Genomic DNA, 72,089 nt, shown 5'->3' on the forward strand with positions numbered 1-72,089 from the left:
CCCCTCTGGAATAGAGCAACTAAAATACCAACCTCAATGACTTTTTTGCTTTAAAATTTTTATTTTAAGGCTTTAAGCTTTCTGCATTCTACACAGTCTAAAAAGCGAAAAGCACTCAAGTTTAAAATGTTAGGAAATAGTGATCCGCTCGGCATCTCCAACCATGTAAAACCAGATCTGCAAACACTCAAAACAAAAAATTCTTCTACAAGGCATTGGAGTCACATGAAAAAGGCCCCCGCCCTTGGTGGAGATGTGTGGGGACTGTAGAGAGAACAGAATCAGGGAGGGGCTGTGGAGATGATCAGGGAAAGTGCTTTCCGTGCAAGTGTAGGATGTGAGTTTGGATTCCTGGAATCCAGAAAGGCCGGTGCAGTGCAAAGCCTGCCTGTACACCCAGCACACCTACAATGGGATAGGAAAGAGACAGGGAAATTCCTGGAAAATCCCTAGCCAGCTAGCCTGGAACAAAAAAGATCCCGCCTCAAACAAGGTGAGGCCCACACCTGAAGTTTTCATCTGACCTCCATGTATGTACTATAGGGTTTGAGTGCACAGGCACACACAGATGCACACAAGCATGCATAAGGGGGGAAACAAGGAGAAGGTTCTACAACCTAAAGACAGTACAAGATAGAACAATCACAAAGAAGACACCAGTAAATGAAACATGGTCCTGTGCATGATAGAATGAGTTAGGATCGAGACAGGAGCGCAGGTGGCAGTCACCATCAGAAAGTCTCCTACTTCAGACACCCTCTTAACAGACTAAAGCAGGAATGTAAGATTGGGTCAGGACACGCAGAAAGAAGCCTGATAAATTCAGCATGCATTCATGATTAGGACAAAAAAAAATCAGTAACAATTTAAATCTTCCATGGAACAGCCTTGTTATATATCCCTATCAAGCACCTCCAGTGACACAGTAAACATTAGGGAAGAGTCCTGGCCTGTGAACAGTAACAACTGCCCCCATCTAGTGCTAGGGAAGTGCACACTGTAGTCAGCTATCCTGCTTGCTCGAGTTTTGTTTTTAATTTTGTTTTTGAAACCTGTTTCACTAGGCTACCTGGAACTTGCAGATCTGCCCCATCTCTGCCTTCTAAGTGCCAGGATTAAAGGTATGTGCCACCACCTCTGGCCCATTAAAAAAATTATTACATTTACGTGTATGTGTGTCCACACACTATGGTGCCCACGTGGGGGGGGGTCAGGGGACAATTTATGGGAGTTCTCTCTTTCCACATGGGACCTCAGCATCAAACTCAGGCCACCAGGCTTGGTGGCAAGCACCTTTACCACGGCCCTCCACTCTTACTTAGACTCCTTAGTAAGAGACCATAAGCCTAGTGCCTGTGTCTGTGCTGATCTCTGTACTTAGCAGTTTGGCTCCTGAAAATCACTGGACAAATAAACATTCTGGTCAAGCCACTGTGTCCTTTTTGACCGATGCCCCACATAAAAAGAAGCATGGGGTTTTGTAATTAATTGAAATTGACTTTAGAAGATGTGATTGCCGATATAAGGGAAGTGGAGAGAATCTACAGACAGATCCCAGGAACAGAAGTGTTGTGGAAATTACTCCAATTGAAATCAGGGTAGAAAGCCAGCATGTTTCAATTAAAATAATTTAAAAATATATATATTAAGTGGGTCCATTAAAAAAAAAGTGGCAATGATGCTAAGTCTGAGCCAGAGGGAATTCAAGCTAGATCAGCCATCTCCTGTAACCAGACAAGACTTCCAGAGGAGGAACTGGCACTCCAATCCAGCCACAAACCTTTCAACCTACAACTGTCCTTCCTGCCTGCAGAATGTGCTGGGGTAAGGATGGCACAAAACTTGTGACCAACTAATGGCTGGCCCAGTTCCAAACCCAGACCCTCTGTGGGAGAGCTTACTCCTGAGTCCCAGGGCCCAGAGGCAGGATATCCCAGAGGCCTAGGATAAGTCCAAACTGGATAGAACCAAACATGATGGGGGGGGGGGGAAAGTCAGGGAAACGATTCCTAATGATAGTCTGCTATTCTCATAGATTGGTGCCTAGCCCAGTTGTCATCAGAGAAGCTTCACCCCGCAACTGATGGAAACAGATATGGAGATCCACACTCAAACATTAGGCAGAGCTTGGGGAATCCTGCAAGAGAAGGGGAGGAAGGATTGTAGGAACCAGTGCAGTCGAGGACACCACAGGACAACCCACAGAACCAACTAACCTGGGCTCATAGGAGCTCAAACAGGGACTGAACCAACAATCAGGGAGCCTGCATGGGACTGACCTGGGCCCTCTGCATCTATGTGACAGTTGTATAACTTGATCTTCTTGTGGGACTCCTAACAGTGGAAGCAGGAGCTGTCTCTGGCTCCGTTGCCTGCGTCTGGGACCCTTTCCTCCTACTGGATTGCCTCCTCCAGCCTTAATAGAAGAAAAGGTATCACCAGAACTTTATAGATCATGGCTGATTGATATCCAAGAAGAGAAACAGAGGAGGAGTGGATGGGGGCGGGGACTTGGGAGGGGGAGAAGGAAGAGAAGGGAAGGGAGGGGAGGGAGGAAAAACTTTGGTTGAAATATAAAAAAACAAAACAAACAAAAGTAACAGCAGTGAGGGACAGAAGAGATGGTTCAATGGTTAGGGCAAGGCTCTTGCAGAGGACCTGACTTCAGTTCCTGGTATCCATGATTGGTGGCTCACAGCTACCTATAACTCCAGTTCCAATCGATTTGATATCCTACTTGGGCCCCTGAAAGCAACTTCACTCATGCATGCTCACATACACTAATAATTTCTCTAAAAATCTTTTAAAAAGTAAAACCAAGAGAATAACATAGCAATGAAAATTATGAATTTCCACCATGCACGGTGGATTTTTGACCCAGCACTTGGGAGGCACAAGCAGGTGAATCTCTGTGACTTTGAGGCCAGCCTGGTCTAATAGTAAATTCTAGGACAGCCAGAGCAACATAATAACAAAGAGACCATGCCTCAAACAAACAAAAAACAAGAAGAAAAGAAGAAAGAGGAGGAGGAAGAGTCTCTTGGAGAAGTCCCTTACTAGGTGTGACCTCTAAATTCCTAGGCATCTCCAAATCTTCTGGGGAGGGGGTATGATACCATTAGATGAATACTTGGCCTTTGTCTATGCGAGTGAGGTGGCTGATGGGATAGTCTCAAGTGTGTGCCTAAACTTAGGTGCTGCTCAAGCAAATCAGAGAAGAAGGTAGTGGGATCTCTGACTTACAGTCACTACTCAGAATAGCAAGAAAGCCATCTGGGCCTTAGGATTGGCATTATGGAAGTCTTAGAGGCATGCCCATAGCCTGTCAGTAACTGTCTGATACTGTGTCTGGGTGGACAGAATTAGGGTGACCTGTTTCAGAGGAAGAGGATGGATTGTTGAGCTGAAGCCATTCTCACAACAGCCCGGAGGTGCCCTCCTTCTCCACTCTCTGCTTGCTTTGAGGATCGCAGAGGCTGCATGGCCTGCAGTATCCCTGGGAGCAGATGTGAGAACCCAATAGGATTATCTGTCTTTCCTGGAGCCCAACATTAAAGATGTCACCGAAGCATGAAGCAGAGCCATTCTAAATTTAGAGGACCCTTTAGTTTCTATTTTTAAAATGCCATTCATACTGACATGAGACAGGGAGGGTAGTTTTACTTTTAAATGAACTCACAAACATTTACGTTTTTCTCTTTTGATTTCTAATAGAATGAATATTGATAAATATGGCCCACAAAAGGTAAAGGTCATGGAAGCCCTTGATGATTTTTAAATGTGCAAAGGGTCACTAGAACCATAGTATTTGAAGACTGATACTGACTTAGACAATATTTTAGAAAGTGAAGGAGAATGAGAGTAGATTTTTCTTTTCAACTGCCAAGTGTGAGATGCATCCTCCAGGCAAGACACGGTCTTTGCCCTCTGAACTCTCACCAGCTGTGACACCCACTTAGAAATTGGCTAATGAACAGTTCTTCGTGAAGACAGGAGGGGCTTATGAGGCTCCAGCCCTTCCTGAAGATAGAGAGGAGGCTAGACTCCTCAATGTGGTAGTCACTGTTGCCCACGCTCCCCCAAGGAACCTCTTACCCATACCCCTGTAAATATCCCCAATTAAACTCACTGGTTCACCAAGCTTGACTTGTGGGAATCTCTTTTTTTTTTTTTTTTTTTTTTTTTTTTCTTTTGGTTTATCACTGATGCCCTGTCTGGAGTGAGAAGATGTTTATCCGCCAGGAAAAGTCCGCACAACATTAAGGCCTCAGGTTGTTAATATCACAGCAGACTATTTGGACTGAGATGAGAAGGAATGGGAGCTTACACACTGGAGAGCATCCTGGAACTGTGGAAGATTGTTCACTTTAAGATTTTGACCCTAGAGAAGTCATGTACATGTTTGTGAGGGACAAGAGGAGGGACTGAAGCATTGCTTGTAATCAGAGAGTCCAGAAATGTGTCCTGTGGAAGTGGGGAGGAGATACAATCCCAGAGAAATGGCTACTCACTGAAAAGGGGAGAAAAGGGACAAGAAGGGGGTACTGTTTGGTGTCTGTTTTTTTAGAGTAAGGAAGATGGAGGCAAGCACTCACGTACAGAGTCAAACCTGGTGATGCACATACAGGAGTTTGTGGTGTTATTCTCCTGAACACCTGAGATATTACACCTGAGATAAAATCAAGTGGCTGGGTTCACGGGGTCCACACGGGTCTGTGCTCTGGGAATGTTCCTCTATACTCCTGTTCTTTAAAATGCACATTAAAAAAGCAGCTGCCTAGGAGAATGCTGAAGGTTAAATCCAGGTGTGAGTGTTCTCCATGTAGACCGCTCTTCCTTGAGATCCACAGTGCTAAAGGAGGTCTATCGCCACACTATTTAAAGCAATATGGATCAAAGTGTCCCTGTCATCTGGTACTTCAGAAGAGATGCCATATGTCAGCACAGGTGTCTGCCAGGACATCTTCCAGAAAGTAGGTCCTTCTGGGAAAGTCAGATTACATAACATCCTGGAGGAAATTCAGAGTAGGTGATGTCTGGGGGACCTGAAGAGGAAGCCAAACAAGTGTTGGTCTCTGCTCATTCCTTGGGAGATCAAGGAAGCTGCTATCCTGGATCACTTCTGCATTGTCCTTTCAAACCTATAGATGACCCAGTAGCTCTCAGCTAAGCAGCAAAGTGGACCAAGTATGAACAGCCCAATTGTGAAACACAAGCAGATATTGCTTTAGTCTCTACCCAATTCTGTCAACAAACACAGAAAACATAAATAATGCCTGAAGGGTCTGTGTCCTATTGAATACAAGGGGGAAATTACTCTCCACTTAACCATCAAAATGTGAAGCGGAGACCTTTGCAGAGAAGGGCCTGTGACTGTGAACTCACAAAATCCCAAACCGTGTGACTTCCCTGGGAATTATGACCACAGAGGTGGCCCATCTTTTCAAATGTCATGACTATAGAAGCCACAGAAGTTGACAACCAAGACAACTGGTGGCAGGTGATGTGACCTGGTATTGGTAGGCAGGAGAAATCACTCGGGTAAAGCCAAGAAAGCATCTTAGGATGATGGACTATTTGGAATCTTTGGGTTCACTTTAATGCTGGGGTTCCAGTTAACAGGGCTAACCTCCTGGAGCTATAGCAGACTACTGAAAAGTGAAGGGCAATCATTATATTTGTGCCCCCAAAGAGTAAAATGAGTCAATTTGGTGGTTACTCATTCATGTCCCCCCAGACTACACAACATGCTATAGTTGTAGCATTATCATACAGCCTGACACCAGGGCAAGGCTACATTTTGCAGGGAGTCGTCCTTTTAAAAAAAAAAAAATCCTGAGGCTGGAGAGATAGCTCAGTGGCTAAGAGCACTACTCCTCTTGCAGATAACCCAAGTTCTGTTCTTACCGCTCATGTCAGGCAGCTCATAGCTGTCTGGAACTCCAACTTTAGGGGACCAATCCTATGCCTTATACTGGCCTCTGTAGGCACCTGTACTCATGTGCGCATCACATACAGGTGCACACACACACACACACACACACACACACACACAGTTAAAGGTAAAAATATTTTCAAAACTCCTTAGAAGCTACCATAACCAAAATAATAAACACAGATGATTAATAAATGTTTGTGCTATTTATTAACTCACCTTTGGAACTGAAATGCTCCATGAACATCACACTAGCCCAACCAACAAACAGCTGCCATGAGACACCCTGAGTATGTTTTAGATGCCAGATTTGCCAGTAATATGATATATAATCAACTCTGCACCCTCCATTCAGCCGTGAGTGTCAAGGAAGCCCTGACTGAACATGTATTATTAACACCGGCATAGCACAAGGATACCAGTACCTCAAACCCATAGGGACTGCCAAAGTTCCTCCAGGTGAGGCTTGGAGGAATGGCAAAGCCCCCTCTGTTAAGAGCGTTTACGAACCATTGGCCAGTTTGTACAAAAACTAGCTTCCTCTTGCTGGGTGACTACAACTGACACTGCTCCCCTGTAGGGACCTCGTACCAAAACTAGACACACCCTGCCCTCCTTGGGCTGTACTCCAGGGTTCAGCTATCCCCGAAGACCAGTCTCATGCCATTTTGATTTGCCACCAGGCCTTACCCAATAAGCCTAGCTACACCTTTGATATTCGCTTCATTATCAAAAGCACAAGGGAGTGAATCCCCTTAAGTCCCCACGTGTTTTCTAGCAGGTTAACAATTGTCCAGGCCCACCTTTTCTGTAGTACTCATGTTTTGCATCTGCCCCCACCTGTCCTGTGTCCCAGCCCTGCTCCCTAACCCCATTGATGGGGCCTCACATGTAAATAGACCTGTTTCCTGTCCTGACCAACCAGTCCTGTCGCAGAGGCTGAATATAAATTATAAATGCTCAGCCAATCACTCAGCTTATTACTAACTAGTTCTTACAACTTAACCTGCATTTTGCCATGTGACTCGTGCCTTTACTTGTCCTCCAGCAATGTCTTGCTTCCTGGGAGGCTGGCTGGCATCTCTCCTGACTCTGCTCTCCTTCTTCCCATTATCCCGCCTAACTTCCTGCCCAGCTACCAGTGAGAATAATTCATATTGCTAATGTGGACAAGGACTGTTTCATAGCACTGGCGTCCCTCTGTGCCTTTAGAAAGCACTGCTTCTTACTTCCCCGGTGTCATCCTTGTCAGATCAAGTGGATTTCTAACCTGTTCTCCCCAGCTTGCTCCTATCTGCTCTGTACATTCTAGATGTTCCTAAATGGTCTGTATCTGTTATCTTCCTTTAAAAACAATTACTGAGTTTGTGAGAGTGGGTTTGAGGAGGAATGGACACATCAAGTATATGTGTGGAGGTCAGAGGACAACTTTTGGGGATCTTCTTCTCCTGCCATGTGGCTCCCAGGGTCAAACTCCAGTAGTCAGGTTTGTCAGCAAGTGCCTTTATCCACTGAGCCAGCCATCTCACTGACCCAAACATGACCTTATTCAGCACTCTGAACTAAGCCTGGTCTTCATGCATATGCTAGGCAGACAGTTTACCACTGAGCAGCTACACCCCCAGCCCGTTATTTTCCTTAATTTTCTGGGCCTCTCTGGGTTAATTCTTAATTTCACACTTCTGCTAGTTCAATGGAATTTGAGGAAGCGCCTATATATACCTTTTCCTCCACAATGAGAGAAAAACTCTTCTCTGAGTTTCCTGATTTTGTTTTTTTTTCTACAATGGATGTGTATTATGATAGGCTTAAGTACTGTTTAAAGAACAAGGACATGTCTCCCACTTGAGGCTTGGCACTGCAGCCCAATGGCACTCCTCCCAAAGTGTTTATGCCTGGCACAGACAGGCAGGTAGTCAGGCAGAGAGAATATTGGTCCTTGACCAAGTGACTTATCAGTGAATTGTTTTGTGTTAAAATGAAACACATCTCACAAGTCTTAGCTCACAGAGTGCCATTATGCATACCGCTGCATACTGTAATGCAAATGAAAACATAAACAGCCCCAATGGCTGCTCTTTGGCACCAAGGACAGTTTAACTCAACATATTTTAAACACTGTCGATCTTGTTTATGTTGCTTTGTTATGACATTTCTTCACCTTGCCAATAAAAATGTGATAATTAAAAAGTCATTTTAAATTTCTAGTCCTCACCTGAATGATTGTTGCAAACACAAGTCTTGTCCCTAAGTCTAATTCTGTAACAATTCACTCTTGTAAATGAAGAAAAACCACCAATCAAGATGTGATGGGGTGGCTCTCAATAGGGGGCCACAGTGAATGACAGAAGTTCATGACATATGTTCTTCCTATCTGAAGAAGTCATCACCAATGGGCATCTGAACTAGGGGAGACATGCGGTGTGTCTCTGTCCAGACTCTGTAAGTCTATAGCAACAGTTTAAAGGACTTAATACTGACAGCTGCCTCCTAAGCTGCAAACAGAGCCAGGACTAACACTATTTTTGCAGCTCACTTTGCTTCTCAAGCCTTGTCCCAAGGGCTGAATGTGCAGCTCAGAGATAGAGCACTTGCCTGGCATGTCCAAAGCACAGGGTGCATGCTCAGCATGCTCAGTGCTGCTTTAGATCCTGGCGCATTCACCTGTCGGCAGTTCTGCTAACCAGCCCATTTGAAAAGTGAGACTGTAAGGGTTCCGCTTTACTGTGAAATGACAGAGCCTCCCTATTTGTGACCCTAAAACTGGATTTCATGTTTCAGTAATTTTAATCATGCAGGATAAAAATCAATCTACGTAAGTAATACCAACTACGAAAGTATTTAAAAACTAAGCCAAAGGCTTAAAGAATTAAAACACAAGGCCAAATTGGAGGGCAGGCTGTAATAGGTGACTTAAATACATGGTAAGAGCATCTCCCTTAGTTCTTCTAGCACTTATATTTTTGACTCTTCCATTTGAGAAACTGCCATTAAACAATTTGCATAGTTCATGATGGAGTACCAAGCTATCTATGTCTTGCAAATTCAAAAGACAACATGCATTTTCCATTTACAGCCAAGGAGAAATCTGTCTGTACACATAAAGTCCTTTTCCATTTCCACACTTAATTTCTGTACCTCTGAGTAATTATTGCCAGTATTTTACAATACTCAAAGGCCATGACTGTTTACTGGTGTTCACTCAACCCATTGCTGTACTGTTCCAATCTCCCATCACTTGGACTTTGAGTGTCTCTACGATCTGAAACTTTTTCCCTTATAGCACTGTAACATGAACATAAATAACATTATCATCAAGATGCCACTCTCTCTCCCAGGAAAGCCAAGCTCATTCCCATCATTGCTCTTTTATTCACAGTGATCCCCGAGGGAGGATGGCCTCTTCTCATCATTGCTGTAAATCTTACCTACTATCATAATCACTCAGAACATGCCCACACGATTATGGAATTGTTTATAATAATTTATGTAATAAAGCAAAAATCAGGGCTTTGTCTCACAGGCTCCGAAACATCAACTACATTAAAAAGTCTAAAAGTTACAGTGTAACAGGGCTATAAGAAAATGCCTACAAATATTTGAACACAATGAAAGACATTGTACAGAACTGATGACTAGGGTATATGAGAACCCGTTTTCCCATTAAACAACCTGAAAACATGACATAAATTAAACTCCTCTTCACGAAACTATATGGGATGAAGCCTTACTTTGCTCTCTCTAAATGCTTTCATATACTTGAAGGTTGTTTATGTCCACCAGAAGTAAAATATACTATGCTTCTTGTTAGTGTAAGTGCTACAGCCTGTCGTAGGCATTTTAACTGCCAAGGCAATTTCATATATATATCTCCTAAGGTAATACTGGATGGAAAACAAGACAGGATTTCTTAACAAGGAACATAAGCTCAAGTAAGTGTTAATGAAGTAATATAAAAGAGAGATTAAATAATAAAAGGACAGGGTGTTATGAAAGTCTGCAAACCAAAAGTTCTTAGCAGCTATAGATCACAAATCACTTCCTGCAGCTCACACTCTAACACATCCACCTGTTACCAGATTTATTCCCATTAAGAACTGGTGCTGGGTTCATTAACAAGCTCTTCTTTTTACAATGGTGCATGAAATGCCAACTTTAGAATAATCTATACTGCAAGACAATACTTTTGAAGAATATACAGACATACTTTTAATCTTAAACATTTATAAAGGAATCATTCCTAAGCTTAACAGGGACTTCAGAGTATGATCAGCTTGAAGGAAAAGTAACTAAACATCAATGACAAACTATCTAATTTCCTAAAACAACTACAGTACGTTATGTACTAAGGTTTAGTATGAGTATTACATCTCTTCAGCATTAGCACTCATCAGGCATAACCTAGTTTTCTAAAGCAGCATACTTTCACACGGTATATCCTGGAAGTTTATTTATTACTAATTCACAGATATCTCTGCACTGTTTGGAGATATTCAGTGACCCAAGGTCATCATCCTCTTCTTGGAAGTCAGCCGATGCACTGTTGTCTAAGCCCTTGAGTTCTAGCTCAGACAAATTTGATGGCTCATATGAACTCACTTGAGATGTCCTTGGTGACTGGCTTTTCTCAGAGGACTTGCGACCAGCTCCTACTTTAAGTTTAGTGGAGGTGTCCTGACCTGTCCTTATGACCTTTGAACTACCTGTACTCAGTGGATCTGCCAGGTTTTCCTTTCCATTTGTCCACTGTGATGAAAAGTCGCTGGTGGAGCTACTGGAGGTGTCCTCCAGAATCCTATCAGGAGTCTTCAATACATGAGATCGTTTATGTGAGCACACTGGTGAGCCAGCAGAGAAGGGAGGGCTGAGCACAGGGCTCACTCCACTGCTGCTCTTCCTTGTGGACATCCGTGCCTCACTTGTTTGTGAACCATGCTGGGAATTTTCTGTCCCTGAGCTTGAGTTGGGAACCAACAGACTTATGCTGTTATTCTCAGTCATGCAGAAGTCTTCAGAATAGCAAGGGCTGGCGAACTCCTCCTGGTACTGTAGCTCTGAGATGCTCACACTGGAACTGTTTCTACTGGAAGGTCTGTTTTCACCTGTATCAGCAGTCACAATGTCTGTGACTTTCACCTGCCTTCCACCTTTCCCCTCATCTACAGTTTTGCTAACAGTAGGATCCTGCCGGGATAGCCCTGTGCTCTGGACCTTCACTTTTGAAGTTCCTCCCAGGGTATTTGAATGATGAAATCTCTCTGGAATAATGGAATCTGCAGGACACCCACCTGCTTCCAACCAAGCGTTGCTGGTTCTGTTTTCACTATGCTCAACTGCCTCTTTTTTAATAGCATGGCTCCATTTTGTTTCTTTAGTTGTACTTGGCTCATCAAGACATGCACTGACTTGCCTTGAAGTATCACTGCCTTCAGCAAAAGACCCATTTGAGTCAGAAAACGTATCCTTGCGGGGCTGTGATGGCATCTGGCTCTGTGCTGCCAGGCTTGGTACTTTCCCTTTCCATGGTGGGGCTTGGAATTTTGGTCCCACAGCTTGTATTTGGGATTTTCTATACTGTTCTCTCTTTTCGTGTACAGCCAGCATGTCCGGGTTTGTTTGCTTTAAACGCAGTCTTAGTGTATTTGTTAAGCCATAAAGCAGCTTCCCCTTTGTAACCCTCTGTGGAGGGCTACCACAGACCTCTGAATGTTTACCTTTAGGGTTCTTTTTAGACTGAACACTCAAAAGCTTTTCATTTCCTCGAACGGAAATTTTGTTGCTCTTTGATTCTGACAGAGATGTAGACTTGACAGAAGGTTCTGCCCCCTTATGTTCACCTGTATACAACCAGGCTAAGTGGGGGTGAACCTGGGTGGGGCTTGCCACAGGCTGGTTACAAAGCAAGGACAGCTCAATCAACAAAGCATTCAACAGTGGCAGCTGTCTTATTGCATTGGCTGTACTTTGTTCAGTCTGAGGGGTACTTGCAACCTCATTAACTGCACCTGGACCTTGTATCCGTGTAGGATTCAGAAGTACTGGAGGTCTCTCTCCCGTTGCAGATCTTATATGTTTCACCGGATGTATGGGACGATCTACATGTTCTGCTTCGGGGAAAATGCCATCCAACTCCTCAGGTCCATTTCTCTGAGGCTCAATAGTGATCTCAACCCTGGCAGGAGGTGCCTTTTCCTCAGTCAGGTGAGTGTAATAAAGAGGAGGAGGGCAAAAGATGTTGGTTTCAAAGTCTAGCTCCGTGACCTCTGGGCTGAGGGGGCTGACAATCCTCCCACTGGGAGCGGGTGGACAAGGGGTAGAAGCCATGTCCCCAGAGCTGGCCTTACTGTGTAAGACTGCTTCTTCCCATGACTTCTGGACAGCTGAGGGATCTGAATCTCCTGCAGACCAGCTGTTGATACCCTTGGTGCATGTCTCTGAGGCCTCCAAGAGGCGTGCATCTGAGGCACACTGTAGGCATCTGACAGCAGCATCTTTGGTGCATGGCTTCGAGGTCTCCTTGGTACGTGGCTCCCACACCTCCAGGGCCTCTGAACCGGTGATAGTCGCAGGGCTCAGCGGGCCCTGCAGCTCTGAAGCCCCCGGGGGAAAGCGTCCTAGATCGGTTAGACGGTAGAAGAGAGCCAATTCCCCGACGCGCTCGGCCGTCGGGCCACGCAAGATGAATTTACCCCGTCGGCCCTGGGAGGCGACCAACAGGATGTCGCAAGCCCCCAACAGGCGCGGTGCAGACGCTGGACCCTCGGGTAGCTGCAGCAGGGCGGCGCGCAGGCGCGGGCGAAGCAGGGCGGCAGGGCGCAGGCGTAGTAGGCAGGCCTTGCCGCGCCCGAAGTCGATGGTACCGCTCTGGGGATCCCGGCTAGAAGCCGCAGGAGGGAGGACGAGCAGCGGCGGGAAGTCCAATAGGCAAAACGCCACCGCGGGGTCCCCGGCGCTCGGTGACAGCCCGATCTCCAGCCGCACCCAGTCCACGAGCAGCTCCAGCGAGAAGAGCCGCCCGGCCGCCCTGGCCGCCATCGCCGTTGCCCTGGGCGACGACACCAGCCCACCCCGCCAAGCGGAAGCAAGAACGAGAGTCGCACAGACTACTGCAGAGTTGAAGCCCTCTCGCGAGATTTGATTGCCTGGCCCTGGGATGCTCCTTTGCCTTCTGGGGCAACTGTGAACTGCTAAAATATTAGGCGTGACAAAACAGTATTTTCTAAAATTTTATATTTTGTCACTGCAGATCCACGTATTAGGGATCATACATTGGAAATAAATGGGCCGTTCTGCCCATTCTAGGCCTCAGAACCTGCTGACCAGTGTACAAGGCAGCCTTCTTTGTGGTTGCTGTACACCCAAAGAAGTCTCTGACCTGGCAGAGGCAGTGCAGTATTCTCTGTCATTGTCTCCTTTGTCTCTCTGTCCTGTCACACAGTGATGGCTAGCAGGCCACAGTGCCCTCACTGGATTTCCTTCCAACTTCTTGAAGCCCTTTTCCCAGGAGGTTTGACCTCAGCCTCTACCCTAACAATCTTGCATCGCCCAGGTGTAGAAAGACTACCGGAACAGCACACGGTAACACTGTTAAAAGTCATCCCCTCCTCTCCTGACATCTGACCACCCTGGTTTGTTTTCAGAATGAGTTTATCCAGAATGCTCTATGGATACTGTGGTGGTTTGAAAGAAAATGACCCCCAAAGTGGGTACCACTATTAGGAACTGTGGCCATGTTGGAGGAAGTGTGTCACTGTGGGGATGGGCTTTAAGGGGTTGCCATGGTCATAGTGTCTCTTCACAGCAATAAAAACCCAAACTAAAACAGATGGGAACCCACTAACTGCAAAGCTGACTGTATAATACAGGGAACTAACGGGCGGAGAGGGGCAGGGAGAGAGAAGCATCATGAAATCTTAAAGCTGGGGATGCAGTTCGGTGGTAGAGTGCTTGCATCGTAGAGCCTAAGCCCTGCCTGCAGTCCTCAGTACCACCATGAGAGGGGAGGAAGTAACTGCTTCAGTTAGTAAGGCAAATGGCATTGGTATGTATGTCTGAGAGGAGTGGTTAGTGAAAGTAACATCAGTCATTGTGTAATCCTATAGTATACAGGCTACATCCCAAGTAACTTACTGCAGCCTATTTAGTGACTTTGCAACTCAAGCCCAAGCTCACAACCTCCACAGTTTCCAGGCTGTTTCATAGATTCCCAACCTGTGTCTCACAGGTGATGCAGATTCTGAGTCTCCCTTAATATTTACCTGATCTGAGGCAGAGCCCACAAAGACACCTTTAAACTCATTCTGTGGGTGGTTCTGAGGCAGACAGCCCTTGTGTTGTGGAATATTATTTTAACTATGAAAAGATTGTTCCTTACATTTGTTTATCTTGCATTTGTTTAACCATGTAAGGATGTGTTTAATTATGTAAAGATGTGTCACAATTATTTCACCTTGCCTGCCTAAGGCCCCTGATTTGTCTAATAAAAAGCTGAATGACTAATAGCTAGACAGGAGAAGGATAGGTGGGGCTGGCAGGCAAGGAGAATAAATAGAAAAGAACAAGAAGAAAGAAGAAGAGAACAAGGGAGAAAGAGAGGGATGCACCAGGGCAAGAAACCAGGCAGCAGCCAGCCAGACTGACACAAGGCACAGTGAAAGTAAGATACACAGAAGGAAACAAAAGTAAAAAGCTCCAGTGCAAAAGGTAGATAAAGAGGAACAGATTCGTTTAAGTTAAAACAGCTCACCAGAAATGAGCTTCAGCTAGGCCAAGCATTCATAGCTAATAATAAGTCTCTATGATTTGGGAGCTTGTTAGTGGCTTAAAAGAAAAAGCCTGCTACACCCTATGCTTATCACCCTCGGGTCACTGACTTATTGTCAGTAACCATATTGCTGAGAGAAGTTTGAAAAGAGCAGAGTGGTATCATTGTCACATGGATAGGATAGAAAAATACCAATGCAATCACATAGTCATTGCTCCCTCAGTTACATTATTGAGGTGAAGTGGAAGGGAGGAAGCAGGTGACCATCACTCTGTGAAGCATCAGTGTCCACAGGCACCATGCCAGGAGATACAGTTGCTTACAAGATTCTTGTTTAGTCCTCTTGACGAACCCATCAGCTGCTGATTGACTCAGGTGAATACCAACAAACCCAACCCAGAGAGGATAACACCGTATTTAAGTTCACATGGCAGCAAGTGCTCTGGCTGCAATAGAGGTTCTTCCCATTTTTAGAAAGAGCTAAATGCAGAAAGCTAACAGCATCCAATCAAAAAACATGGTTTGGGACACAAAGGGACCATTAAGCAACTTAGAGGAAGCAAAGAGGCAAATTCAGGGCATGGTTTAGTCTATAAGAAAATCAGCCTGATGTTTGCTTGTCTTTGAGACAACAGGGTGTCCTTTGCCACCCAGGTTTGTCACCCACCCACCTCACCCTCCAGTACTAGAATCATAAGTATCATCCACAGACCCCTTTCAAAGAGAAAATCAAGAGCATAGCAGAGGGCAGGGGCACAGGATAATGCCCCAAACTTGGTGTTAATAAGAGACACAACTGTAAACTATAGCTTGCCACCTTGTACTTTTGCTTAAACAACCCATTCTAAGCAAAAAGATGTTTGAGACAATGGGATAGTTTGGTAAGGAACTAGTATCAGACATCAAAGAATTATTAAGGTTAAGGGTGTAAGTGCCATGCAGTTTATATAAGAAGACATTCTCAGACATAAGAGACAAAAGAGGAAGAAGTTGGGAGAAAATGGCAGGCTGAAATTTCTCTTGACAGGGTATCATGAAGTCCAGCCTGGCTCCAATCGATGATCTTGAATTCTCATCCTCCTGCCTCCACCTCCCAAGTGCATTACAGATTTACACCACCACCACATTCTGCTTGGAACTTGCTTTAAATGTTTTAGGGTGTAAACAAAAAAATGGCAGAAAGAATGCAAATGTAATAATAATCCTTTTACATTTTTATTTTAAGAGGAATGGTCTAACTTTTGTTATAGGGTGGGCTCTAGGCAGTCCAGGCAGGCTCTGAACGGCCCCAGGCTGAGGATGAGCTTCAATCCCTGATCCTCCAGCTTCCATCTCTAGAGTGGTAAGGATTACATTACAGGTTTGTGTGTCTCCAGAACCCCATTTCAGGTGATGTTGGGAATGGAACCTGGAGCCTATCGTATGCTAGGTATACTCTATCCAATGCATCCTTAGCCAATGTCTTCATTGTTGAATCTGTGAAGAAGCATGTGGAAATTCATGGGGTAGTTTTCTTTATTATTATTATTGGGTTTGTAATGACTTGTGTGTCTGTGTTCACACACATTTGTTCATTGCATGTGTCTGGAGGTCAGAGGACAACTTTTGGGAGCCTTCTACATTGTTGAGGCAGAGTCTTCTCTTTTTTACATTATTTTTTATTATTTAATATTTTTTCTTATTTTACATATCAATTCCAGTTCCCTGTCCCTCCCATGCCCTCCATCAGCCCCCTCTATCACATCCTCCATTCCCCATCCATTCCCCAGGAAGGGTAAGGCCTTCCATGAGAGATCATCAAAATCTGTCAAGTCATTTGGGGAGGGCCTAGTGTCTCCAGGCTAGGGGAGTTTCCCTCCATTGGGAATGGGCTCCTGAAGTCTGTTCGTGTACTAGGGATACATCCTGGTTCCACTGCCAGAGGTCCCATAGACTGCCCAGTCTTCCTAACTGACACCCATGTCCACGGGCCTAGTTTGGTCCTATGTTGGTTCCCCAGCTGTCACACTGGGGTCCCTGAGCTCCCTCTTGCTCAGGTCAGCTGTTTCTATGGGTTTTCCCAGCATGGTCTTGACCCCTTTGTTCTCCTCTCTGAAACTGGATTCCAGGAATTCAGCTCAGTGCTTGGCTGTGAATCTCTGCCTCTGTTTCCATCTGCTACTAGATGAAGGCTCTAGGATGACATTTAAGGTAGTCATTATTCTCATAAGGGAAGGGCAGTTAAAGTAGCCGCTCCACTTTTGCTTAGAATCCTAGTTGGGGCCATCCTCTTTAAACCTATAATGGCACCCTCTATTGATGTGTCTCTTTTCATGCCCTCCTCTATTCAATCTTCATGATCCTTCATGTTCTCCTCCCCCTCCTCTTCCCTCCTCCCCTTTCTCCTACCTCCTTCCCACCTCCCCCTCTGCTCCCAATTTGTTCAGGGGCTCTTGTCCCTTTCCCCTTCACCAGGGGACTATGTATATTTCTCTTAGGGTCCTCCTTGTTTCCTAGCTTCTCTGGAGGTGTGGATTGTATTCTGGTAAACCTTTGCTCTATGTCTAATATCCATATATGAGTGAGTACATACCATGTTCACCTTTCTGTGGCTAGACAGGGTCTTCTCTTCTTGATTCTACAGTACCACATACTCCAGACTAGTTCCCCTGTAGGATTCCAGGGGGTTCTCCTGTCTTCGCTTTCCATCTCACAACTTAAAGAGTGGGAATCACAGATACACACTGCCTGTCTCTCTGTCCTCACTGTTGCTGGTCCGCATTGTGTTATTTTCAGTACTTGTGTGAGTGCTTGAATATTCGCATGAAACAATTGTCATTTTTGTTTCACAGATTTCCTGTCAACCATGAATGACTGAGCATCATGTACTCAAAACCTGCCAAGGCCTTCGGTTATAATGGTGTGTTACTTTGGAAAACTGCTTATCTTTTCTTTCTTCTCTCTCTCTCTCTCTCTCTCTCTCTCTCTCTCTCTCTCTCTCTCTCTCTCGTGTGTGTGTGTGTGTGTGTGTGTGTGTGTGTGTGTGTGTGTGTGTGTGTAGACCCTCCCTGGGTGATATATCACAGACTAGTGAAAGCAGAGGAGAAGGGGACACCAACACAGAAAATGCAAAGATGGCTTATGTGCTCATCTGAGGAAAGACAATAGTTTACTTTTTTCTTTGATTAGTTTTTTGTGTATGAGTGTTTTACTTGCATGTATATCTCTGCACAGACTGTATGCCTGGTGCCCACAGAGGTCAGAAAGGGGCATCCTATTCCCTTTAACCGGAGTTACAGATGGTTGTGAGCCTCGGGAATGGAACCCTGGGTCCTCTGCAAGAGCAACAAGTTCTCCCACCTGCTGAGCTGCCTCTCTAGCCCCTAAAGTCTCTGATCTGGAGGAATTCCTGCCCTCTTCTTCTCATGCCCTGGTACTTTAGAAAATCACAACCTAGCATAGCCTCCTTCCCAAACTCCCCATCTTAGTGGATGGCAGGGCCTTCTCTTGATGGCATGCAGTGCCACATACTCCAGGCTACCCTAAGACCAAAGCCCTGTTTCATCAATATTCCGGGGCTGGAGAACACCCTTTTTTCTCAGTCTAATATCAGGTGGTCCCAAACCTCCAATTCTCCAATGTTGCGGGACAAGCAGGAATCAGCTAGGAGAGAGAGCCTAGTGCCTCCCAATCATCACTCATAGGGACTCTTCGATTGGCTGTAAACACACCCCACACTGAAAGTGAACCGTAAGGACTTCTTACATGCAGAGGAGAACTTGGCATGTCAGTCCTGACCTACTGGTTTGAGATGGGATAGTCACTGCTTCTTATGACAGGCTAGCTGGCCTTCAAGCTTCCAGAGGTCTCCTGTCTCTACTTTCCATCTCCCAGTAGGAGTGTGCTGAGGTCACATTGTGCTATGGGTCTGACCTTTGCATGAGTAACATTTGCATGTTCTGAGAATCTGAGCTGAGGTCATCAGGCTTGTGCTTTTCTCACACATCCTCTTAGGATAAGGACAGTTCCTTTCCCTGCAGGAGCTATAAGATTCTGGTCTATCCAATTGTGCTGACTGTCCCAGGTAGCCACTTCATGAAGGGTGTTTGTAAGTAGGTTACATATAAATAGCAGGCATGCTATTTATAGATCTGAAAGGCCAAGCATATCTGGAATTCTTGCCTTGCTCATTTCTCAGTGCCAGCCACTTGAGGAAGAGGGGTGGTTCTGTGTAAATATAGCAACAGGAGCCCCTCTCCAGCTCACCCCTCTGATGCACAAGCAGTCCTTTGACTTTCCCAAACTTCCCACCAACTATTTTAAGTTGATAGCTGCAATTTGCATTTAAAAGTTTATTTTTCTTTGAAAAGTCTGTGTGTGTGTTTTGAGACTTATCCAACTGGGACTTCAAAAAGAAATTTTGCTCAGTGTCCAAGGCTTTACACACAGCAAATGTAAACGCTAACTACACAATGGTTTTAAATAACAATGGTATGAAACAATCTCCTTAGTGATCTGGGACCTCAGGCCTGGCCACCCTTCCTGCCTCTGTATCTACCCTTGGCTGGTCCTTATTCCCACTTCCTGTAGCACTGATGCTGGTAGTTTAGGACCCTCCACCTAGCATGCTCCTCCCCTCCCCCCACCCCCACCCCAGATCTCCCAGTGGCCATCTGTTCAGGTCTCTCCTGGTAGTTCTGTGTGAAAGTGACCTTTCTTTCCTCGCTGTACTTCGCTGCCTTGCAAAAGATTTTTCTGTCTCTTATTCTTATTGCATGCCTAGTTCTCTGTGAGCCCCTGTGTATAAACTTCCCTCCTTCCCTTTCTGCCTTGAGCATTTATATATGTGTGTGCAGGTGCGCGAACACACACCTGTGGAGAGCAGAGGACAGCCCCGGTGACATCCTGAGGAGCATTATCCACCTTCTTTGTGATAGGCGCTCTCATTGACCAGGTGCTCATCAGTTAGTCTAGCCTGGCAGGCAGCTGAGCCTGCAGGGACCGTCCTGCCTCTGCCTCCCCAGAACTGGAATTACAAACACATGTCATCACACCAGGCATTTTTTACATAGGTTCTAGGAATTTAACTCAGGTCCTCATGTTTGCAAGACAAACCAATTGAGCTATCTCTTAAGCACCCACCCACCGCTACACACAAAACACACACACACACACACACACACACACACACACACTGAGACAGTATCTTGCTGAATAGCAATCCTCCTGCCCCAGACTCCTGTGTGCTACAACTACAGGCTCTACCATGCCCAGCTTGTTTGTTCCTTTGTTTTTTTGCCTATGTACAGCAGCTACATAGGTTTCTCTGTGTGATGTTGGTTTGCATCTAATGGACTAATGAAGGAAGAATGTAGTCCTCTGCAGGACTTGCTGGGTAAAGCTCACTAGTACAGAAAATATCCCAACCTACAAACTTAATACGTTTAGAAGGAATCTGTAAAGCCTTTTGACTTGAGATGTTTGTGTGCAGAACTGGATTTCATAGAATCCCATGGTACTTTCAAGAAGGCATGGGCCCTTTCAAAGTGGCCCTACTGAGTTCAGCTGACCTTCAGTTTTGCCATCATTTTGACTGGATCCAGGGCCCAAGTAGTAGGATTAAAGTAAACAGAGTAATTCCCCATCTTTGGGCCTGTCTCTCCACAATCGTGGTTCTCTGCAGGATTTCTTTTCCATCAGATACCAATGATGAACAACTCCAGAGATGCTCAGTGCCTGCAAGACAGCCAAGGCTGCAAACAGCCCCAGACACTGAGAATCTCTTCTTAATTATTCTTTTAAGTTTTGATTTACAATTTTTAAATTGTGAGTATTAGCAGATGCCCCTGTGAAGAGACCGCAGTCCACCCTGATAAGAGTGTAAAACCAGGCTGCTCTGGTCTGTGACTCAGGTTTTCCCTCTTCCTGAATCCTGGTGCTGGATTTTGTTTCCTACCTCCCATTTGCATGGCTTGGCACACTGGACAGTACTGACAGCTGATAGGTTTTCTGTACCCTGTTAGTAGGTTTCTCCACTGGCGCGGGAAGCCAAATTAAAAAGTAGAGCCCAGGTTTATGTGGGCAAAACACTCCTGCTGAACCTCCAGCCTCCACAGAGCAAGGAGATGGTTGGGGAGCAGGAGAAAAAATATATGGCCATTCAAAAGGAGGGGGCTTAATACCCTGTAGGCACCAGGGGAGATGTCCTGTCCTCCACAAGTTGGGTTTATGCCCAGCTATAATGCTTTGCATAGGGACTTGGGGAGCTGGCAGCCTAGGGAGGAGCTGCCACGACTGTCAGGCTTTTGGTGGCCTTTCTGAGGGGGTAGATTTGAAGAGAGAGGAATGGAGCCAAGCTGGAGATTCCAGCTGAATAAAAGCCACCAACAGAAGAAAGCAACATGCACAAGGATGACCCTAGCCACGTTTCCCAGGCCTCACAAGGAGGGGCATTTATCACATCTTCCACCCAATAGATAGTGACTTCAAAACACCAACAACTGACAAGATGTAGAGAACTTGCCATTCTGGTGGGAGTATGAAATGTTACCACTGCTGTGGAGAAGAATTGGCAGCAGGGACTAAATTTTGTCCCCCAGAATCCATACATTGAAGGACAGAGGTATAATGGAATGGGGTATTTGGAACTTAAAAGATAATTAGTGTATAGGTTTAGAATAACATGCTCAACCAAAAAGACAGAAAGAAATAATGGCTGTCCTCCTACCACTGTGCTCCACCCTCCATGCTGGTGGATCTCTCCATCACTGTGTTCCTCTGTGCTGGCAAGTCCTCCATGCTGAAGGAAGTCCAACTCACCAGGATCTTCCATGATGATAAATCACCCTCCCCACCATGCTCCTCAGGCTGATGGGCCACCCTCCCCCACCATGCTCCTCCATCTGCCTCTTCTCTTTCCTATATCTTTTAAAGACAGACACTTCATAACTTACATTTTAGCAATCTCTTAAAATATTTTTTAGATAACCAGTAATTAATTTTGATTTGTTTGTGAATGAGTCTTTTTTCTCTTAAAAACCAAAACATTTATAAGGCTTTGTAGACACCCCTTCGGTTAGATGAGGCTAACGTATTTCATTTTCTTAAACCATCATACATCTTCCCATCCTCATATTGGGAAGTCCTATTACACCTGAATATTTTTGCATATATGTTTTTGCTTTTTTTTTATATATAAATTCTTGATTTTCCCTAGGGAAAATTATGTGACCTACTTTTAGACACCTTTCCTCTAATAGTGTCTATGTTCTTATGAAAATGTCTGCTATAAGTTTGAATTGCAATTTAAATTCTGCACAGCTTTTTTATTTCAGATGCTGTCTGATGACTTCTTAAATTGTGCACAAATCAGGAAGTCAGGTTTGTTCTAAACAGGATGAGTTATGTGGATGATGTGGAGTCTTTGTCATTTCTGTTTTTAGGCGTTTTTTATTTCATTGGTACTTTATTTTTTAAACACAGACTCACTATGTATTACAGGTTAGATACCATAGTCACCATCCTCCGACCTCAGCCTTGTAAATACTGGGATGACAGTCCTGTACCACCACACTCAGCTCTCCTCCTTGCTTCTGTGGTCTCTAACAAACTCCGTATTGAATGCTTAATTGGATCAAAGCCATGAGGTTAGGCTCTCCAAGTTGTTGCTTCTCTGTAATCCCTAGGTACCTTGCAGACATTATACCCTGAACTGCTCCAAAGACTGCACCAAACGGTGGGCTTCGTTGGGTTTTCATATTTAAATAACAGTGCAGGAACCATTTAAGCTGGCACTCTGAGCAACTAAATGAATATTCAATATATTGAAAAGGTAAAGTTTAAATGTGCAAAGCAAATGTATTTGCATGAATTTTGGAGTTGTAAACATCTATGAAAAATTTCACACTTCAGAATTAAATTACTCTTTAGATTCCCTGTTTTGTTTTGTCTTCATTTGTTTTTGGTGTCATCTTCTGTTGATCAGAGCTGCATTTCTGATTTCTGGCCCATGCAATAACATAGTGCAACCATGTATAGTTTGACACCTTCCAACTGGCATGAGGTCAGGTGCCAGTTTGCCCTGGAAGTTCTCCAATGGGTAACAAACACAGCAGAGGGTGGTCCTGGTACAAAGCCAAGCATGAGTCTGCCCATCAGTCCAGCATCTTAGCACACTAAGGAAAAGGAAAGCTAGTGTTACAGCCCCACAGTGTGCATGGTCCCCTCACCACTCACAGACTGGAATATCATTTTCCAGGTGTTGTATATTCCACAGTCCTTAGAGACAAATTCCAGTTCTCCTATTCAAGGCTCCAGGTCTGAGCGGCAGACATCCTGTCTGCAATCCTCAGAGAACCAAAACAGATAGTCATTTTTAACTTCCTTATAGTTTTTTTCCTTTGTGTTAAGTAAAATAGCAGTTAAGTATTTTGAAATATTAGCCTAGGACACACAATCCCTGAAGAGACAAAGTTATTTGGCAGAACAATTCAGAAGAGGCCGGGGTGTAAGTTCTGCCTGGGGCAGGGCTCACCCTCGGGTCCTTGTGCTCCAGGGTCCACCCTGGCCACAGTGACTCACTAGGTCATCTTATTTCACAGAGATGATGTGAAAACCAACTGCAAAAGGGTGGTAAAGATTTCGATTCCCTGAGAATGTATGGATGGTAAAAACATCAGCGATTGATGTTACAGTCATTAGGATGATGTGTGTTTCTGCCAGTGCAAACCATAGTCTTGTTAAATATTAAATAGTTAAATATTAATGATGAATTAGTGAGCAGATAGAAGATTCACCCTTAAATAGACTCCAGCAGATCACTTTGTGGTTTTCAATATTGGAAGGGATGACAGATACCTCACTGCTGTTTTAATTGTGGGTGCTGTCACTGAATCTGGTTAGCTGAATGCCCTGGGAAGCGATGTGGAGCCTTTGTTAGCTGAATTACGTCAAGCAGCTGGGTTATTTTTTAGTTTTTATTTTTATCATTATTGTGTGAGTGCAGGTGCATGCATCCCATAGCACACTTGCAAAGGTCAGAAGATGACTATGAACATATTTCTGGGGATCAAATTTAGGTGGTCAGGCTTGCATGGCTAGTTGTTTTAGCCACTAAGCAATCTTGCTGCCTTGACGTAAGGTGGCCAGTGAATGTGCATTCCTCTAGCACACTGACCCTTGTCTATCAGGTCCAAGTTCCCACTGATATCCGAGGAAGGTGATGCTGAGCTCTACCATCAGACACAGAAGCAGAAGGTTTGGCTTCCCAGGTGCTTCAGAGAGGAACTACGCAGCAGGAGGTGTGAGCATTTGGTAGCAATTCATTTAGTGCCAAGAACTCCTGGAGAGTCGTTCTCCCAAAGACAGTATTTGAAACTCTCAGGATCTTATATGTGGGGAAACGTGCTGTGTCTCACTCATATGGAGGCATCTGTAATTTTACTTAGGAGATGGATGGTGTATCCCAGTGGTAGCTAGTGAAGAGGCATCCCCGGAGCAGCTGCATCAGTACCAGATGGAAGCTGATGGAGGTTCAAGTCCCATCTCTGGCTTTCCTGCATCTGAAATGCCAGGAGTAGGGACTGTGATCTGTATTTGCAAGACCTTCCAGGGATTTCAGTCCTAAGTAATGTGGGCAGTGACTCATTACTGGCTGCAAAGCCCAAGTCTAAATCCAGTGTCCCAACCTCACTATTGGGGTGCCTTCCTGTGCTTTCATTTCTTTACCTATAAAACCAGAGTATTAATATTGACAAAAGGGTTATGATTAATTCACATATTAGAACAAATGAAATGGCACCCACAATAGACCAAAAAGTAATTGTACCCAAGTCTAGCTTACCACACCAGAGAGTTCATTGGAGTTACTCACAGAAACATGGTGCCTTGAAGGCAGCTACATCACTGAAAAGTTCACCCCAGCATGGATGACAACTCAGGACAGCTGGAGCTTTCAGGCAGCTCAGCTAATAGTCTCATCTCCCCTAGCAATTGTTAATGCTTATAGAGCCATGGGGGGGGGGTCTTTGTGAGTCTTGTAAGCTTCAGGATCTTCCTGAGGCTTGATTTATTTTCTTCTAGAGCCTTAATGGAATGTTTCCCATGGCAAGAAATGGCTACACAGCCCTGATGTGAGCACACTGACAAGTGAACAAGTGAGGTGGTTCAGAAACTTTCAGGGTAAAAGGAGTGCTCATAGGGTGGCTATTGAAAAGGTCTGTTGCTCGCCTGTGTCTAAGGGTTCTGCTTCGAGTCATCTGGGGGGTATGACAACGGTGTCAACAGAGTAGTGTCTGGACGCTGGGGAGCAGCAGGGCTGTGCAGCCTGTCAGGAACATCCTCATGCATGAACAGCTAGAAAGCACACTGGGTCTCATGGTCAGGCCAGCACTGAACTCAGCCCTCCCAGAGCAGATGCTGCCTTGAGTGAGGGGCCAGCTACTGATTAGAGGCCAGCACTTGTGAGAGAACAGCACACAGGAATCATCAGCTCAGTGGGAAGCACCAGATTGAGACATATCCATCAGTGTCTCCAGCTGGCCACCATGATCACCAGGTGCCAGTTTCCTGGGAGGGCTCAGGCCAGGTGGCCTCCAGGATGTGGCGGGCAGTTTCTAATCAAGTTGCCTGGCACTGGGGCTATCAGTCCAACCTTGGAGGAAGGTCTAGGTAGCTCAACTCCTGTCTACTAGAGTCAGCATGGGAAGACAGAAATGAAAAGGAGATGAAGTCCCCAGAGAGGTCATGGCTCAGCTGGAGAATCAGTAGGGTAGGGAACTAGGGTAGGGAACTTCCTTTTGCCTTTTAGCAACCAAACACAGAAGATCACACTCAGGTTCTTGGGCATTTTTAAAATATTTATTATTTTTGATGATATGATACATATGTATATATGTATCATCTCTTGTCAATTTTCACTTCTTCCTACCACTCTCTCCTCCTCTCCACCGCTGCCCCAATTCCTTCTTCCCAACAAGTTCCTCTCATACTTTCATGTCTGTGTTGTGTTTTGTTTTCTGTGACGCACTGAGTTACATTGGAGTTATGAGCATGAGGATGGGTAAGAGGTCATTTACAGAGCAATTTACCAGTGACTACATCCCAGCATCTATTAACTGTCAATAGCTTCTCAGAGGAAGGTGGGGCCTTATGGACCCTCCTTTGTTCAGTTCAAGATTCAATTGATCAGCAGCAGTTACCTCTTGAAATTTTAATTATTTTATCATATGTATGTGGGTTTTTGCATGAGTGTATGTCTGTGTACCACATATGTACAATGGCCATGGAGGCCAGAAGAGGATGTCATATTCCCTGGGACTATAGTTACAGATGATTGTGACCTGCCATGTCGGTGCTGGGAGTTGAACCTGGGTCCTGTGGAACAGCAGCCAGTGCTGTCAACTGCTGAGCCATTTCTTCAGCCCCTAGACCCATGGGGTTTTTGTTTGTTTGCTTGTTTGTTTTTTATCTAATTTGTTCCTCTTGAGTATTTGGATGTGTATGTTTATGTGGGTATTCTTATAGTTGAGTGTGCACATGTGTGTGTGTGCGTACATGTGTGCATGTGTGTGCTTGTGTGTGTGTGTGAGTGTGTGTGTGTGTATTGAGGCCAGTAAAACAACCATGTTGGGTGTCACTTCTCAAGTGCCTCCCATATTTTTATTTTAACCTTGAAACTCATCAAATAGGCTAAGCCAGCTGGGGATGGGTCCAGCTCTGCATCCCTGGTGCTGGGATTCCACACACTTAAAACAAAATCCAAATGGGTTCTAGGGACCAAACTTAAGTCCCAGGCTTAATGACAAGCACTTTACTGACTCTGCCACCTCCACAGCTCCACCTTGGCCCTCCTGAGTCCACCAGATACTCTGGGTTAAAGGGACAGCCCTGCCCATGATTCTTAACAAATGGAGCTGACAGGAGATGTGCACCTGCTAAAGAACACTGCTCCTCATCCAGGAACTGCTGCCCAAAGGACTTAACTCTGTATCTCATGAAGCAAGCGGAAGAATTCTAGTGAGCTTTGAGGAGGAAAGAGCAGCTTCCAGGGAAAATGTAAGTCAGGATGGTCTCTCAGAGAGAACTATGTGTCTCCCTCACAAAAGATGATGAGTCACACTGATGTAGCTTTACTACATCAGTAAAATCCGTAAAGTATCAACCAAGGTGTATGGTTACAAAACAAAGGTGAAATGAGATTGTATTAATGAAGCACTAGAAGAGTCAATATGAGACAGCTCCATTGTCTCTTCATTTAATGTGACGCTAGTGCTGTTGACGGAGGAGCTCCAGGTAACTAACAGCGTGAGTCTGGCACAGATGCTACAAAACCATTGTTCTTAAAGATGGCATGCCACCTGGGCCATGAGATAGACCAATTCATTTTTGACACAATTTCTCCCTGGTCATACCAACTGTGAAGCCTTTAATTGTGACTTGCACTGCCTGCTGCCTTGCAACCTATTAGGTCAAAGTCATGGCTTATATAAGAAGGGTTTTCTGTTCTCTCCTCTGCCCACAGATATAGAAGGGGTTGATTCCTTGTCAGTTGTTCTAGGTTCGTTTCTGTTGCTGTAATAAATGCTCTGACCAAAATCAATGGTGGGGGAGAAAATTGATTACCTGTACTTCTAGATCACAGTCCATTATCGAAGGAAGTCAAGGCAGAAACTTGAAGCCATGCCTGCTTGCGTGCTGCTACACACAGCATTACCTCTGACCAAGGAATTCACTCTTCATGGCCAACGATTGAGTCAGGAACCATTGAGGATGCTACTTGCTGGCTGACTCACAGGCTGGCTTATACTCAGCTAGCTAGCTTTCTTGCTTCTTTTTTTAAATTTTTTTCAGATTTATTTTTACCATTCTGTGTGTATGAGTGTTTTCCCTGCATGTATATCTTGTACCACATTTATGCTTGGTGCCTACGGAGGTGATGAGCCTCTATGTGGGTTCTGGGAATCCAACTCAGGTCCTAGGCAACAACAAGACGTTAGCTTTCATAAACAGCTACCTGGCAAAGGAATGGTGCTGCCCAGAGTAGGCTTTACCTTCCTATACCAATTGACAATCAAGACAACTCCCATTCGCACATCCCTACAGACCAATCTGATCTAGGCAATTCCTCAGCTGATATTCTCTTCCCAGATAATTCTAGATTGGTTCAAATTGACTAAAGCTAAACATGACTCTAATACACTTTCTTTAAAAAAAAAAAATTGACTGTCCTCCAGCTCCTGAGTAGTAACCAGTAACAAAGTGAGGGCCCTCACCATCTCAAGCAGCCATCACTGGTTTAGACTTGGCCCCTCATAGGATTCAACCCTCTGACCATGTGGTTAGGCAAGTAGCCTAAGTGGGTTCAATTAGATGATCACACCCCTGGTGTTGTAGTTTTGATCTTAAATATCTCTCCAGTGCCTTGGGGTCAAAGGCTTGGTCCTCAAATACTACTGGGAGGTAAAGGAATCTTTGAGAGGTGGGGGCCAAGAAGACAGAAGTTATGTCACTGGGAATGTGCCCCAGGATAGTTGGCCCTTTACTCTCATTTTTCTCTTTCATTTACTTCCCAACAAGTAAGTTACCCCATCCCCCTCCAAAGACACACACACACACACTCACTCACACACACACACACACACACACACAACCTCCCAAGTTCTCCCTTCATGACCTGTTGCATTACCTCAGGTCCATAGCATGGGGGCCTCCTGATCATGGGTCAGAACCTATAGAACTATGAAGCAAAACAGCTTTTCACACCTGTGATTCCAGCTCTGAGGGGTTGAAGACAGAAAGAACAGGAATTTAAGGTCATCCTCAACTCCATAGTGAGTTCAAGGCCATCCTGGACTACACAAGATCCTGTCTTTAAAAGCTGAACACATAACAAAAGCAATTCCCCCAAACTCTTGTCTGTGAAAAGCAACTGTCTTGGGCCTTATTGCCATGCAAAGCCACAGGCCCGTGTTGTACACATGGTCCTGACAGGAGGGAGCTCTTTCAGTCCTCTGATCATGGCTGCGAGGAGCCTGAGATCTAAGGAAGCCTCCTTCTCACAAACTCACTCTCAAATTCCCTCCCCTGATGAAGGAAGCCTGTGACAGTTCACACCCCTCAAGCAATGCCCCTGATAGGGAGCAGTCTCCATGACACATGTGTTGTCTCCTTGTGGCTTTTCTGCTTCTTGGATCCTTGTAAAGTCTGAAGGCTCCATTTCAGATGGTTTTGCTGTAGAGAACGCCGGGCATGTCAAATTAGATGTTTCTCAGAAGTTCACTTTGTTGGGTTGTAAAGTTATTTGAAATCATGAGGTTTAGAGTCCCCCACTCCCCCTGCCCCCCCACACATATTCTAAGAGCAAAGGACAAAGTTAAATGTCTTTATGTGGTAATTTTAGGATTTTAAAAGAAGGTCTCATGCCCTGTGGTAGGGGTGGTGAGACTTTCCAAGAATACACCACAGGGTTAAGACAGGGCTGTACCAGAATGGCAGGAAATTAACAATTTGCAACTTTCCCAAAGATAAAACCTTGAAGAAAATTTGGGGGCATTCTAAGCACAAATGTGACTTTAACATTAACCTTAATGAAAGTTAATTTATTTGTGGTTATAAGATATTTCAAAGCATGAGATTTTACAGGAGTGGAAGCTATTCACCCAGATAACCTTGACCACATTTCTAGGTTTAGGATGAATCTAGCAGAACACAGTAGCAATGGCAACCTGGAGTTAAGGCAGTGGCCATGCTGAAGTCTTGGTCCTCATATGACCATGATTGAGTAAATCAGACTGTCTAAGTGGGTTACTTCAAAGGTGTGGTGTGTGTGTGGGGGGGGGGGGTTGGATGATACACTTGAGCAAGGAAGCAAAATACTAACATAATCAAGGATGCTGATTCTCCCTGACAATTGAGTGTGTGCTCTGCCCACTAAAGCACAGTAAACTTAAAATAGTGCATAGTGGACCTGACCCGCAATCGCTGATACACTCACTTTAAGACTGTGAAGCTCAAATATTTAGAGGTCATTATCTTAAACATGAATTTCTTCTATTGCAGACTCAAAATATTACACCAGGGTCCTTAATGTTTGAGGGAGAAAATGCATTCAGATGCCTAAGTTATGCACATACTGTTCATGAAGTGTAATTGCATATTTCACCGCTTTAATTAACAAGAGGGTTCTCTGCCTGCCCATGGATTTCTACAGCCACAAGAAAATACTGCATTCCATAATTGATGGATCTGATGACTCACCCCAATGAGGTTACCTCCCACAAAATATAATTCTGTCACCCAGAAATTAGGTACTTTTAATGTTGCAGCCAATGTTGACATTTCCATAAATTTCTTTACATTTATTCATATGTATGTGTGTATGCATGTCTTAGCATGGATGCCAAAGGACAACTTGTAGGACACAATCCTCTCCTTATACTATGTGAGTTTGAGCATTGAAGGGTCATCAGGCTTGGCATCGCGGGTCTTTACACCACTGAGCCAATCAGTGCTGGAAGTTTGAGAAGCAATTTTTTTCTACTTGCAAGTCTAGAACCTGAAACTTTTTTGTTGACCTTCATGAGCTGAAGAACCTGAAAAGGTGGTTTCCAAGTGGAAAAAAAAATATTGTCCTATTGTTTCAGTTAAATGTAGGCTTTAAGGAACATATTTGATTTTTCATGGCTTCAATCAGTTCTGATGACTGATTAAACCCCACTAATGCTGACAAAGCTTTTAGACTTGTATTGAAGACCCTCATGGCCCACCTTGGCATACCTGCTGCTTGTCTCATGGTGATAGAGGCCCTTGCATAAAACACTACTTGAAAATAAATGAACTTCCTCAATCCAAACACCCACCCAATAAACTCCACATGATGAGTAAAGATTTCAACATAACTATAAAAACACTGAATTTTTGATTATATGAAAAATTTGAAAATGTTTCAAGAGTACAAATACAACTGAGGAAAAAAGAAAAATGAGAATTCTCAAAAGAGTAACTAAATATGCAATATTTATATCATATACAAGCCATTCATACTCACTAGTAACTAAAGAACTAAAAGTTAAGGCGAGGTCATGCTTTCTCTGTAATGGCCAATTAAAATAAATTACCCAGAGTGGAGAGAGAGAGAGACAGAGAGAGAGAGAGAGAGCAAGCCCACTTGGGCACATGCACCTCAGGCAAGGTTCTTAGCTCATAGCTAACATTGCCTAGAGACAGCATGCTTAGAGCAAGACTGTGAGTCTATTTGTGATGTTACTTCTAAGATTCCAGCCAAGCAAACAAACAAACTCACTGCAAATCTGCACAGAAATCTAAGCACATCCATGGCACTGTTTTTTAGTAAACATAGTCAGCTTGCCCTCAATGCTTTTATATGACAGTCGGTGTTCTAAAACTCTACTTTTGCTTATGTGTGGGAAGGTGCATGCGAATGATGGTGCACAGAGGTGCACGCGTGTTCAAAGGACAATGCACAATGACAGTTTCATGAATGTGTCCACCTCCTTTGAGGCAGGGTCTTCGCTGACCTGGAACACAAAAATTAGGCTAGTGTTTGATTGGCCCATGAGTACCAGGGATCATCTTGTCTCTCTACCTGTCTCCCTAGAGCTGAGATTTTACCATGTGCTACTATGCCTGGCCTGTTTATCTCAGTGCTGAGGATCAAACTTAGTCCTTATGCTTGCAAAACAAGCACTTTATTTAGTGTGCTATCTCTCCAGCTCCTGATATTTTTATGTGGTTGGTCTTGTTTGGAGGTGGAGCAGGGTCTGCCCCCACCAGAGCATGCATGTGGGAATCAAAGGACAACTTCTGGGAGTCAGTTTTCTTCTTCCAGTATGTGGATCTGGGACTAGAACTTACTGAACCATCCAACTGTTCCTTTCCCCAAAGCTATTGAATAACTATTATCTCAGCTTTGTCCAGATGAGCTGGACAGACCAGCATGGCTCAGGCTACAGTGAAGTATTTGGAAAGCCTTCCTGAAGAGTGACGGAGTGAGGAGAGGTGACCCACAAGAATACATGCTGTGTTGCCCAGCCTGCTCCAGCAGGTCTGTGATCACTACTAAGCAGGAGGATGGAGAAAATCTATCTCAGACTGCAAAGTAGAAAGTGGGCTGGGAGGTAGCTCTCGGGTAGAGTGCTTGCCAGGCATGCATGTGTGAGCCCGGGTTCAATCTTTAGCACAACACCAGCCCCCCCCCACCAAAAAAAATCACAGTGTTACTAGATCATACAATAAAACATTAATAGGACCTGGCCGCAGATGCAGATGTGCGATGGGACTTACTTTGTTCTGAATACTTCTCACATTCCACATTCCCTTTAATCATAGGTATTACTGTTACTAAAATAACATGAAAGCACCATCTGTGCTGCCAGCCCTGTTCCCAGCGTGTGTTCTAACGTGGCAGAGCTATATGTACTACTGTAAGAATATAGAGCCTCGCAGTCCAGCACTTTCATACCCAGACTGTTCTCTGTATTTTCCTTGAACCTATAAAATGTTGAAACCTTTCTTCCCATACCAAAAATGCATTACACCATCTTAATCATCTAATAATAAAGATATATACATATTAAAATGAAAATCCAACAGACGGGTGCAAAGCATGGGAACCATGCCTGAGACCCACCCTAGAGCCCTCATTCCCAGCGGCTTCTCCCTCTCCAGAGAAATATCCAAAGCAAAGTAAAGCCTATCAAGATAGCAACCAGGAAGAACCATCCTGCTCCTTGACTAGGTGACCTGCTTTTGGGCTCCTGAGCAACCTCAGTCTCTGGTGAACCATTGGAGCTGGCATGGTTTTCTTTTCCTGTTGTAGGGTAAAAAGAAAGAAAGGTGAGTTTGGACCTATCCATATGTAAGATAGTTTTCACATGGGCACTATGCAAAGAAAACCACATCTCTATCCCTTAGGGGCCAAGAAACCCCATGGGATGAAGAGAGGCTAGAGAACCCCATGTTCCCATGGAGACTGCTTTGAATTTGTCCCGTACATTCTGTAGCATTGTGGCAGTCAGTGACCTTGTATAGTAACAGAGGGATCTATTTTCCCAATTTAAGGCCAACAAACCACTTAAGACTTCTTAGGAGAGGTATTGATCCTCTGCACATGGATGTGGGTATGTGTTTTGTGTGTGTGTGTGGGGGTGTACCTGTGGTGTCTGTGTGTAGTATATGTGTGGTTTGTCTGTGTATCCATGTGTGTATGTGTGTGTGCTGTACCTCTGTGTGTGTCTGTGTGTAGTGTATGTATGTGTATATATGTGTGTGTGGTATGTCTGTGTATGTGTGTGATTTGTCTATACATATGTGTGCATTTGTGTGTGTGTGTGTGTGTGTGTGCCAGTGTACATGCACATATGTACACATGTATGTGGAAGCTAGAGTTAATGTCATGTGTCTTCCTTAATTGTTCTATGTCTTATATATAACGAGTATGGGTTTTCCGCCCACCGCTGGTCTTGTCCTGCCGCCACGCCAGCCCCAAATAACGCACAGAGACTCTGTATTTGATACAATGCTGTTGGCCCGGTTACTTGTTTCTTATCGGCTAGCTCTGCCTTAATTATTAACCCATTTCTGTTGATCTATGTATTTTCACATGGCCTTCTCTTACCGGGGAGGCGGCTGGCGTCCAGCTCTCTCCAGACTCTCCATCTTGACTCCTCCTTTCTACTTCCTATTTCCTCCTTGTCTCCTAGTCCCTCCTATCTTCCTTTCCTATTGGCCAACAGTGCTTTATTATTAACCAGTATGAGAAACATATACAGAATGACATCTCCCATCAAAGACAGACATATCACTTAAGCCCAGAGTCTGCCTATTTGTCTGGTCTAGCTAGCTGACTTACCCAGGGAACCTACCTCCATATTCTCACTGGTAGGGATTACAAGCCTGTGCGTCCATAGCAAACTTTTTCCTTGTTTTAAACTTGGGTGCTTGTATGGCACCAATTGAGCTATTTCCCCAGTCCTTTTATTCAACAGACTTGTATTTAGTATCAACTATCTTCCAGGTCCTCTTCTGGAAGATACCAGGGATATGATGATTGAAATTACCAACCTAAATCTCTATGCACTGGAGTTTACAGTCAAGACTCACAGTGTGTATGCTTTCCTTAAGCAAACCTAGTATGTTGAGGTTAAGGAGTTGCCTTGGTAGTGTATAGGATGGTTGAGGAATTGTGAAACTGGGAACCAGGCTAGCCAGAGACACCCAGAAAGGTGCAAAATGGGTCATGATTGAGCCAAGCAAAAGTTGGAAGACAGATGAGGCAAAGCATCACACATAGCCAAGGTCAGCCATTGTCTAGCAGCTCTAAATGGATTTGCAGACACTGGTGCCTATGCATTGCTCCCAGAAGCAACAGGGCCTGCAGTGAAGGAGGAACAGGCCTATGTCATGCTGGGTAATAAATGTGTACTTCAGAGTGCTAATGTGCTTTGGTAATTGTGTAGATGTCTGTTGCAGAAGCTGTGTCTGTAGACATTTCATGTGAGCTTGGTGAGTTACCTGGAGTTGGATTTCCATCCCGTAAGTGGTATAGGTGCTTCCACACACTAATTATAGCTTTCCTTTCAAAGACTTGTGTTAACCTTGCAAAGAAAATAATGAAGAAAATGTGGAATAGCCTAGTCCCCTGATGCAGTGGGACATCTCCTAAGTATAGGCAAGTCCTCCTGAAGAGCAGGCTGTGTCCTGAGTGGTACAGCACCTCTCTATAACACATGCAGAAGCTTGCTGACTGCACTGGACTATCTGTTCTTCCATTTAGACAAGATCTAACTGATGTTTAAGTGGAATGTGGTTTGGTTGAACAATATGTATCTGCTCTAACAAGATCTGCCTAATCAAGTACTAGGACTAAGGTGGAAACTAAAAACAGTTTAAACCCTAAAGTCACTTCTCACCAAGAAGCAGGAGCAGGGAGAGGAGGAAGAAAGAAGAGGAAAAAGAAGAAGAAATTGTGGGGGCTGAAGAGGATGGCTCAGTAGTTAAGAGCTTTCCAGAAGACCTGGGTTCGATTCCTAGTACTCACATCAGATAGCTGAAAATCACCTAAATGTAAGATCCAAGGTCCTCTTGTGCTCACCTGCCCATCTGTGTGTACATGGCATATGCTTACACAGACATACATATATACTATAAAAATAAATCTAATAAAAACTGAAAATTAAAAAATGAAAGAATTACCCACAGAATTTTGTTTTTCTTTTTAAATACTGGAGTGCTGGGGTATAACCCAGGCTGTCACACACAGTAGGCTCACTTTCCCCCACCAAGTCACACCTCAGCTCAGTGATACCTTTGTTGTATTCACTGTGTCTGTCTGACTGTCTATTTTAGGCAGTGTCTCATGTAGCCAGGCTAGACTTAACCTTCCCACATAGTCTCAAAAGAACCTTAAACTTTTGATTGCCCTGTGTCCCATCCCAAGTGTGGGATTACAAGTATTCATCACAGCACCCAGTTTATGTGGTGCTAGGGATTGAACTCAGGTTTCCCAAATGCTAAGCATGCACTCTAGCATCAAAGCCACATTCCCAACTCTGTGGTACCTTTTAAGATAAAATGAGCAATGTGCATGGAGTTGTGTTGGCTTTGTTATATCAGTGAATGGGAAGTCACAACATTCAGCTTACTTTGGCTGCCTGCAGATGGGATGAGGTGCTCTTGCTGTGGTCCCCAAAACAAAAGGCAGATCCCTGGCCTGCTGTCTGCTCCAGTTCCCATCACCTGACTATGTCCCAGCACCTCCACTGTTTCAGTCATGGTGTATACCCCTGGGACATGCTGTCTGTGCTGTCACATCCTAGCTGAAGTCCTCACGAGCCTCCTCTCTGCCCTTCCCAGAATCTGTCATCAGGAAGCATGTGTGGGAGCTAAATGCCACTTCACCTACCTGCTGTATCCATCCCCCACAGCCTTATGCATGTCCATCCCTGAAATCAGTTTCCTCATCTGAAATCAGGACTGACTGTGCTAGGTACCCAGTTCATGAGCTGTCGTGAGTATTAAGTATATGTGGTCGGCACAGTGTGGGAAGTATTCTAAATGACTGTGTTTGCAACCATTGTTGCCCTTTACTCTGAAGCCCTTACATTCTTCATGTTGTGGTCTTGTTCTCCAGGGGTGAAGGGCAACAGATTCAGGGAGAATGCTGATAAGAAACCCTTTGACCTTGGGTTGCTGCTGGTTGAAGATGGGTGGCTCAGGATATCCTGGAGCTGTAGAGATGGTTTCAGTGGTGGGGATGGCGGCCAACACTATCACTGCCTGTTTTTTCAAAGGGTTTTTCTGTTAGAGCAAGCTCAACCCTAACTCCCGTGCTTCCTGTGATCCCAGAGGCAGCTTGCACTGGGCTGAACAGGAAGTGTCTGCACTGAAGTCAAGGCTGTAGACCCTCAGCTATGACTCAGACTGTTATGATTTCAAGTGACTTTGCCTTGCTGAGCCCAGCTCTGCAACTGTGAGAAGCTCAGCGACACTGAGCTACGCCAGCATCCAGGGGCTGCACCATGCCTGAGCCAACAACCAACACAAACACTCTAAGAAGCCATTAACTCTCTCTCTAGGAGGTTGAAGCAGGTTCAGATGCTTTGAGATCTAAAAATTCCTAAGTGGCCCTGATATAGCTCTTCTTGGCTCTAACCGAGAAAGAGAGAGAGAGAGAGAGACAGAGACAGAGACAGAGATGACTGAGAGACAGAATTACTCTGAAGAAACATATACATCCCTGAGTGCAAGTCCCCGAAAAGATGCCTTTATCATTAACAGTCCTGGCAGATGCCTCTGACTGTCTCTACATACCAGGAAGAAGGATGGTCATTCTCCCTGCCCTTCATGGAGTTTGTAGAACTGATGCATCAATCAAGCAAGCAGTAACTGCAAACAGCAGGCAGGTGTGCCTGAGCTCTCAGAGAGGTCTTGTTTGCTGGTTGCCCAGGTTGGGGATTCCCATTAGAGCCCCTGAGGGTATTGGCATTTTGGTAAATCTGTGTGGCTTGCAGGAAGCTGGACCCCTGAATCAAGTGATTCATTTCCTCCATTAAGGACAGAATAAGAGTTGGAATGGAATCCACCAAGAAAATCTGCTTCGTTTCTAAATATTTGTTAACTTCATAAGCAGGATTTTGCAAAGAATTATTTAACTGCGTGTGGAATTTTTTTAACCTCATGTTGTGAGATTAAAAACAACAAAAGAAAACATAGCAATACAATTCAGAAGGGGGGCAGATGCCAGATGTCTCCAAATTTCTGTTTGCAGTTACAGCATTGAACACAGGGTCTGGGATACTCTAGTAGCACCTCAGCTACGTGTGAACCTCTATCTACTGCCACTTAGATGCAGGACATAACATCCTTATTAGCCTTTCACCTGACCTGTGATCAGAAACAAGCATTCACTATGATGGAAGACCAACAAAGTGTATGGGCCCTGGCCCTGGCATCAGAGCATCACCTAAACGTGGCAATCAGAGAAACTGACCTTGACAAATCTACTTAAAGATGGATCAGAGAAAAGGCAAGGATTGAAATGTGGCTCAGCAGAAAGGGCAAGAGTCTTGAGATACTTAATGCAGAGGAGAAGATATAAGCCAATGTAATGATGCCCACAAAGAAACATCATTAGAGTAGGTGTGCGTACACAAGAATGGATTTAAGCAAGTTCACATGCAGTGTGCTTGACCTGGGTCTGTGTGGCTTTGTACCCTGAGACAGAGCTTAAGATCCGAGGTCAGTAATCTAGTTTTCATGTACTAGCTCTAGCTGGGAAGATGCCATTGTTTACCTATAAGAAGAACTGGGGGATTTACTGTTGAGAAGTGAGGTGTGTGTGTGGGGGGGGGGTCTTCTAAAATCAGCTCTTCTGTGTATTACTCAGCTCTAAAGAAAAATGAAACATAAAACCCACAGGAAAAATGGATGAAGCTGGAAAGTATGACCTAAACTCAGAAAGAAAAAAAGAAAGCATATTCTCCCTCATATGTGGAGCCTACCCAAAACGTACGTATTTGTAAATAGGTGTAAGCGTGGGTGAGATCTACATATCTAGAAAGGAGAGAGTGAGGGGGTGATATTAGGTGAGGAAGGAGGGCAGACTGCAGCCACTCTGCCCCTCCCTCCATGAAGACTTCTATTTTCCTCACTCACCCATCCCAAGGGCAGGATGTGGGGATGAGGGAGTATCCTAGGCCTTTGCTTCTGTCTCACATCCATTTAATCTTGTTTGATGGTGCAACTGCCTCTCTTGTCCCCTAGAGAACATTAGCAGGAAAGTTTAAAAATTCCCCTCTAACATGAATTGTCTGTTTAATTTGAGGTTAACGTTTTGTCTCTCTCTTCTTTTTAACGATTTTCCTTCATGTTTGCATACATGATTGCATATATTTCTGTCTGTCTCTTTTTGTCTGTCTGCCTCTCTCTCTCTCTCTCTCTCTCTCTCTCTCTCTCTCTGTGTGTGTGTGTGTGTGTGTGTGTGTGTGTGTGTGTGAAGGCAACATCAAGTGCCTTCCTCAATCTGTCTCTACCTCATTTTATTAAAAATTTTGCAGATAATTTTGTTGCTTTTTAAAAAGATTTGTTTTGACGCAAATGTTGGTGGCACATACGTTTAACTCTAGCATTTGAGAAGCAGAGTGAAGCACTTCTCTGTGAGTCCAAGGACAGCCTGCTCCACCTAGTGAGTTCCAGGACAGCAAAGGCTACACAGAGAACCCTGTCTCGAAAACCAAAAACAGATGAACAAAAGCTTGTATTTTAATTATGTGTTTGGGGTATGATATATGCATGTGAGAACAGATGTGTGCAGAGGTCAACAGAGGATGTTGAATCCCCTAGAGCTGGAACTACAGGTGCTCATTAGCCACAGAATATGGGTGCTGGAAGCCAAACTCAGGTCCTCTGCTGCAGTGGTATGTATTTTTTAACTGCTATTTTTATTTTATTTTATGCAAAAGGTGTTTTGTCTACTTGTAAGTTCTACTTGTGTTCCTAGTACCCAAGGAGTCCAGAAAAAGTTATTGGATCCCCTGGAGCTGGGATTACAGAGAGTTGTGAGTGGCCATGTGAGCGCCAGAAATCAAACTTATGTCCTCTGTAAGAGCAGACAGTTTTCTTAACTGCTGAGCCATCTTTTTAGCCCCATCTATCTTATTTTCTGAGACAGGGTCTCTCACTGAAGCTGGAGTTCATTGACTTAGCTAGATAGGCTAACCAGTGAGTTCCAAAATCTTCCTGTCCCTAAATCCCCAGTGCTGGGATTACAGGCCCCTGCTGCTGTGCCCAGCTTCTTAAGCAGGTTCTAGGGAGCAAACATGGGTCCATTTGTTTGCCACACAAGCATTTTTACCAACTGGCTTGTCTCCCTGGCCCATTTTAAAATAGCTTCCCTCCAAATATCTGGGGATCTTGCCCATCCATTTATGCCTCAGAATGAATATGCTGATTAATGAATATCACATGGGCTCTGGTGTGGGTTTAGTCTTGGGCTGAGTCGGAGTCGTAGCCACTGGTTCAGTGTTTCTGTAGGCAGCTCTTTAATTACCTTTCTATTCACAGAAGGGCCCCTTCTGCTTCTGTAATGGCTGGCAGTGGGCTTGGGAGTTTCTCTGAAGCTGATCTTATCATCGGAGGCATTTTCTGAACACATGCTGGGCTAAGGTTTCCTTCCTTCTTGTCAACATAATCCCATCTGCTTTCTGTCTTCCAAAACCGCTTCATCACTTTAGGGCATCTCAATGTCACCCCTACTCTTCCCACAATGCTGTGAATTTAGTCCTTTAAAGATGCCCTCTTCCTGTTGCTGAGGATCTGTGGTACTCTGAGGAGCTAGCTGGGTGGTAGAGTGCGGTACACTTCCGTTGCCATATCAGGAGGGCTGCAGCCTGTCCCCAACTGCATTTCTGTCAGCTAGTGTTGTTCCCCCACCAGCAAATTTTGATATTAATTAAGTCCTGCCTGTTCAAAGGGAAAAGCTTCAATAATTCAGCTGCTTTGGTGTAAACATGTATAGAGATGTGTTTATTAATTTCTCTGGTTTCCTAAATTGTACATTTTTTAACACAATTAAGCATGTGCTGGCACTGGATGGCAAGCACACTGTGTTCCTCTTCTGGGTGGGAATGGTGACCCTGACCCCCCTCCATTCCTCTGGCCACACCAAGTGGCTTTTCTGCGTTTAATGACTTGTGATGTCATTTTTTGTTTCTTTGAAGCTCTCCACCACCCATTTTTGGTGGAATTGGAAACCACATAGCAAAGCTTGTCACAAAAATATATGCTTCGATAATTGCCACTGAGACCTGGGAGCTAAAGAGAAAAGTGACCAGCTTGGTCAAGTTTTTCTATAAAATATTCTAGACAGACAAAGGGTTTGCTGATGTTAGGCCCTAGTCTCTCTCCGGATGAATAAGTGTTCACCAGGAGTCCCACCCTGAGGGTTTTTTCCTGGCAGCCTCATTGGTGGGTTAAAAAAAAAAAAGACATGCTAAGTATATTCCTATAAACATTCTATGATAATTTTATACACACATACACTATCATGCTTAATCTTGTCCACCTGGTTGGATTGAGAGACACCTGGGAGATTTGTAAAGCAGGCTTCTGGTATATCTATGAGGGTATTTCCAGAGCCAGTGAGATCCTGACAGCTCACTGATGCATTTAAAATTCTACTTGGAGAAAGCAGACCATGAGATGCATCTTAGAGCTGGACCTCTTGCCCTGGTTTCTTCCTGCTATGGTTGCACTCTGTTTCTGGCTGCCATCTTGGGAGCTACTCTATTCCCTCATGCCCTCCGTGCCACTGTAGACTGACATTTCCAAAACCATGAGCAAAGCAAGTCTTTGTTCTTCTTAAGCAGTTTCTGTCAGGTATTTGGTCATAGTGACAAAAGTCTGACATATACCTACAAAAACACACTGTGTTTATACACACACACACACACACACACACACAAACACAAGCATATATATCTATATTCGAGAATGTATATACTAGTACATCCATACTCTCTTCCAAACTAAAAGAAAATTGTCTTTTGATGATATGGCCATGAACAGAAAAACAGTTCTACACATCAATGCAAATCTCTGCTTGAGTCTCAACTTACAAATTGTGAATGATTGATTGTCACATTGTTAATAAAAACCACTGGTATGTGGCTCCTTTTGTGTCTATCAGATCAGCCCTCTATCGCTATATCCTCAAGGCCTTCTCAGGATTTTCCCCACTGTAGGATGTCAATTTTGTGAGAGCCCAGGCCCTGAATGAAACTAGGCCCTAAGCAAGGCAAGGACACACTCAACTCCCCGCTCCCCAGCCAGTGTGGCTCAAGAGCAGCCTGACTGCTGTCTGTTGCATGAAGGCCTCCTCACCTACCCAGAGAAAGAGTGGCCCCTCTCACATAGCCTATGCCATGTATGCCCTGCTCTCCTGCCTCAGTCATGCATGTAGCACAGGTAGCACACACATTAGCCAAGACTGCTTTTTCAAAGTAGCAGGTATCCCCTTCCCTTGGAACTCTTTACATGGAGGCACCTGCTCGGATTAGCATGACTGCCCATTCTTACTTCAGACCCCAATATACTACATGCTGTGGTGCTGACTGACCCTTTGCCTGGAAGATGATTCAGCTCAGCATCTCTCTCTCTCTCTCTCTCCCTCTCAAAGTTACTCTCCTCTCCTTCCCTAAACCATAATAAATGTTAGTTCTCTCTCTTAGTCATAAGTGCACACTCCATTTTCTCCCAACCTACCCCACAAGCAGCTTTTTTTGTTAGTGAGCACCAACCACTTTTATTAATTTATTCTAGTCATCAGTTCTCCCTGTCCCGCCCTTACCCTTGTCCCCCTCCTCCTTCTCCTTCTTTGACAAGATCTCATATAGCCCAGCATGGCTTTGAACTTCTAACCGTCCTTCCTTATCCCTTAAGTGCAGGTATTACAGGTGCATGTCACCATTCCCAGTTCCAAGTTTTACTCTTTTTTTTTTTTTTTTTTTTTTTTTTTTGCATACCCATCATGTGCCAGGCATCTTCTATCTTGTGGAAATAATGAAGAATAAAACATAAAACAAGCCAAAAAAAAAAAAATTCAAAATAAGACCTCTCTTGGAAATTGGATTCTAATGAGAGGATTGGAATCTTCCTACAATGAATAAGTAAATAAGACAGGGATGTATTTTTGATTGAGCCGGAATGTCAGGAATGTTCTTGGTGTCTTCCCCAGCCATCCCCGCCTCAGTAAATACTGCATCTCCATCCAGTTACTCAAGCCTAGACACTACACTGGGCGCTCCTTTCTGCTCATCCTGGGCAGTGCTTACCTGCTGCTGCAAGAGGTTGTTATTGGAGCCTCCCGACCTGAGGCTCCAAGGGTCAGGCACATACCATGCCCTCCTCTGCTAAACCATCTCTTATGAGGTTGCAAAGAAGCCCCAGCTGAGCCTCAGGCTAACCATTCCCCATGGTTCTTGGCAAGGCTCAGAACCCTGTGGGTTATGGGACTGAAGCACCAGCTCCTTGCTGGCTACTGGCCAAACTCCATTCATTACCATAAGGGCCTCTCCATATGGCAGCCGCCTTGTTGAAAACCAGCAAGGTGAGAGCAAACAGAGAGGCAGCTGGCAAGACAGACGTATGAGCTTATGTAACATAAACATGGACGTGCCATTCCAATATGGGTTCTTAGGAGCAAGTCACAGGCTTGCCATATTCAGAGGGGACTTCACAGGGGCATGAATATTGATAGGTGGATAGGTAGGGGCCACCCAAACCCTTGTTTACCACACCCCAACACTGGGTTCACCCTAAGTTTTATGAGTCCTGCTTCCAAATTACGTCTTGCGTCTGCCCACATCTCCCCATGGCCACTGCCATGAAGCCATATCCCTGGTCTCCTTGGTTCATTCCCAAGCATCGATTCTGCATATTCAGCTTTGCTTCCAGCTTTAAAGGCCCGCTGAGAAGCTCCCACTGATACAAGTAAAACCCCAATGAGAGTGAACTTGGCCTCTTCTCACTGCTAACAGGTTCAGGCTTCCAGGCCCTTTACTGTCCTCGGACTCCCTGAGGTTTTTCTCCTGGTCTGCGATTTGTACTTCAGAGCCACCTGTCCTCCTCACTCTAGCTCTACAGAATGCCCTTGGAGGGTTGGCCCTGCCCTGGAAGAGAGACACCAGGTGGGATCCACCCCCACTAGCCAGCAGGCCATTTTTATTTATCAGGCCTTATTAAAACCCCCAGCATGCTCTACACTTGTGTTTTTTATCAACTGCCTTTCTTTTACTAGAGCTTGAGTTCTGTCAAAAACAAAAACAAAAACAAAAAAAACTTCTTCCCTGTTGTTTTTCTCTCTATATCTAGACCAAGCATGACACATGACAGGTCCACATTATTTAGTGTATGTACCTGTTTTGTCTGCAAGTGGGTCTGTGTACCACACATATGCCTGGTGGCCTGGTGTCCATGAAGGTCATAGGACCACATCAGATTCCCTGGAACTGAAGTTTAGATAGTTGTAAACTGCCTTGTGGGTGCTGGGAATCAAACCCAGGTCCTCTGTGAGAACAACAAACACTTTTAACCACTGAGCCATTTCTCTAGACACCCCAAAGTACAGACTCTAAATTTCTGCTCCAATTATATCATGATGCTCATGAGGTATTGTGGAATATTATTTTCAATGGTCAAAGATGTGTTACATTTGTTTACACTACATTTGTTTACACTACATTTGTTTAACAATGAGAGAATGTGTTACAATTGTCTTTGTAGCATTTGTTTAAGTATGAAAAAAGGGGTTGCTATCTCATCTTGCCTGCCTAAGGCACCTGATTGGTATAATAAAAAGCTGAATGGCCAGTAGCGAGGCAGAGAGAGGGGTAGGTGGGGTTGGGCGTACAGAGAATAAATAGGAGAATGAGGAGGAATGAGGGCAAAAGAGAGGGAGATACCAGGGGTCAGCCCAGTAGAAAGCCCAAATGCAAAAGGTAGATAAAGAGAAACAGGTTAAAAGAGCCAACCAAAACTGAGTCTAAGCTAGGCCAAGCCTTCAAAACTATTAAGTCTCTGTGTTATGATTTGGGAGCTGGTTGGTGGCCCAAGAGAAAAAGCCGGGAATGATTAGGTTTGATTTCTTTCTTTTTAACTTTAAAAAAAAAAACAAAAAAACATACGTTTTGTAGCCCTATCCACTGAAATGGGGAAAGATGTAACATAAGGAGCAGTGTTTGAGTAAGAATAGCTCCCTCGGGCTACTATATTTGAATGCTTACACACCAGGGGGTAGAACTATTTAAAAGGATTAGAAGGGTTAGGAGGAATAGCTTTCTTGGAGGAAATACATCCCTGGGAAGTGGCTTTGTGGTTTCAAAAGCCCATGCCAGACCCAGTCTCTTTCCATCTGTAAAGTGCCAGCTACTGTTCCAGCAGCCCTCTGTACCTTGCCATGTTTCCTGTCATGTTGATAATGGACTGAAGCTGTAAGCAAGCCCCCAATTAAATGTTTCCTTTGATAAGAGTTCCCCTAGCTTTACTGTCTCTTCTCAGTAATACAACAGTGACTATGATGAGCAGTGAGCATGGGCAATGTACAGGGCCCACATTGTGACCTGTAAATATTGTTTCATTTCAAAAGGCTCTTTGGAAACCTGGTGTGGTGACAGAGACCTTTAATCCCAGCATTTAGGAGGTAGAGACAGAAAGACCTCGGCTTCAAGACCAACCTGGACATGTAAAGAACACTGTCTCAAAAATGACCCCAAAATAAACTAACAAGAATTTCTTTTTGGAGAAATGATTGCTTCAGACTTGTTCAGGAAATAGAAAGGATGAAATGTAACATTGCAAGTAAGAGAAGTCTCTTCAAGATACTGGGGCTATGGAAATAGATGACTCAGTAGGTGACCTGCCCTACATACAAATGTAAGGACCTGAGTTTGGAACCCAGTACCCACATAAAACACTGGGCATGAAACATAAGTCTGCAATGAAATGGAGACCAGAAGATCCTGGGGCATGCTGGCCAGTCGATCTTGAATTACTAAGCTCTAGGTCCAGTGAGAGATGATGTCTCAAAAATAAAGTGGAGAGTGATTGCAAAAGACATCAAAGTCAACTGCTCACACACACACACACACACACACACACACACACACACACACACACACACACACACAAGAAACAGAGAGAACAATGAGGAACCCAGGTGGAAATGGGGGAAATGGAGGCAGACAGACAGACAGACAGAAGGCCTATTTGAGGAGGAATTTGCAAAGCTTGTAGATGTGACAAGGATGGTTTTGGGTGCAGGCTGTGTGACCTTCCCTGAAGAAATAGGAGCTATTATCTGTTTTCCCCAGCAACATCATCAACAAAAGAAGCAATCCTGCCCAAGTCTAGCTTGGGGAACCAGTGAGTTTATTGGGTTACTGTTAGGAATGTAGATGACACAACAACTGTGTGACTGAAAGGCCCACCCCAGCACCAGTGATCACTGGAGGCTGCATGCTGGTGCTCCCTGTAGGGCTGCCAGATGGCTCTATCAGACCCTCCCCTGGGGAGGAGTCTTGTGAGTCTTGCCACTCTCAAGAGCTTCCCAGGCCTTGCAAGTCATAAACCTCCCTCTTCCCACCATGAGGGAATGTTTCAGTTTCAACAAAATGGCTATACAACACTGTCAAATGTCCCCACAGGCTCATGTGTTTGAATGCTTGGCCCCCAACTGATGAAGCTGCTGTTTGGGGAAGTTGTGGAACCTTTTACATGGGGAGCCTAGCTGGAGGAAGGGAGCCACAAAGATGGGGCAGAACTTGGGAGTTACAACCCTGCCCTAGTTCTGACCTGAGCTCTGCTTCCTGTTCCACCAAGATGCAAGGAGTCTCTGCCACCCACTAACCCACTGCCCCCTCTAGGTGGAGACAAGCCCTTGTCTCTTCCTTAAGAGTTCCTACAGGCAGAGAAATGAAGGAGCTGGCTGGGGCCCACTCTTAGTAAAGGTGGGTTCACTTTAAAATAATGTGCTTTTCCTTCCCAAAACTCTTGGGCCTAGTGTATCCCCTTGGAGGGGTGACAAAGTTTGGCTAGGTCTGCCCACTCCAAGACCTGACTCAGAAAGGTGTAACCTCCCAGTTTTTTTCTCCTCTGTTTCTTTCTTTTGGGTGCTGGCCAGAAAGCCTAACCATGCTGTCTGGTACTATGGACTTCCTTACTCTCCTTCTAATGTTGTGTGTCTGACCCCCATGTCTATGTAAAGAGCATGGCTTATCCCTTCTTCTCTTGCCCATCCTCTTCCTCCGGGCAGCTGCTGGGATTTACAGCTTGTCTGCTCTGGGAGGGTTTTCTCTTAAATCCAAGAAATTGTTCTTGATCTTCTGTTTGAGTGTGGTCTTACTCTTCATAAATGAGACTGAGAACTCTAAGAAGGGAATCCTGATTCCCCAGTCATACAATAACTCCACCCGACTCCTGGTTTTCAGTGACACTTCTTTCCTGAATTTTCAGTCTTGAATCTGTGGAGAAAACATAATGATCCTGTGGCTCTAGATGGCATCTCCTCCATCGTGAACTCTGCCTTGCCTTCCTTGCCAGACTGGCCTGGGCCATGACATGCTGTAAGCCCAGCGATCCTTCCTCCTTATGTTACTTCCATCAGGCATCCTGGGATAGCAGTGAAAACAACGAATACATTCCGGTCATGGATGACCAGGGTGAGGTGGAAAGGATGACCCAGGTTCTTAGTGTGACCCACTGGAAGGAAGCACAACCTGTACCTAGATAAAGAATTCAGGAGAGAGACTGATGTGTGGTAGGAGATGGGAAGTTGGTGGCGTGAGTATTGTTTGTTGGTTAAAAATCCAAGTGATACCTAAGAAATGGCATCAAGCTGAGGTTAGATGTGGGTCTGAGGTGAGGAGAAGTCATTGCTGGGCTTCTACACGGTGAATGGACAGTGTCCTACAATGCTGGCTAGGTGTTAAAGTCCTGATAAAAGTAGGGAGAGGGGCACTAGGGCCAGCCATCCATGGGGCTGCCATGTTAAGAGGTCCTCCTTTGTCTCAACCTCAGCCATCTGCATGGCCCAGGTAGAGAGTTCTGCCACCACCACTCCAAGAAGCCCTCCTAGACTTCAGAGCAACTCTTCACAGGATGCATGTCCCTTTACCAGCTGGAAGCACTCCTGGCCTCTCAAGACGGGGCCAGGGAAAGGGGCAGGATTTGGGAGGAGTTTAGGAAGCCTTTGAGAGATCTCCAGAGCCCAGACCGCTTTCTCTTATCACAGCAGCTATTGTAAAAGCAGAAAATGATTTGTGGTACCACCCAGCAAACCTCAGAAGTTTCTGGAAATCATTAATCATACGGAGTGGGGGTTACAGTCGCTGCAGGACTGCTAGTGACTCCTACAGAAAGCCCAGGTATGGCCAGACATCCTACCCAATACATACTCCCAGGTGGACAGTGCTTATTTTTTGTTTTGGTGATGAAACTGCAGAGTCTCTTGGGATGTTACAAGGAGAAGACAGCTGAGCAAACATCTGTTTTCCATCTTTAAGCTCTGCAGGCCTCTTTGAGTACAGTAGGGACACTGTGAAATCTCACCTCTGGAAGGCAAAATTCCTACACAGAAAGGTTCACACACAGTTTGAAGGTGTTTGAAGAACCCCAGCTACTGGAGGATAGGGATCTTCAGGGGCCAATGGATTCTTGACCTGGTACCTTGGACCAAGAGAAGGAATACACAGCTAAGCAAACACTGGGCAATGAATGGATCATCTGAGGTCACAGTAACCTTCCAGATGTTCCAGAGATGAGGGGCTCACAGGTATGCATCTATGGCATCAGTGCCAGACTCAAGGGCATCCAGAGAAGGAGCTCACCATTGATGGGCCTCACTGAAGTGTGGGAGAGACATTTTATTCTCTTATAGTGAAAAACTCAGAGAAGCCATGAGCAGGAGAAAGAAAGAGAAGAGGTATGGGCTATGGTATTGACGGACCTCAGCTTCCAGGGGGAGGGGTCTCTGATGAGACACCTGATATAGTTACTTTTCTTGTTGCTGCCACAAAATGCCTGACCAAAGTGACTTAAGTAAAGGTTTGCTTTGACTGACAGTTCAGGGCCCAGTCCACCACAGTTGGGAAGATGGGATGGCGATGGCTTGTGGAGGGGTTGCTGGAGAGGCTAGACAGGTGAGTCAGTGGGTAAGAACCCTGGCTGCTCTTCTAGAGGACCCAGATTTAATTCCCAGCACCCACAGGGTGGCTAACAACTAACTGTCTGCAAGTCCAGTTCCACTTTATCCGATGCACTCTTCTGGACGACAAGGGTACTACATGCACATGATGTACAGAAATACATGCAGGCAAAACACCCACACACATGCAAACAAGACAAACAAACAGAAAACAGTGACTGTAACTGTGGTGGCAGCAGCATGAGGCAGCTGGTCTTCAGCTGGTCGTGCTGAATCCTAGTCAGGAAGCAGAGAGAGATGAGCATTGATGCGCAGCTCACTTTCTCCAGTTGTTCAGTCCCGGAAAGCCAGCACATGCGACAGTGCTGCCCGCGTTCGGTATGGATCTTTCCACCACCATTAAATCTCTCTGAAAATGACCTGATGGACACACTGAGAGGTTTGTCTGCTAACTGACTATAAAGTTGGTGATTCTGACAATGAGGATAGGCCATCATACCCTTGATTGACAGTAGTCCAGACATAAGCCTCCAGGATTTTCTGTTTTCATGGGAAGCAGTGCTTTTCAAGTTTGGATTCCTCAAAGACGTGTGTGTACTCTTGCTTTTTCTCTGTTTCTGAAGGAAAGCACACACCCACTTTATTGCTACTTGCTAGGCCTAATGCCCGAATTTCCCTTTGAAGGGTTGGCTTGCCCAGTGTCCAAATGCAGCACCAGAAATGATCTGATCTGTCAGAGAGATCGCTGCACTGCCTTTAGCTCCTATAGATTTAGTAAAGGAAAATATAGAAACTCAGCCTGCTGGGGGAGTGGGTTCTGAGTCTCCCATCTGTGGGGTGTCATATGGGGTTCAGTTGAGAGGCAACATACGGTTTACAAAGTCACCAAAACTGGTGTGGGAAGGTGCCTGGCCATCTCCAGGTGCCAAATGTGGAGCCTGTTAGCCATGCCAAACTGGGGAGGGTAAGTGTGTCTGATTTCCCTTTTCTCCTGGGGCCAGGAAGTAAGGAACACAGAGAGAGCTCAGAGATCCATTCTGGCTTTGGAGACTGGAAATGGAACAGGGTACAATAATAAGTAGAGCTTCAGCTGCCCGGGACAGTGCCCTTGCCTTTGAAACCTTTAGCTAACCATCCTGCCTCCATGGCTGGAAGCAGGGAAGGTGCTCTTAGAGCCATGGAGGCTTTGATCAAAGGAATCCTCATTTCATTAGGCAGGGCGGGGGGAGGGTTTGACCAGCATGTGGGCTTGGTCCTCCAGGGTGCTCAGGGAACAATAAGCAAACATAACTCGTAAGTTCAGCTTCCTTGGGTGATGTGAGTGGGACAGGCAGGGATACAATGCTGAATGCCTCCATCTCACTGTAAGGGAAGGTCTTGCCATGGTGCTATAGCACTTTGTGCCTACCCCTCCCCCAAGCCTAGGAAGGTCCCTACTGGCCACTTAACACTCAGTACTGCACACATCTTCGTCAAGATCGAGCGAGCCTTTGGGTGTAATGAACAAATCTTCAAGTCACCAGCTGTGGTAGTTTGAATGTGATTGGCTCCCATAATCTCATAAGGAGAGGCACCATTAGGAGATGTAGCTTTGTTGGAGTGAGTATGGCCTTGTTGGAGTAAATGTGACACTGTGGGGGGTGCAATTTGAGGTTTCCTATGTATAGGATAACAGTCATCTTCCTGCTGCCTGCAAGATGTAGGACTCCTAGGTACCTCTCCCATCCAATGCCATGTCTGCCTGCATGCTGTCATGCCCCTCCCCTTGCATGATGGTAATGGACTCAACTTCTGACACTGTAAGCAAGCCCCAATTAAATGTTATCTTATAAGAGTTGCTGTGGTTACCAGGTGTGGTGGCACACACCCTTAGTCCCAGCACTTGGGAGGCAGACGCAGGCAGATCTCTGTGAGTTCCAGACCAGCCTGGTTTACAAGAGCTAGTTCCAGGACAAGCTCCAAAGCCACAGAGAGACCCTATCTTGATACATCCCCACCCCCAAAAGAAAATTGCTGTGAACAACACATCTCCCGTTAGTCTGAGAATGTAGTGACAACTTGGGAGTGACCCTGAAGAAGCAAATGCCCAAGGGTTTCATAGAATCTTCAGTGAGGGGAAGCAAGCGAGTAAGTAGTGTTCCTGCCCTGAGTTCCCATTGACTTCTCTTAATGATAGACTCTAAAATATAAGATGAAATAAACCGTTTTGTTTTGTTTTGTTTTTGGAGACAGGGTTTCTCTGTGTAACAGTACTGGCTGTCCTGTAACTCCAGCTCAGGGAATCCAACACCTTCTTCCATCCTCCAGAGGTGCCATCAGACAAATACATATTAATAAAAACAGGAGTTTCCTCAGTAGCAACATTTCTTTGATTGACCTTCTCATTGTCTGGCTAGCTTCAGGCTCCTTAGTTTGTGGACTGATGCCTACAAACGCCTGCAAGTTGTGTGTAGAAGGCTACTTCCTCCTGGGAGAAGATGACCTGACCACAGTCCCTCTCTTCCTCATCTTGCCTGTTACTGGTGAGTAGGCTCAGGCATGTTCACTCATTGTTGTTCTGTGTTTCATCCTTGATCTACTGTCAAGTGATTCATCTCTTCCGCATTGCTAGTACTTGTCATTTCCCCTAGTTCAAGTTTTCAGGCCATTTTTTCAGTTTTCTTTGTCAGTTCCTAGGTAGAAGAACTTTCGACACATTCTCAGTGGAGCTTTTCCCACACTGTGGGCCTAAGCATGATTTTAAGACATGTGGGCCATAAGCACAGACCATTAGGTGGTGTCTTGGTTACTTTTCTCATTGTGTTAGGTACTGTTCTTGTGGTTGTTGCAAATTACCCAAAACATGCAACTTAAGGAAGGAAGGGTTTATTTTGGCTCACACTTTGAGGGGACAGTCCATCATGACTTGGAAGACAATGGAAAGAGCAGAGACAGCTGGTTGCATTGTGTCCACAGTCAGGAATCAGGAAAATAAAAGAGATGCATGCCGGCCCTTAGTCCACAGAATGGAGCCACCCATGTTCAGAGTAGATCATCTCTCCTAGTTAAACATCTCTTGAAATGCCTCCGTGGACGAGGCCAGAAGTATGTCTCCCAGGTGATTCTAAGTCCTATCAGGTGACAATCAGGATTGACCATCACAGATAGTGAGACACCTGGGTCTAAATGAGTGTGCCCTCTACAGATGCCATCTGTAGGCAGTCACGAGACTTAAAACTACTCATCTGGGGTAGTTTTATCTTGTTTGAATCTATGAGGTTTATTGATCTAAAACATACAGAGAGATATGCCTGTTTTAAGTCATGTAACTGATGAGATCATGCAGATGAGACTTCACTTGGCTTCCTAGCACTTACTAGACACAGATCGCATCATAAAATAGAAAACATGGCAACTATGACTTCCAATAACAAGCCAATTCACCCTGAAGGCCTCTCTCACTAGCCTCCTGTTCACCAGTACCAGCTCCCTGGCAGTCTGGGTTTTATGTTTAACTTGACACAGATAACTTTGGTTGGAAAATACCAACCCTATACTGATAATCTGGCCTTGAGACACACAATTCCAGCCTCCATCCTTGGTGGAAGCCCTTACCTCGGTGGAGTGGCAGCATCTTTCTTGCAGTGTTAGGTCTCCATTTACTTGAATGCTACAATCTCATTAATCAACATGAACTTGGTTCATCAGTAGTCTGCCTTTGGTTAGATCTTGTTAGTTGCCCCCTCAAATTCTTAATAGGACTTTCCCAGGTTCAAAGTGGTATTTGAATGTTGGTTCAGAGAAAAACTTCCATCTAGTTTTCAGTGACCCAGTCATAAAAGGTCAAGGGCTTGAATAAATCTCAACCATGGCATCCCACCCTTTACTACTGCTGGGATCATTTGGTATTAGTATACTGGCCACACCTTCTTCCCTCCCTCCCTCTTTCCCTCCTTCACTCCCTCCCTCCCTTCCTTTCTCCCTCCCTACCTCCTTCCTTCAGACTAGGCAGGAGGGAATCAATACACCCTTTCCCACAGCATGCCCATGGTGATGCTCAGCATCTGTTCCTGCGAGTCAAATTGCTGAGACACCATCTACACCCGGTGCCCCTTCCACATGTCACTCTGTTAGGAGACAACATAATGTTAAGAGTTGGTGATTGGAGAAGGGATGGGACCCACACAGCACAATGGAGCAAGTATTAGTGAATTATTTATCTCCTGAAGTGCCAGCATACAGAATGTGTAATGATAACTCAACAGAAAAGGAAAACCCAATTTGAAAATGGACATGCAAAGTCAACACCTTTTATTGAAAACTTGACAAACATCAGGCATAACCTGTATGATCAGGTGTAACATTTGCTGGCTGAGAGCATTTAGGTCACAGATTAAAAGAACCAAGAGATTCCCATGATTAGGAGATTTAGTAGTTCAAAGGCATGTTAAAAGGTGGTCATGCCTCCTGGAATTACATTCTACCTCACAGGATGAGATAAGTTACAGCAAGCAACTGTTCCCTCTGTCTTTATTACCCATAATACTTCTCTTTTGTTCATTCCCATTTTCTCTTCTGCCATGACACTCTTAACAGAAGTTGAGCAAACACTGACAACATGATTTTAAACCTCCATAATATTGAACTAAATATTAATAACAACAAGCTAAAAATGCCTCTGACATTTTGTTATAGCAACAGAAAAGAGGCTAGATATAATCATAAAACATTACTGAGAAGTGAACACAAAGGTTGTGAGGGGTGGGGACATCCTGCACAGGTTGACTTTCCAGAGTAAGTAACAGTCATCTGAGGTCTGAGGCCTGAGCAAACTTTCCCTGAGAGGAGAGGAAGGGGCCTACATCCTGAGAAGACAAAATGGATCACATGATGAGTATCAGAGAAAGACAATTCATTTGAGGAATTAGAAGGCATCACTTGGAAGATCTTAGAGAAGAAAATCTAAAATCAAATGGGAACCAGGTCACACTTGAAACACACAATGGGATCCTAAGACACTCACCCCAAAGGTGGGAAGGAAGAATTGAAGAGGGAGACTAGCGCAAGAGCACCAGCTTCACATGTGTGAAGAAGTTTGTGCATGAGTTTATCTGACAGAAAAATTCATCTGTCAACAGACACCCCCACAACAGACCTAGCCCTTCAGCCTTTCATTCCATGCTCTTAACACAGTAAGACAAATAATGGGCAGTAGACATTTGAGGGAAGTCTTTTCCACAAAGGATGAGATAAAAAAAAAAAAAAAAAAAAAAAAAAAAAGAATAATTGACCTTGGAAAATTAAGTGCTTGTCTTGTAAGCATGAGGACCTGAATTCAATTCCTGGAGCCCACTTTACAAAAAAAAAAAAAAAGGGGGGGTGTAGGGTCAGGCCCCTGATACAGGCTTCTGATCCCAATGCTACCTGGAGCTCTAGACTACAGGCCAGTGACAGATCCTGACTCAAACACAAGGTGAGTCCTACAAAATGACTCAGCACATAAAGGTGCCTGCTGCTAAGCCTGATGACTTGAGTTCAATTTCCTTTGATTCCCAGGACCCACGTGGTGTAAGGAGAGACCCGATTCCCACTAGTTGTTTTCTGACCTCCATGTGAGCACCATGATATGCGTGTACACACATAAAGATAAATGAATAAGTAAGTAAATGAATAGAATATTTTTTTAAAACAACAAGATGGATGGTACCTGAAGGACCAGTCAAGTTGTCTTCTAGTCTCCACACACACATCACACACATGCATGTGTACTCTTATGCACATGACATACATGCACACACAATCTAAATTTCTGCATAGCCATTTCTCTTAAGTATCAGTGGAAATAACAGTCCTGTTAACCACAGTGACCACTCTTTCATCCCCAGGAGACAATTTAGAGCGGCTTAAAGAGAACAATGAGAAGTTTGATAAGGACAAATCAAGCACATGGGACTAAGTAAGAAAGGCAGTGGAGAAAGTGCTTGTTTTCAAGTCACTTGCTGTGTTTTTCTATCACAGAAGACAGCTTCATTGAACAGTATACAATGAAATTTAGAAATAGAAGTTTGCAGCTAATGTGCTCATGAAACATTCATGTTGTACTAATCAGGGGTGTGCAAGAATTGGAGGTATGACTTGGGTCAGAACCACTGGGCACTGCATTTAGAGGGTAACGTGTGAACAGCTTTGCCCATCTCAGTGTGCTTATTTGTCGACCCTCCCTGACTGAGCTGTGGGTGGGTTAACTGCTGGACCATTGCAGCTCCAGAGATCCAGAAGCCAGATGCTATAAGAGTGGGAGAACAGAATGCTTTGTAGAGAGTTTTAAGTTGTTATCTGGAATGGTACACATTGGAATATCATGCCCAGGCTTCCCAACAACCTGCCTCTACATCTGGGGTGACTAAGTGCATCCCCTTTCCCATTCTTCTCCACACCTTCTCAGGAGCCCACCGCCTTCCTGCAGGGCCCAGATGTTCTATATAGCAGTTGTCACCATGGGACACACCTGGTTGTAGTGACTCAAAAGTCTTCCTGGAAGAAGACCTTAATTCTCTCCCATCCTCCCACAGGGACCTTGACAGGAAGCAGGAAAATGCACGAAGACAGTTAACGGAACAATCAGGGAAAGGCCATCACACAGGTCAGGCATTGACTCACTCTCTTGGGAAAACCCATATTTGGTCCTGGAGTCTCCTGGAATGCATGCAAAGGTTGAGAAAGCCCCAGAATAACTGCTATCACTGGAACCAGCTTCCACACAGGCTTCATCTTCCTGACATGGATGGAATGTTTTCTGAAGTGGGGATGCTAGCCCTCCCACATCTCTTAGGAAGCCATCTCAAATCTTGATCTGCAAGAAGCACACAACAGTCAAGCAATGTTCCTGTGGTCATGCACACAGGACAAGAGCTGTGGCACAGGTCAGGCCATCTCTGCCTCAACTTTTCATAAACATTTCCAGAAACCTCCATCTGTCTTGACTCTGTTTTCTGAATTTCTAGTGTACCAGTGGCCTGTGTCACCAAATTCATCTTTGGACACTCCAGTTTTCAAAATTAATTTCTATGATGACACTAACATGTTTACATGTGTGTGGTTCCTGTGTATATGTACATGTATGTGTAGCTTGAGGAAGCCAATGACGTACAGCAGGTATCCTGCTCTATCATTCTCTCGAGTCAATGTCTCTCACTGAATAAACAACTAGGCTGGTGGCCACCTTCCTGTCTCCAGCAAACACTCTTACACACTGAAACTGCTGCAGCTCCAAGATTTTTTTTTAATGTGTTAACTATTTCAAAATAGTTCATTAGTTCATTCTATTGCTTCCCGGTCATATGCTGCCTGTGAGGGGTGGGTGCTGTAGAATGATCTGTGTAGTCCCATGGGGAGAAGTGGGCTTGTTTCTCTGTGAGTAGACAAGGCATCTTAGGTCACGTGGGGCTGGAGCTGGGTGCATGATGCAGGGACATCCCCAGTTTCCAGGGTGCTGGGAGTTAAGGAGCTCCCCAAGGCAACTGGGTGCATATGGGCATGGCTAGCTAAAGGGAGAACATTCCCAGAGAAAGCTGATCCTTTCAATCAAACCACAGAACACTCCTCTCTAGACTGCCAGCCAGCTATTCCTTTCTGTGCCAGTGGGAACTTGTCTCTTTCAGGGGTTTTCCAGTAATTCCCTTAACAGTGCTGACAGATCATCCATTCAGCTAACACTCTACTCTTCCCACTTTCATTGAGAGCAGATGTGTGAGGAACTGGGCTCTGCATAGGCTTCCCATTGTTTTTATTATAAGTTTGGTTTTTTGTTTTCAATTTTGATTTTATGTGTATGTCTTGCCTACATGTATGTCTGCGCACCACATAGAGGCTAGAAAAGAATATCAGATCCATTTATTGCTTTTTAATGACCCAAGACTGTCAAGTCACAGGGTACCTGAATCTGAATATTAGTAGTGACATCTAGCTGAAGAATTCTGAGAACAAATGTCCTGAATCTACAACAACCCTAAACAGCAAATCTTCCCAGAATTTCTCCTTCCCCTTCACCCAACATTTTCTAGCATGTCCACTTTCCCTCTTCTGTTCCATACATGTGTCTTCTGCAGGCTCACCAGGCCCCTATGTAAGTGACTTGACCTTGGAAAGCAATGACACCTATATGAGCTCCTCATCCAGTGACAGTCTTCACTTTTCTTAATGACACAAAAACCCCTTCTCCAGTCACATTCTCATTTTCCACACAGCCTCTTCATAGAACGTTTCTTGTTCTCTTGGACAGGAGTGAAACTTTCAAGCTGAAAAACTACCTTTAGTGCCATTTACCATCAGACTCGTATCTCTGAACCTTGATTTTTTTCCTATCTGTAAAATAAAAAGAAAAGAAATACATCCCTGGGGCTAGAGATGTGGCTCCGTGATAGAGTACTTGCCTGGAATGTGCAGGCCCTGACTCTGTGCCCAACACACACGCACATGCACATACTGTGGGTGGAAGACTGCAGCAGCTGGCTACATCTCATCTTCAGTCAGGAGGCAGAGATGATTGCTGCTTCTCAGTTCATGTTCCTTTTTAATCATTCCAAGAATGCAGTCCATGAGGTGGTGCCACCCACATTAAGGTTAGGTATCCTCTCATTAGTCAATCCTCTCTAGAAACAAAGGCATGCCCAGATGTGTGTCTCCTAGGTGACTCCAAATCTCTTCCAGTTGACAATCAAGGTTAACTATCAGAGGGGCTGGCAAGATGGCTCAAGGGTTAAGAGTGCTCACTGCCTTCCAAAGGGCCCATGGTGTTTCACAATACCCGTGTTGGGCAGCTCACAGTTGCCTGTAACCTCCATCTCCGGGGGATCTAATGCCTCTGATCTCTGAAGGCATCTGCATTTCATGTGCCTGTGTTCACACAGGCATATACACACACATATCTTCTTAATTTAAAAAAGGATTAATAATATACTCATTCTATATAAATATGTGTTCATCCTAAAGACCCATCAACTCCTATGCTATACTATTGTAAAACCTTAGCTTTCATATTCAAATGATATACACATTCAATGTGTCCATATTTCAGTAATGTTTTACCTTGTGTGGATCCCTGCAACAAAGGCCTTACTTGAGTCTGGTTAGACACTAAGCCAAGTTCTATTAACTTGGAAGTACCTCCTCTCTTCTTGTTTCCTTTCACTTGAGCACCCCCCCCACACTACTAACAATATATTCTAGGATTATATTTGATTTTGAAAGCTGCCTCAAGTCTATTGTAGGTCAAGAATTAAGTATAAAAGTAACAAATAATTAATTTAATGAAAATAAATCAAAAGGTGGCATGCAATATTATCCCTGCCTGTAAAACCTATATCCAAACAGGAGGAGAACTTGGCAGTACTTCTAAAGATAACTTGCAGTCCTGAGGACCTTTTCCAGCTCCAGATGAATGGTGGGGATACTGGCCCCAGCAGTGGAGGCTTGGAGAGCAGCAGATGGGGAGGACCTGGGAGAGCAGGAAATACTGGCATGTACAGGCCTGAAAACTAAGAACGAGGAGCCGTCAAGCTAGGAAAGAAGGCAGGGGATGGTCAAGGTTGACAGGACGAAAAAGAAACAGTGCATGGCAGAGAAATGACTTCTCAGAAGGGCTAGTATTGTGGAAGGGGCTGGAGATTAGAAACTTCCTTGCTCAGATGTTTCTAGAATGGGGGAAGGTGAGGAGGTTGTAGTGAGTGTAAGATTGTGTAGATTCATAGGGGTCACCCACGAGGTAGTGGTCTATAGCATTAACCCCCATGGGAAGGGAGAGGGGACCCCTGCCTGGGAAGCTAGAGGCATGACACTACAGTTCAAAGTATCCCCAACAAGCCTCTCCCATCCTGATGTTATCTGTAGAGAGATTGACAGTTGCACACTCTCCCTGGAGGGCATGTGGCAATTGTCCGACATAAGACAGATTCCCTCATAGAGGTGAAGCAGAAAGCCAGTGCTGGTACCCTAGCCAATCCCTGTCACAGACCTCTGCCTCGCCAGCTGGGCTCTACTTTGTTTGCACACTCCATTGGCTGGCTCAGTGCTATGTGTGGCCCTGACACTGCATGCACACGGTGAAGAGGGTTGCAGAGTCCCCTCCTCCTGTCACCCTGCTGTTCTAGAGGCAGCCTGGATCCTGGCTTTGGCCCTCTGACCCCACTTCTTCCATTTCTGTCTCCTATTTTGTGGAATGTGTGGTAAGTCACAGGGCAAGTGATGGTTGGCAGGACGGAAGGGTCTTCTTTTTTTAGGAATATCTTTTTATTCACAGCACTTTACCTACCATATGTAAGGTCCTTGTAACTCATCTGTGGCCAGGCTACACATGTGTATACATTGGAGAACTGTTTTCTTGTTGCTTGTTTGTTTGTTTTTAAGAGGAACACCTCTGTATTGCCAATCACTCATTGCATAGTGAGCATGACTCCATTCTCTTGGTCACACCTTCCTGATTTTCCATCACTACTGGAGCCAACTGTGTACTTGACCCTCAGCCAGCACCCCAACTCACCCAAGGCTGGCCATTGCCCTTCTCACCAAGAATGTCCTTCTGGGCCATCAGCCTCACAGAGGCCACAGTAAGCAAGCAGCAATGACACCCAGAAAAGGCGATACTTTCCAAGTTCGCTGGCTAGCACCCAAGTGTGAACATTATGAAGTGAAAGATGGGAAGCCTAGCCACTCTGACATCTCCTGATGTGCCTGTGAGTCCACGAAGCCGAGAGGACTCTCCAAACAGCTGCTTATGCAATGCATTGGATCATGAGCTCTGCAGGGGCCAAAGGGGGCACATTTGCAGAAGGAGACGTCATTTCCTCCTGCAGACCTAGGAGGAGGCGATGCTGAGTCATCTGCTGTGACTCAGCCCCAGCTATTAGCTGGCCCCCGGAGTGGACAGAAAATGAGTACAATTGTACACTCTTTACAGGGAATTTACAAGCAAGGGCTGGCAGCCCAACTGACATATCTAGGGCTGTTACTGAACACTGGGGACCTTCTGCCTGATTATAGTTTTGGAGACCAACCCAGGAAGAAGAATGCTTTCCCCCAACAAACCCTTGGACACTACAGGTGAACAGAATAAGACTCCCTTAAGGGGAGATGGCTCAGTCAGTAAAATGCTTGCCAGCAGGCATGAAAACCTGAATTTAGATCCCTGCATGCTGTGTAAAAATCAGATGCAGTGTTTCTGGGAACCTGTAATACTGCCATAATGGAGACAGTAAAGGGAGGCTCCCTGGGGCTTGCCCACCAAGCAGTTCCCTAGGCTGGGGAACTCCAGGTTCAGTGAGAGATGCTACCTCAAATACACACACACAAACACACACATGGTGGAGAATGAATGAGCACACCTGACATGGACCTCTTGCTTCCATGTGTGCATTCACAGTCCTGCCTCTGGGCTCTTCATTCTGCTGTCACACCACAAGCACACGGATAACAATGACATTGGCTCTGATTTCATTTGTCCTGTAAACAGCACACTGTTTCCTATGGTGATGGCTTTTAATAGATGTTAACACTCTTGTTAATCACTCCAGACCTCAGATGCACAGGGGACTTTGTGGCTGAGCATGGAGAGAATGAGGGGACAAGGTATGGATTACAAAACAGGAGAAAATTAACACCAAGAAGCCAGCCAAGGAAGTCAGAGGACCACTTGGGCTTCCAAGTGTGGTATGCCACCCTGAAGTCCCCACTTCCCTCTTCTCATTGTGTGGACCACATTTTCTGGAGTCACCAGACCCAGATCAGGGACCATGAAGGGTTTCTGTGGTGACCTCATTATGGACCTGTGTTGTGAAATATTAGTTTAAGATGTGTTACATTCACTTATGCTGTGGAATATTTGTTTAAAGATGCAAAGAGGTGTTGCATTCTTTTTATGTTCCATTTGTTTAACTCTGTGAACCTGTGTTGCTTTGCCTTTCTAAAACACATGATTGGTCTAATAAAGGGCTGAACAGCCAGTAGCAAGGCAGGAGAAAGGATAAGTGGGGCGGGCGGGGGGCGGGGGATAGATGGAGGAGAAATCTAAGGAAGAGAGAGCAAGGGGTGAGGAGAGAGAAAATGAGAAGTTGAGGAGGACACAGGAGACCAGTTACCTGACCACACAGCCAATCATGCAGTAAGAAGGAAAGAAAGACAAACAGAATAAAGAAAGGTTAAAAAAAAAAAAAAAAAAAAAAAAGCCCAGAGGCAAAAATGTAGTTAAAGAGAAACAGAATAATTTAAATTAGAAAAACTAAGCAGAAAAATGCCACACTAAGGCTGGGCATTCATAAGAAAGAATGAGTCTCCATGCATTTATTTGGGAGCAGGGCGGTGGGCCCCCAAAAGAAAAATCAAACAAACAAACAAACAACAACTGATCTATCTAGTAGACTTTTGGCCAGTCCTTTCCTGACCTTGTAGCCCTGATTCTTTCAGGGTCAGGCTTTCCTAACTAGTCACTTGCTCTCTGAAGTTCTAGACTGTTGGGTAACCAGGTCTAAGTCCTGTGCCCTGAGTGACAAATTCTTCTGGTGCCTGATCCAGCTTTTCCAATTGAATTACTCTTCCCAGCATCACTGCCTTGGGCTATCGGCTGTCCTTCCCGTGGATGCCAGCATCCTATCCCTCGCAGTTACACAACTATAGGCAAATAGTCCTAGTCACTTGCACCTCTGTTTCCAACAGTGACATGGGGAACCCCTCATGCCCCATCAAGTTCATGACAGCACCATATAGCAGTCTCTCCCACAGGTGAAGCTGTTCTGGGCATTGTCCTAGAGTGAGGCTTAAAAGTGCACAGAGGAGCCTCAACATTCACACGGCAAGGTAGTCACAGATCATCCAAGGTAAGAAACAAGCTGAAAGAGACACAAACACAAATTAATTCAATCGGTTTCTATTGTGATAAATACTAAGACTGCAGATTCATGGAACAGGATGACCTGATAGCAAGCAGCAGGGGGAGGCAGGGCCGGGAAGCAGAGAGAGGAAGGCAGACTGTGAATGTGTGCTGGTACCACCATCCAGGCAAAGGAAGAGCCTTTGTTCTACCTGGGCCACTGTTCTCAGGTAGGAATGCAACTGACTTGGGAATAAGTGGGTGGAGGGTCCAGGAGAGTAGAGGAGGCAGAAATGCAGGGCCCATGGGAAGAGGCGGGAATCTTAATCTGTATGCAGTGGGGAGCCACACAGGGAAGTCCTGTGTGTGTGCTGGGAAAAGTCCTGTTGATCTTTGAATACCTTACACGGGTCTCATTACAACTTCAGGTTCAAATTTATAATAAGCAGTCTTGTGCCCGTACTTGTAGGCAGTCATTACGGCAGGACAGAGGACTAATACACACTAGTGTGTGTTCTTTCCTCAGGGTCCCTTTCCCGTGGACTCAGAACCACCTCCTGCCTGATCAGGAGCAAGCTAAGAGCTCAACCCTGAGAACCGGAAAGTGCAAGGAATGTAAAGAACAGGTGGGACAGGAGGGGACCAAGAGGGTAAGGAGGCAGCAGGTAGGGTAGGGAAGGACCAAGGAGGGCAGAGAGAGAGAGAGAGAGAGAGAGACAGCAGGGGTGTGTGCTGAAGGGACAATTGGGTGTGAGAGGAAGCAAGGCAGCATGGGTAGGGGAAAGGTGGGCACAGGGTGTGAGTGCATGTAGGTGTGAGGTTCTCCACCCTTCCCTTCCCTGTTAGTCCCGTACCTATGGGCTAAGGCTTGGATGAGCAACCTCTGAGTATCACCCTTCCCACTGGCTCTTCACAGCTGAGCATAGTCCCTCTCTGTCTCTGTCTCTGTCTGTCTGTCTCTCTCTCTCTCTCTCTCCAGCACTACAGGCATGCACAACACACACTGACCTGCCTGGGGCCTGGCCTTTAGCAGCCACTTCTCTGTAAGCCAACAGGTGTGGAGCTTCTGACAGCCCCCGATGGCTCAGGGAGAGAGGCTTGTGCTAACAGGTACCACAGCTAAAGAAGGCAGGGTTCTTCCTGCAAAGAATTTAAAAAGCAACAATATGTTGCTTCCCCTGCTGCTGTGATTAAAAGACTTAGAAAGAAGGGCTCATTTCCGCTCATAGTTCTGGGGTATAGTCCATCATGGTGAGGAAGCTATGGTGACAACTCGAAGGAGGTGGTCTTATTATGCTCACTATCAAGAAGCAGAGGGTGTTTCTAATTTTAGTCATTCTGGCAGGAGTAAGATGGTATCTCAAAGTTGTTTTGATTTGCATTTCCCTGATAGCTAAGGATGTTGAGCACTTTCTTAAATGTCGTTCAGCCTTTTTTTATTTCCTCTGTTGAGAGTTCTGTACCCCATTTTTTAATAGGATTATTTGGTGGTTTGTTGACTAGTTTCTTGAGTTCATTGTATATTTTGGAGATCAGCCCTCCGTCAGATGTAGGATTGTCCACCATCATAGAGCCCTCATCTAGTAGCTGATGGAAACAGAAGCAAACACCCACAACTAAACACTGAGCAGAACTGGAATCCAGATGCAGAGAAGGAGGACAAGACCAGGCTACAGAAACACATAGAGACAGCTGACCTGAACAAGGAGGAGCTAATGGGTCCCCAGACTGACAGATGGGAATCCAGCATGGGACCGACTCAGACCCCCTGAACATGGGTCTCAGCTAGAAGGCCTGGGCAGTCTAAGGGACCTCAGACAGTGGAACCAGGATATATCCGTGATGCACAAAAGGACTTTGGGAGCACATCTCCCATGGAGGGATACTGCCTTAACCTAGAGACAGGAGAGAAGTCCTAGTCTCTACTCCAAATGACTTGACAGATTTAGATGACCCCTCCTGGAAGGCATGAAGACCCTACATGTAGAGTGGGGGAGATGGGAGGGGAGGATAGTCCGGGGACATGAGAGGGTGGGAGAGAGGGAAAGAGGGAGGGAGGGAGAGGGAACTGAGATAGGTATGTAAAATAAATTTTTTTTTAAAAAAAAGGAAAAATTATAGCATCACTACACACACAGAAGAAGGAGACGAAGAAGAAGAAGAAGAAGAAGAAGAAGAAGAAGAAGAAGAAGAAGAAGAAGAAGAAGAAGAAGAAGAAGAAGAAGAAGAAGAAGAAGAAGAAGAAGAAGAAGAAGAAGAAGAAGAAGAAGAAGAAGAAGAAGAAGAGGTGGAGGGTGGTATGCACTTATGCTTAGCTAGCTTTCTCATTTCTATATAGCCTGACATCTCAGCCTAAGCAATAGTGTGTCCCACAGTAGGCAGATAGCCCATCTCAATGAAGAATGCCTATCTTTCTGTCTACAATCTGCAAAACTCACACACACCCATCACTTGTTGCCCTCCTGACACAGCTGAGGGGTTGGTTAGCCAGGCCTGTGTTGTCACCCACAGCGAATACCTTGTCCTCACCGGTCCTCCAGAACAGGCAACTTCAATTGCTGATAGTGTGTGGGTTCCATCAATTCTGTTCTGTTTTGGACATTTTGCTGACAACATTCACACAAGGTCAGTAGAGGAATGTGCTGGCTAGTTTTATGTCAATTTGACATGAGCTAGAGCCATTTGGAAAGAGGGAACCTCAATTGAGAAAATTCTCCCTCCAGATTGACCTATGGGTAAGCCTGGGAATAATTTCCTTAATTGATGACTGATGACTGATAGGGTCCAGCTCACTACAGGTGATGCCATCCCTGGACTGGTGGTCCTGGATGCTATAAGAAAGCAGGCTGGAAGGAGCAAGCCAGTAAGCAGCATTCCTCCGTGGCTTCTGCTTTAGTTCCTGCCTCAAGGTTCCTTCCTTAACATCCTGCCCTGACTTTCCTGAACTACAAGCTTGAGACCAAATAAACCCTTTCTTTTCTGAGTTATTTTTGACATGGTGTTTTATAACAGTAATAGAAGCCCTCACTAAGACAAGGAACATTGATAAACTATGTGCAGAGAGGAACTGAGACATCTAAATGCTGACTCACTTCCTCCATGACTCCTGAAAGGAATGGGTGCGAATCTATAATAGGTTTAGATGTAAAATGGCCCTCACAGACCCATGCATTTGAATACTTGGTCCCCAGGTAATACTTGGTGCTATTTGGGAAGGCTGAAAGTCTTCTGGACACAGGCCTAGCTGAAGGGGGTTGGGTGTGACAGTAAGAAAAGGATTAGAGACATGCAGCCAGTGAAGTTCAGGGGTTCGTATCTGAAGTATCTACTTTCTGACCCACCAAGATATAATAGGGTAAACTGCAAGATCCCAGTGCCATACAGATGCCCCACAGCCATTCTTGCCCCTCTGTGAAACTGGAAGCTCAGTAAGTCCTTCCTTCCTGGACCAAGGAAGATGGTTCATTTGGTAAAGTGTTGGCTGAGCAAGGAGGAGGAGCCGAGTTCAGTCCTGAGAACCCAAGTAAAAAGATAGCCTGGTAGCATGTACTTGTTATCCCAGAGTTAGGGAGTAAGAGATAGGTGATCCCTGGCATGCTCACTGGCCAGCCAGGACAAATTGATTGATGATCTCTGAGTCCCAATGAGAAATCCTGTCTAAAAAAATAAGATGTGAGGCATAAGAAATGGCATCTGAGGATAATCTCTAGCCTACATGTGCATGTGTATGGTGTGCACACATGGTACACACACACACACACACTTCTTTAAGTCATTGTTCTTGTTAGGTATTTTATTGTAGAAAAAAAGCAGCACAGAAATCAATAGCTAATGTTGTGTTCATCCATTTCCATTCAGAGATAACACTGTAGCCAGTCTCTTGGTCTCTGTGAAGCACCTCAGCTCCCCCAAACCAATAGATCCATCAATGAACCCCAAGTGAAAAGCCTGCTCCCTGTTAAGGGAGCCTGAAGCAGAGAGAAAGCCCTGCCCTTCTCTCAAGCCAGAAGCAATGGACCTGGTCCAGTCAGTGCAAGCTTACAAAGCCTGTGCCCCACCCCCTGCCCCAGCCTCCTACCCCGTACCCCCACCCCTGCTGGTGACAGATAGGCCTCAGCAAGTCGTCTAGAAACCAGCTTCTCTTCCATCTTGAACTGACTTATAAGAGTTAGCAGCCCAGAGAATGATCTACAGTAGCCATAGTTTCAGGTTTGAAAGAGTGATCACAGTAAGTGCATAGCAATCCAAAGGGAAAAAGTTAAAAAGATAAATGGCAAGGGTAGACAAACAGATGAGTGGGTGGATAGTAAAGTATTATCAAAGTTCTGCTCGCAAGTCCTCTCCTCACACAGTTTATCAGCACTTCCTGACTTGTGTGGATGCTGTAGGCAAACTGTCCAGAACATGATGGAATCCACACATGATTAGGAACTGGAGCAGCCTGCTCTGGAGGTGCAGTGGGGTCAGGGTAGGTGACAACAGAGGCCTGGCTAACCTCTCAGCCCTGTCAGGGGGGCAGGAAGTGAAGGGTGCTTGGGAGATTTGCAGATCGTACAGATGCAAGCCAGCAACCTTGCCATATCCCAGTGATGACATCTGCCCCTGGCTTATGTCAGGGCAGTGGAGTGGCTTGGGTGTTTGCCCCCTACCTTCCCAGATCCCCATAACCTCCCCTCCCTCCCAGGTGATGGTCTTTCAGACAAAGGGAGCAGGCATCTCCCTTCCATAAGCCTTCCTGGCTCTTTGAAGTTGTGTCTCTTTCTTCTCTTTAGGGAAGTTTCTGAGTTTGAAATGCTTCCAAATTAAAGAAGTGACTTGGAGAATTCCTTTCTCTGTGAAGGACAGAATGCAAGGCAGAAGTCAATGAGTCAGCCATGCTAGCTCCCACTGGGGAGCCCAAAAGAAGTGGGTGGAAAAGCTAGCTGACTTCACAGAAGTGATGTACTAAAATGATGTACAAGGTCCAGGAGGCCTGCTCAGCTTGGTTGCTGCTCTCTGCATCGTCTCTCCCCTTCCCATCCACACTACTATCCAGATTCCACAGACGTCACCAACATGACCATGCCCAATCTCCAGCCACCACAGCCTTCCTCTCACCACTCTGTCCATGGCAGTGAGGACATGAACTCAATCTCCCTCTGCTCATCTTCAGAATAGTGCCTGTAGCCCCATAGGCTCTGGCTTCGCGGATGTGGGGCTCACCATACTCACGCTTCACCCTCTACCTTATACGGGTTCCGTGCCCCCAAAAACCAGTCTGGGGTTTTGCCTCTGGGTGGGTTCCCCAGGCACTTGAACATGGAACCTAGAGCCTCCCAGATTGTCTCCTGCATAATCTGTTGAAAATCTCATTCTGGGCAAGCAAACCTGAGACTTTCACCCGGTGGAATAGCACTGGACCAAGCTCTGGCTTGGAGTGGAAATCAGGTTGCTGTTTTCGTCATGTTCCCTTGCCCTTTAGAAATAAGCTAAGAAATCTAGAATTCAAGAAGCTGAGATAAGGAGTCATGAGTTCAAAGCCAGCCTGCCTGGGCTGTGCAGCAAGGCACTGTCTCTAAAATAACACAAAACAAAACAAGACTAGAATTTATAGCACTTTGCAAGGTAGTTGTCCAGAATCCATCAGAAAATATTTTCATACAGCCCACCTATGGTATCAGGCACTTCATGTTTAGGAGAAACTCAATTCAAAGCCAGTGTCATCTTGGCTTAGCTACAAACTTGGTGACAAGTCCACACTGTTCATTTTCTCCACCAGAACCTGTGCAAGCCACTCTGCAGTAAGACCAGGTGCCAAAGGTATTTCTAGCCTGAGAACTCAGCCTCATGGAGGATGCCAGTGGGAAGAAAGAAGGGAGGTAGGGAACCCTGTGAAAGCCATAGTGAGAGACAAATGTTGGGCAATGAACCAAGAGACATCAGTTCCAAGACCTAGGTCATTACATGTCATTTGAAATGTAAGGAACTCCACAAAAGAAGTCCATTAGAACGTCCTAGAATTCACTATATTATGGGTGTGTCACATCACCCGTGTGAATGCTAGCTGTCCATGTGTTCAGGGAGTTCTTTCTCTGTACATACACTGAGTCATGAAACAATGTTTGTGTATTCATATTTGTACAAGTGTGGAGCACAGAGGACAAGCATGGAAGACAGAGGACAGCCTCTGAACTATTCACATTTTACTCTTCTTTATTTTTTTAGTCAGGGTCTCTCTCTGGCCTGAACCTCACTGAATAGGCCAATCTGGCTGGCCAGTGAGCCCCAGAAATCCCTCTGTCCTCACTTCCTCAGACTAGGAATCCGAGCTATGTTACCATGCCTGGCCTTTTCCCATTGGTTCTGGGGACCAAATCCGGGTCCACATGTGGGCACAGAAAACGCTGTATTGCCAGAATCATCTCCATACACCTGAAAACAATTTTTAAAACTCCTCTTAGGAAAAGTCAATGTGACTGGGAGGTTGCTCAGTGGCTGAGAGTGGGGCTGATCTTACAGAAGCATCAGGCTTGGATACCAGCACCCACATGACAGTTTGTAACCGTCTGTAGCTGCAGGTCCAGTTAATTCAGTTCCCTCTTCTGACCTCTACCGGATCTAGGCATACAATCAGTGCATATACACACAGAAAAATAACTGATACTTAGAAATTAAAGACAAAATACACAGAAAGAAAGGTCTGTGTGTGAGCAGATTTTGAAGTTCAAAATTGAGACCAGCTTTCCACCATGAACTGCCTTCCCTGATCCTTGCCCAGCCTCAGGCCTTCAAGAGGGGTTCTGACACACTTACATGATGGAGGCTTGGGTATACAGAGGCATCTCTCTGTGCTGTTTCTGGGGCTCATATCTTGGTTGTTAACAGGCTGGTGTGGCCAGTGCCTCCTACAGCTTTCCTCATTCCTTCTGACTGAAGACGCTGCTGTGTTCTCTGCTGATGGAGAAGTCCTGAGCCTTCCACTGGTGCCTTGTGGGAAGTGTTTTGCACTAGAGCTTTTTATGGACAGATCACTGTGGCCTCATTTCTATAGCATGTCCTCGTAGTACCTCTGAGCTCTCCTGATACAGCAGCCTGCCTTAAGACTGAAAGTGTAGCCACAGGCAGACACCAACAGCTAATGTGGGCCCCAAAGAACAAAAGGCTATGTGTGCTCTTCTGGAGCTTTGAGTCTAATTAAAGACGTCAAATGTTTACAAATGGCAAACAACAATAACAAAGCAAAACAAAACAAAAACTTACTTTGATTCATGGGAATAAAAAAGAAAGCAGGCTTTCAGTGCTCTGGGCCCTTTGCCCAGTGTATTCTTACAAGATATTTGTAGCTGGCTAGAATCTTATTTTTCCCACTTTATATCCCCAGTGTCTACCATTGACCAGGTACAATGTAGGTAGGAGAGATCTGCCTGGAACAAAAAGGTTAATAACTTTTGAGGAACAACACCAAAGGTGTTTAGTGTGTGTGTGTGTGTGTGTGTGTGTGTTTAATGTATGTATGTTCATGCTCATGCACAGGTACGCTAGTACCTTTGGAGAGAGCACAGGTTAACCTCTGATATGCTCTCTAGGCACCAGCCACTTTGGTTTGTTTTGTGTGGTGCATACATGTGTGTAACATATATACACATGTATGAGTGGGAGCACACATTCATGTGTATACATGTAAAGGCCAGAAAAAGACATTGGGTGTCCTGCTTCATTATTCTCTTTCTTGAGACAGGGTCTCTCACTGAGTCTACAGCTTGACTGGTGAGCAGCAAGCACTAGAAATCCACCTGTCTCTATCCCCCATAGCACTAGGGTTGCAGGTTCATAGTCATGCCTGGATTTTTGCATGAGTGCTGGGGATTTGAACTTAGGTCCTCATGTTTGTACAGCAAATGCTCTTTTCCACTGAGCCTTCTCTCCAGCTTGGCCCTTGTTTTTGGTGACAGGATCTCTCACTGGCCAGAAACTCACCATGTAGGTAGGCTAGGCCAGCTGACTGTCAAAACCCAGAGATCTACCTCTCCAATGCTAGGATTTTAAACTTAGCGTTCTTGATTATTTTTATGTGGGTTCTGGGACTCAGTCTTAGCTCCTTCTGCTTTTAAGGCAATGTTTCATCGACTGAGCTCTCTTTCGGCCCCATTGCTAAATGGTTTGAGAAGTCAGTACATGAACCAGCTTCTTCCCATGGGTAGCCATGGGAGAGAAATTATTTTTTCTATTACCCAACCATTCATAAACCTATTACACATTTGATGGAACATAGAACCTGTGAAAACAATGGCAGTGTCAGCCACCCCTCCAGGAAGGACCACTTGAACATTGTCCAGGGTCCACAGTGCTAAGCACAGTTCAATTCAGCAACTATTGAGCAGTGTAGTGTTTACTCGTCTCCTTTTTATGGCAGAATATCTGACACATTTAACTTTTGAAAGGGAAGGAAGGGTTTGTTTTGGCTCTTGGTCTGAGGATGCAGCCCATCATGGAGATGAAAGCTTGGTGGTAGGAGCATGAGGCAGTTGATCATATTGTGTTCATAGTCAGAAATCAGAGAGATATAAATACTGGTGCTTAGCTCATCCACGGCCCCAGTTCATGAAATAATGCTACCCACATTTGGGGGGGGTCCTTTTACCTCATTAACTCAACCAAAAAACTTCCTCACACACATGTCCAGAGAGTTGTTTCCATGGTGATTCTAAGTTCCATCAAATTGACAAGTAATATTAACCACTACAGGTGATGTGTGTACATATATATTCACAGTATTGCTGTGTAGCAATTTCTTTCCAAATGAAGCATTCAATCCTGGAATTAAGATTCAAGAAACAAGCAACTCACAAGTCTCAGGAAGTTCCTGAAATTTATCATGTTCACAAAACCCCTCTGTCCCCAAGGTCATATAAGCAGTGAGGACTGCTTAGGAGGACTCTATGTCCTGTCAGGCTGCCTATAGAGTATGCAGAGAGCTCCAGGGTTCTGACTTTTGTGAGTTGTTACCCAGGCTGGCATAGGGTTTGACGACTCAGCTGTGCCTTTGAGTCATCTGTGCTCTTTTAAATAACTCTTTGCCCATATCCCTATTATTAATACCAATAAGCTCATAAGTTCATCAAGTTGGACTTCTAGTGTCAGTCACCTATTGGTGATGTTTGGTGGCATCCCCCAGGAAGAATGCCACAAAATTGGATTCACTTTGTTCATAGGCCATGAAGGCCTCATTGAAAGAACTTTTCCTGAGGGCTGCTTCTGATCATGGAAATGTAAATCGGGAGGAGGCTGGTGTGATGGGATAAAAGGATGACCTTTAGGGAAACAAAACATCAAGTCACAAGACAAAGACAGTTATTGGAGAGCATGACAACACAGAGCTCCTGCTGGCTCCCTACTTGTCTTCTAAGTAGAGAAAGAGTAACTGTCCCCAGTAGCCTTGTCACTTCCAGCCCCCAATACTGTATCCATTACCCTGTTACTCTTATATCCCCACCCTATTCTACTCCAGCAGCTATGACAGGCGTGCCTGGCTCCCCAAATCATTAACACTGTGCCATTTCCTCGACAGCATAGTCCTATCCACCCCACGTTTCCTTCTCTGCTGCCCAGATGTTCACGCAACACACCATTCCTTCTTTATTCTCTTTTTCCACACTGAATTAGGACCAATGAGATGGAATGTAACCAACTTGACACTCTGTCAATTTAGGAGTGAAATCTCGTATTTTCTTAGAAATGGTGGTGGAAAAAACCAAACTACTCAAAAGAGAGCTATTTTCTAGATGACTCTGATTTATCTGGAGCCAGAAAATCGAAGACATCTATAAAAGGCAGAAAGGCAGAATTTTGTAAGAGCACTCTTTTTTTTATCATGCCCTTACCTTAAAGCTGGATTGTGTTTAGAACGTGCAAATTGGAAGCAGATTGAGTATTGGCTGCTGCTTGCGGCTCTGGCTTTTGAAGTTGTGAAAAAGCTCAGACATGAACCAATCAATTTGCCTATGCTGAGTAGGCTTATCAGTCCTGAGCTATTTTTTGGTAGTGGAACCCTGAACAGGCCCTGCTCACTGAGCAAAGAAATGGTGTTCTCCAAATCCCTCCTCAGAGAGGCTCTTTAAAAAATTAATTTTATTTTTATTTATATGTATATGCATGTGTGTGTAGGTACCTACAGATGCCAGAAGAAGGTATCAGATCTTCTGGTGCTAGAGATACAAGTAGTTGTGAGTTGCTTAACGAGGCAACCAAACCCAGGTCCTCTGCAAGAGCAGCAAAGTGCTCTTACCTACAGAGCATCTCTCCAGCCCCTGCCTTTCTCTTCTTTCTTGTTTAGCCTAGAGCCCCAGCTTATAGATTGGAGTTGCCCACAACAAGGATAGGTCTTCCTTTATTTAAACCTCATAGATGTGTCCAAGGGTGTGTCCTTAGGTGATTTAAAATCCAGTCAGATTGATAACAGAGATGATCATTTCTCTCAGAAATATCTCTTCTTGCAGATGAATGTAGAAAAGAAGTACTGTTGATATTCTCAATGCTATTCTAAGACTGATGATTCAATGATGGAGTCTCTCCCATATAGCCTGCCCACCTTTCTGAGTGAGGACTCAAGAGAGATGTAGCTTACTGTTTTCCTTCCTCTCTGTCTGTTTTGGATGTGGGCCAGAGCCTAAGTGTGCCTTTTGGTACTTTGGGCATTTTCACCCTTTTCCTGAAGTTAGCTCTCTTTTGACATGTGGCGGTTTGCCAACCTCTATTCCTAACTCCGACAGGTGAGTCCTCTTCTTCACATCCTTTCTGTGGCTGAGGCTGAGACTCATAGCTTTCCTGCCTTACTGTTTTTCCACTTAATCCTTATTGGAAAGCAAGCAAGCAAGCCAGAAAGAAAGGAAGGAAGGAAGGAAGGAAGGAAGGAAGGAAGGAAGGAAGGACGAAAAACAAAGATTCATCACTTAACATTAACATTTCCCATACTTCTTAGTCTTTTACTCTGAAAGTGACTTTGAGAGTCTCAGACTCCTACTGTGTAGGAAACTGTACAAAGAGAATAGCTTTGTCTGCTGATGGTGGGTCAGCTATTTGTATCAGGTTGTATGTTCTCCAACCTTCAATTCCTGGGAGATAAAAAAAAGTTATAATATTAACAAAATTAATCACCACTTAAGGTGGACAATTGAATAACAAAATCCTCCCGGAAGACGTACAACACACATATAAAAATGACCCATTTTGATTGGCCCTGTGGATGAGATAAGACACGGCCACTATCAATTGAGTAACTATTTTTCTCTGCAGAAGGATTCAGCCTGCAGATACACATTGCGGAACTGGACTCCCTGACAATTATCAGTTCTTTTATAGTGGTTAGCCTGCATTTTTAATC

The 72,089-nt window shown here is 45.0% G+C and overlaps 1 protein-coding gene across 1 annotated transcript; it reads right to left on the reverse strand.

Moving 5' to 3' along the window:
- Positions 1-9,264: 9,264 nt before the first annotated feature.
- On the reverse strand, positions 9,265-13,002 carry Map10 (microtubule associated protein 10). The gene has a single exon (XM_051201502.1). It carries the CDS (start codon positions 12,968-12,970, stop codon positions 10,361-10,363), a length of 2,610 nt encoding a protein of 869 aa, XP_051057459.1. The 5' UTR covers positions 12,971-13,002; the 3' UTR covers positions 9,265-10,360.
- Between the last annotated feature and the right edge of the window lie 59,087 nt (positions 13,003-72,089).

Source organism: Phodopus roborovskii, unplaced genomic scaffold, assembly GCF_943737965.1.
Source record: "Phodopus roborovskii unplaced genomic scaffold, PHOROB, whole genome shotgun sequence".
Taxonomy (NCBI): domain Eukaryota; kingdom Metazoa; phylum Chordata; class Mammalia; order Rodentia; family Cricetidae; genus Phodopus; species Phodopus roborovskii.

Coding starts and splice junctions, on each gene's coding strand:
- Map10 (XM_051201502.1), bottom strand. CDS start 12,970: ATGGCGGCCAGGGCGGCCGGGCGGCTCTTCTCGCTGGAGCTGCTCGTG.